At 44.0% G+C, this 72089-nt stretch overlaps 1 protein-coding gene and 1 pseudogene across 1 annotated transcript; both read left to right on the top strand.

Annotated features, from left to right (window-relative positions):
- The first annotated feature begins 18341 nt into the window (after window positions 1-18341).
- On the top strand, window positions 18342-49626 carry LOC127309117 (uncharacterized). The gene is made up of 9 exons (XM_051340095.1): window positions 18342-18579; window positions 18889-19033; window positions 19303-19506; window positions 45742-45977; window positions 46073-46237; window positions 47463-47570; window positions 48826-49025; window positions 49098-49466; window positions 49540-49626. Exons 1-9 carry the CDS (start codon window positions 18342-18344, stop codon window positions 49564-49566), a joined length of 1692 nt encoding a protein of 563 aa, XP_051196055.1. The 3' UTR covers window positions 49567-49626.
- A 117-nt stretch (window positions 49627-49743) lies between these two features.
- Window positions 49744-52611, top strand: LOC127305175 (lysine-specific histone demethylase 1 homolog 3-like; annotated as a pseudogene).
- The last annotated feature ends 19478 nt before the right edge of the window (window positions 52612-72089 follow it).

Raw genomic sequence — 72089 nt, 5'->3', positions numbered from 1 at the left:
CTGACATGTCCGGAGTACCTAGGGAACTCGCCGACCACTACCTCAACATAAATCCGGGGGCCAAACCAGTGAAGCAAGCTATGCGACGCTTTGGAGACAAGAAGCGCCGCGCCATAGGGATGGAACTAGCAAAGTTACTAGAAGCAGGTTTTGTAATAGAAGTTATCCACACCGATTGGGTCGCGAATCCTGTCCTTGTACCCAAAAAAGACACTGAAATACTAAGAATGTGCATCGATTACTCTGGCTTGAACAAGCATTGCCCGAAGGATCCGTTCCCCCTGCCGCGCATTGACCAAGTCATTGATTCGACGGCGGGGGCGGAACTTCTGTGTTTTCTTGATGCGTATTCCGGGTATCATCAGATCCGGATGAAGGAATCCGACCAAAAGGCGACTTCATTCATTACCCCGTTTGGTACTTACTGCTATGTTACTATGCCTTTTGGTTTGAAAAATGCAGGTGCTACTTACCAACGTACGATGCAGCGGTGCCTGAAGGACCAAATTGGCCGGAACGTGCACGCTTACGTCGACGACATCGCGGTCATGACCCGGAAAGGATCCGACTTGATCAGCGACCTCACAGAAACCTTCGACAACCTCCGCAGGTACAAGATGATGTTGAATCCGCTGAAGTGCGTTTTTGGCGTGCCAGCCGGAAAAGTCCTTGGCTTCATAGTCTCTCACAGAGGCATTGAGGTTAACCCGGAAAAGATCAAGGCAATCCTGTGCATCAAACGGCCAACTTGTCTCAAAGATGTGCAACGACTAACTGGTTGCGTCGCAGCAATCAGTAGGTTTGTTAGCCGTCTTGGCGAGAAGGCGCTACCTGGTACAAGCTGCTGAAGAAAACAGACAAATTGCTCTGGGACGACGCACCGACGCAGCTCTTAGAGGGTTGAAGGAAATACTCACCTCCCCACCTATCTTGGCAGCTCCAGCAGAGTCGAGCCAATGCTCCTTTATCGGCAGCTACCAACAAAGTCATCAGCCTCGTCATCGTGGTGGAGCGAAAGGAAGAAGGTCATGAATATGACGTCCAAAGACCTGTCTACTACATTAGCGAGGTCTTGACGGAGTCAAAACAAAGATACCCTCACTTTCGAAGCTAGCCTATGGAGTATTCTGGGCAGCGGAAGCTGAGGCATTACTTCCAAGAGCATCCGATGTGATCGTGAGCAAGGCTCCGCTGTCAACAATTCTCAACAACGCTGACGCAACAGGACGTACGGCTAAATGGGGCATTGAACTATCCGCCTTCGACATCGCTTACAAGCCCAGGACCGCGGTTAAATCCCAAGTCTTGGCAGATTTCGTCGCAGATTGGACAGAAGCTCCGGATGCAAGTCTGGAGCCGGAACCAGAAACATGGGTCATGCACTTCGATGGATCCAAGCAGCATCAAGGCTCAGGAGCCGGAGTCACCCTGAAGTCCCCTACCGGAGAAGAAGCTGCGACGTTCGTGCATCCACTTCGAAGCTACAAATAACATGGCGGAATACGAGGCTCTACTACACGGTCTGCGCATCGCTAAGGAAATTGGGATCAAGCACATCATATGCTGTGGAGATTCCGACCTGGTGGCACAACAAGTAGCCGGAACCTGGAACGCCAGAAACTCCGTCATGGCGGCCTACAGAGACGAAGTTGATGAGATCACCAAGTGCTTCCTCGGATACGAAGTCAAGTACGTCAGGAGAGACGATAACACAGCGGCAGACATGCTATCCAAGCTCGGATCCGGCAGGAAGCAAATTCCGCCCGGCATTTTCCTGGAGCATCTCCGGATACCCTCAGTTAAGGGCGCTAACCCGGAAAATCCAGAGGTGGCAGTATCTCCGGCTAGGGAGGTGATGGCTATCATTCCGGCCTGGACACAGCCTTTCCTGGACTACCTCATCGATCAGAAGTTGCCAGAGGACGAGGTCCTCGCACGACAGATCGTCAGACGAGCGAGAACCTACACAATTGTTGATGGACAGCTCTACAAACGAAGTGCAGCAGGGGTGTTTCTCAAATGCGTCTCTAATCAAGATGGCATTGAAATCCTCAGAGAGATCCACGCAGGGGACTGCGGGCATCACGCCGCTCCCAGATCCCTCGTTGCCAAAGCTTTCCGGCTAGGATTCTACTGGCTCACAGCTAAACAAGATGCTGACAAGCTGGTAAAAACCTGCCGAGGTTGTCAGTACTACGCTACTCAACCAAACGCTCCAGCCCAAGAGCTGAAGACCATACCTATCACCTGGCCATTTGCGGTCTGGGGGCTCGATATGGTTGGTAAGTTAAAAGAACATCTCCTGGCGGTTTTGAATACCTTCTCGGCCGCCGTTGACAAATTCAGCAAGTGGATCGAGGCAAAGCCGGTGAGAAAAGCCGATGGTGCTACGGCACTAAAATTGCCTGCAGCCTCGTGATGAGATTCGGCATCCCACACAGCATAATCACAGATAATGGCACAAACTTCGCCCAAGGAGAGTTGAGGGATTATTGTGACACAATGGGGATTCGACTGGACCTTGCATCTGTGGCTCATCCACAATCTAACGGTCAGGTTGAAAGGGCTAACGGTCTAATATTATCAGGAATTAAGCCGCGCCTTGAAGAACCTCTGCGACGAGCAGCTGGAGCTTGGGCTGACGAGTTGGAAGCTGTTTTGTGGAGTTTACGAACTACCCCTAACAGATCAACAGGGTTTACCCCTTTTTTCCTGGTATACGGATCCGAAGCCGTGCTTCCCTCCGACATCATCCACGATTCACCGCGAGTTTCCGCCTACAATGAAGAAACAGCTGATGAGGCCAGACAGCTATCTGTGGACCTGATTGAGGAAGCTCGGAACCTAGCTGATCAGCGCTCCGCCATCTACCAGCAGCTCGACGCTATCACAGTCGTCGAGTTCGGAATCGCTCCTTCATGGCAGGAGACCTGGTCCTCCGCCTTCGACAGGTGAAAGACCATAAGCTGCAATCTCCATGGGAAGGACCCTTCGTCGTTAGCAAAGTGCTCCATAATGGGTCGTACTACCTTGTTGATTTCCGCGAGCTAAGGGATAGACCTGCTAACTGGCACCGGAAACGCAAGCGTGAGGATCCGGATGACATCTACGATGAAACAGATCGCCCTTGGAACATCGCACAGCTACGTCCTTTCTACACTTAGCATATATTTTCCGAGTTATAAACTCTGTAATAGTTATACATGATCAATGAAATAAAGCTTATGGTTCACTCTTTGAGTCTTCTACCTCCTTTACTTGTTCATTTTAGATCGTGTATGTTTTTTCCGACTAAAACCGCAGAGCTGGATATTTCCGCCTAGGCGTGTATGAAAGTTGTGATTTCCAAAACCGTCTTTTAAGACGTAAGCTTAAGTTTTCTGATTAAGTTGTTATCTGTTGCGAACTCGTGGATTCCTAGTAGCGATTTCCGGCACCTATGCCTGGGGGCTTGTTTCCGCGGTTATGGACGGATTGCCATTGGGCTTCGTCGCCGCTGGCGAGCATTTCCGGCTAAGGTTTTCCGGCTCGCGGAAGGTCAAGCGAGTAAGCCGGAAAACAATGAAGTCAGCACTTGCTTTCCGACAAAAAAGAACGCCCGTGGTTACCTGATCAAGATCAAGATCCGGATTATGTGCTAAGCACATAGTCAAGGCCATTGCAGCTGCGCCTCGGGCCGATGATGCTTGTAGATCCGTCACCAGATCCGGAAGAACGTCCATCTTTCCAACAAGTTTGCGAACGTTGCAAGTGCGACTCCTCTTGATGGACAAGTTATAGCATATCTTGCGGGAGGCGGAAATGAGATCTTTGCAATCATCGCCTGCGAGTTGAAGAAGGTCATCCCGTGGGAACAAATTCCGGCGCTGTTCCGGATAACCAAGTGGCTCTGCAAAAGATAATCAGGATATAAGCATGCAATTTGAGCACAAAGTCAAAAGTCGGAGCAAACATCTGGGCAAGGTTTCAGTACCCTACCCAAAATGTTCTCGTTCAGCAAGTCCCAGTGATGCTCCGCGGTCTCCATATATTTCCGGAGTCCATTGAGCTCTTTTTGCTGCCTCTTGATGGTTTCGCTGTCAGCATTTTTCTTCAGCAACAGCTCGCCTTTTTCCCTGATGTGTTCGGAGTTTTTCTCCGCCAGCTGCTTCTCGGCCTGCTCCCTCTTTAGTTCCGCCTCCTTTAGTTTCGTTTCCAAATCTTGGTACGAGGAGCGCAGGTTCTCGAGTTCAGACGAGGCTGTAGCAAGGGAAGAGGATGCGCCTATAAATAACATAAGTTAACAACAACGTTCTCAGTTGGAATATGGCTAGTGACGATGAAAGCGGAAACCAACCTTGGGCTTCCGCCAGTTGCTTGGCCAGTTCTGCATTCTCATCCTTCAGAGTCCGGATATTTTCCGCCTGGCTCAGAGTAACGCGGCGCTGCAGGGCAATGTTCTTGTGCAGCTCGTAGTGCAGCGCCTGCTGTTCCTGTAAAATTTAAACAGGGCAGGAGTAAAAATTCCGCCTGTAACAGTGGTTTCTTTCAAAGCATCATTGCCGGAACCTTTCCGTCATAATGCTTGGGGGCTACTGGTCCAATTTTAAAAAAACACTTTCCCGGAAGTAATCTTTCTCTAAGCATCTAAGCGCTAACTATTATTTGAGTTTCTGCCTACATGCTTGGGGGCTACTGGGGAGTACCTTTTGCTTGCAGATGAGCTTGTCGAAGAACTGGCCGACATCCTTCTTAAAATCCTGGATCTCCGATGTCACAGCATCAGGTTTCCCCCAGGCGTTGTTCAGCATGGCGTTGAGCAGGTCTTGTTCAAGCTCCCACTTCTCCGCCTCAGTTAACTTGTTGAAAAACTTGGTAGCATATGCCTTGGGGGTGGAAGTGGTGTCAGCCGGATCTCCAAAGTTCTTCGGAAAAACGACGATGTCGCCAGCACCGTCTCCAGCCTTCTCGGAAGAAGTGACTTCAACCTCTCCTTGGCCTTGTACTTCCGTGTCTTCTTGGGCAGGGCCTTTGGCCTTAGGATCGTCTCCGCCCACCTTCTCGCTGCTAACCGGAATTATTTCCGGTGGAGTGTTTGCGGCAGGAGGGGGAGATGGATCAGCCTGAGGGGGCGACGGTTGAGGAGTTGGATGGGAGGCACTTGGTGGAACTGGGGTAGAGGGACCAACAGCCGGAGATTTCTTCATGTATTTCGTGATGGGCTCCTGGCTGGTGGTCCGCGTGGCAGTGACATTCGGATTCCTGCAAACAAGTGAAAGGGTTCAGACAAGAGATAATTTCGCCAAGTTAAAGTTGCATCATGTTCGGAAACTTACGGGGCCCCGGGGATGATGGGCCGCGTGCGCTGGCCAGCCGTTGAGAGCATCCTTAGGCGCGCACGCTCCGCTTTCCTTGAGTCCAGCGGAGGTGGTTTTGTCATCTTGGGCTTCTTGGCGGAGGCCTCGCCGCTAGTTCCGGCTTCAGTGCCGGAAGCCTTGGCGCGGGGACGCTTTGTAGGTCGAGGGGCCGCCTTGCGGGGTGCTTGCTCCTCTTCCTCCTCGTCGTCTTCCGGAGCCTCCTCCGCCGCGTCGCCGCTAACGGGAACACGAAGAATGGTGCGGAAGCTTTCCTCCGCCAAAGTGTTGAGCTGGAAGAAATAAACAAGAATTAGAGATAACATCAAAAAACTTGCGAAGTATGAATCAACGAAAAGAACAAAGCTTACCGGAGGACATTGATCGTTCGTGTATATATCCTTGATCAGTTCCGGGACCTGTTGGCCCCTCGGAATCTTCACCAGCGTCTTGAACCTCCTCTTCAGAGAGTCGGCCGGAAGATCGTGGCGGGTAACCCGGAGAAGATCATCCGCCCCGGTATAAGCACACATCAAGCGTGCGTTGTAGCGCAGTGGCTGGATTCTCCGGGAAAACCAGCTAAGGGTGAGCTGGGCTCCGGTCAGTCCGTCGTGGACTAGCCAGGAGATTCTCCGCGCTGCCTTCTCCAAGATTGGGGTCTGGGCGAGCGAAGGGACGAAGCTCCAGCTTGCAAGCTCTTCCGGAGGTTCGTTGGTAAACTGGGGCAGGCCTTTGTGGACATCCGGAACTGAGGCGTTTTTCTCATAGAACCATCCGGCGTTCCAGTACCGGACGGATTCGTGCGAGTCATGGGGAGGATACATGCGATTAGGGCGGAGCATAAATGTCATGCTTCCGCAGTTCACCATTGCTTTGTCCTTGGTTTCTTTCTTCACCCGAAAAAAGAACTGCCATAACTTGACGTCTGGCCGGATCCCAAGGTGTCCTTCGCAGAGAGTCACGAAGTTGGACAGGAGAAGGTAAGAGTTTGGGCAGATGTTGTGGGGCTGGAGCCCATATCTGTTGAGGACGGAGAGGAAGAACTCTGAACAGGGAAGTGAAAGTCCGCGTTCCACCCAAGCTTTGGTCATGACAATTTCTCCGGCTTCAGGCTTGGGGACGTCGGAGTCGCGCGTGAAACTCCAATGTGAGGAGATCATGCCCTCGTTCTGGAGCTCTCTAAGATCCACATCTGTAGTTGCGCAAGGCCACCACTGACCCCTTTCTCCTTCGCGGATCCGGGCTTTGGACGCCCTCTTGTTTTCCGCCTCCTGCACCTTAGCTGCCATCCGGGCTTGTCCCTCGAGTTCTTCTTGGATCTCTTGAAGGGAAGGGATCCGACCTGGAGTGGTGCTGGAAGATGCGGAAAAAGGTTGAGCTAGTCTAATGTCGGAAACATATGGTGGCAGGAATGATATAGGATCCGGGCATATGGGTTCCATTTGATTGGGATCAGGGCTACTCGGAGAGCTACCAGTACAATGCGACGTTTCGAGTGGCATGCTTCCGGCTGCGCCCATACAAAGTATTTGAGTACCCGGATCACTTAATCTATCTTCTACACTAAGTCTATCTTCTACAAGGCCGGCGCACTTACCGCTAATGGCGCGGTGGCTCGACGGCGCTCCGGTGAAGACGAGGTCGCCGGACTTGAAGGAAATCGCCCCGCGTGACCACGAATCGGCGGCGGAGAGAAATTCCCGTTCAACCGCAGGAATCTTGGCGCGAGGGGAGGCTTGGACTGGCGGCGCGCGGAGCTCGCTGTGGCGAAGTTCGCCGGAGATGAGATCTGTCGGGCGGCGCGGCGCGAGGAGGAAGACGAAGTGGTGAGGAGAGGTGAAAGAATGGAAATTTACCGAGCCGCGGGGAATTTATAGGCCACGCGCGGAGATTCGGGATTTGGATCCGACGGTGGAAACGGAACGGTGATACGTCTCCGACGTATCGATAATTTCTTATGTTCCATGCCACATTATTGATGTTATCTACATGTTTTATGCACACTTTATGTCATATTCGTCCATTTTCTGGAACTAACCTATTAACAAGATGCCGAAGTGCCGATTCTTTGTTTTCTGCTGTTTTTGGTTTCAGAAATCCTAGTAAGGAAATATTCTCGGAATTGGACGAAATCAAAGCCCAGGGGCCTATTTTCTCACGAAGCTTCCAGAAGTCCGAAGGAGAGACGAAGAGGGGCCACGGAGGGGCCACACCCTAGGGCGGCGCGGCCCCCCCTTGGCCGCGCGGCCCTGTGGTGTGGGGCCCCCGTGCCGCCTCTTGACCTGCCCTTTCGCCTATAAAAAGTCTCCGTGACGAAACCCCCAGTACCGAGAACCACGATACGGAAAACCTTCCAGAGACGCCGCCGCCGATCCCATCTCGGGGGATCCAGGAGATCGCCTCCGGCACCCTGCCGGAGAGGGGAATCATCTCCTGGAGGACTCTACGCCGCCATGGTCGCCTCCGGTGTGATGTGTGAGTAGTCTACCCCTGGACTATGGGTCCATAGCAGTAGCTAGATGGTTGTCTTCTCCCCATTGTGCTATCATTGTCGGATCTTGTGAGCTGCCTAACATGATCAAGATCATCTATCTGTAATTCTATATGTTGCGTTTGTTGGGATCCGATGAATAGAGAATACTTGTTATGTTGATTATCAAAGCTATGCTTATGTGTTGTTTATGATCTTGCATGCTCTCCGTTATTAGTAGATGCTCTGGCCAAGTTGATGCTAGTAACTCCAAGAGGGAGTATTTATGCTCGATAGTGGGTTCATGCCTGCGTGAATCTGGAGGAGTTACAATTACCACTAAGGTTATGGATGTGCTGTTGCCACTAGGTATAAAAAATTTGTGCTATGTTCAAGGATGTAGTCACTAGTTAGTTTACGCGCAATACTTAATGCAATTGTCTCGTTGTTAGCAACTTAATACCGGAGGGGTTCGGATGATAACTTTGAAGGTGGACTTTTTAGGCATAGATGCGGTTGGATGACGGTCTATGTACTTTGTCGTAATGCCCAATTAAATCTCACTATACTCATCATGATATGTATGTGCATGGTCATGCTCTCTTTATTTGTTAATTGCCCAAACTGTAATTTGTTCACCCAACATGCCGTTCGTCTTATGGGAGAGACACCTCTAGTGAACTGTGGACCCCGGTCCAATTCTCTTTCTTGAAATACACCCATCGTAATATCGTTTCTACTGTTTTCTGCAAACAATCATCTTCCACACAATACGGTTAATCCTTTGTTACAGCAAGCCGGTGAGATTGACAACCTCACTGTTTCGTTGGGGCAAAGTACTTTGGTTGTGTTGTGCAGGTTCCACGTTGGCGCCGGAATCTCTGGTGTTGCGCCGCACTACATCCCGCCGCCATCAACCTTCAACGTGCTTCTTGGCTCCTCCTGGTTCGATAAACCTTGGTTTCTTTACTGAGGGAAAACTTGCTGCTGTGCGCATCATACCTTCCTCTTGGGGTTGCCCAACGAACGTGTGAAATACACGCCATCAAGCATATTTTCTCGGCGCCGTTGCGGGGAGATCAAGACACGCTGCAAGGGGAGTCTCCACTTCTCAATCTCTTTACTTTGTTTTTGTCTTGCTTAGTTTTATTTACTACTTTGTTTGCTGCACTAAATCAAAATACAAAAAAATTAGTTGCTAGTTTTACTTTACTTGCTATCTTGTTTGCTATATCTAAAACACAAAAAAATTAGTTTACTTGCATTTACTTTATCTAGTTTGCTTTATTTACTGTTGCTAAAATGGCCAACGCTGAAAACACTAAGTTGTGTGACTTCACAACCACAAATAATAATGATTTCTTATGCACACCTATTGCTCCACCTGCTACTACAGCAGAATTCTTTGAAATTAAACCTGCTTTACTGAATCTTGTTATGCGAGAGCAATTTTCTGGTGTTAGTTCTGATGATGCTGCTGCCCATCTTAATAATTTTGTTGAACTATGTGAAATGCAAAAATATAAAGATGTAGATGGTAATATTATTAAACTAAAATTGTTCCCTTTCTCATTAAGAGGAAGAGCTAAAGATTGGTTGCTATCTCTGCCTAAGAATAGTATCGATTCATGGACTAAATGCAAGGATGCTTTTATTGGTAGATATTATCCCCCTGCTAAAATTATATCTTTGAGGAGTAGCATAATGAATTTTAAACAATTAGATACTGAACATGTTGCTCAAGCTTGGGAAAGAATGAAATCTTTGGTTAAAAATTGCCCAACCCATGGACTGACTACTTGGATGATCATCCAAACCTTCTATGCAGGACTAAATTTTTCTTCACGGAATTTATTGGATTCAGCTGCTGGAGGTACCTTTATGTCCATCACTCTTGGTGAAGCAACAAAGCTTCTTGATAATATGATGATCAACTACTCTGAATGGCACACGGAAAGAGCTCCACAAGGTAAGAAGGTAAATTCAATCGAAGAAACCTCTTCCTTGAGTGATAAGATTGATGCTATTATGTCTATGCTTGTGAATGATAGGACTAATATTGATCCTAATAATGTTCCATTAGCTTCATTGGTTGCACAAGAAGAACATGTTGATGTAAACTTCATTAAAAATAATAATTTCAACAACAATGCTTACCGGAACAATTCTAGTAACAACTATAGGCCATATCCTTATAATAATGGCAACGGCTATGGTAATTCTTATGGGAATTCTTACAACAATAATAGGAGTTCACCCCCTGGACTTGAAGCCATGCTTAAGGAATTTATTAGTACACAAACTGCTTTTAACAAATCTGTTGAAGAAAAGCTTGGGAAAATTGATATACTTGCTTCTAAAGTCGATAGTCTTGCTGCTGATGTTGATCTTTTGAAATCAAAAGTTATGACTAATGAGAATCATCATAATAAAATTACTACTACAGCAAATGCCATTCAAGTTAGAATTAATGAGAATATAAGATTAATGGCTGAACTGCGTGCTAGGTGGGATAGAGAAGAAAATAAAAAACTAGCTAAAGAGAAGAATATAGCTAAAGTTTGGACTATTACCACCACTAGTAATGTTAATGCTACACATGTTGCTGCACCTCCTACTCATACTAATAAAAGAATTGGTGTTAGCAATGTTTCCACTTCTAATGCAAAGCGCGAAAAACTGCACAAACTGCTAAAATGCTGAAAGCGCTTGTGATAAAGCTGCTGAAATTTTTTCCAACATTGGGGATGATGATCCCATTGCTTTAGATTATAATGGTTTGAATTTTGATGATTGCCACATCTCTGAAGTTATAAAGTTCTTGCAAAAACTTGCTAAAAGTCCTAATGCTAGTGCTATAAATTTGGCTTTCACGCATCATATTACAAATGCTCTCATAAAAACTAGAGAAGAGAAACTAGAGCGTGAAGCCTCTATTCCTAAAAAGTTAGAGGATGGTTGGGAGCCCATCATTAAGATGAAGGTTAAAGATTTTGATTGTAATGCTTTATGTGATCTTGGTGCAAGTATCTCTGTTATGCCTAAGAAAATTTATAATATGCTTGACTTGCCACCGCTGAAAAATTGTTATTTGGATGTTAATCTTGCTGATCATTCTACAAAGAAACCTTTGGGTAAAGTTGATAATGTTCGCATTACCATTAACAATAACCTGGTTCCCGTTGATTTTGTTATCTTGGATATTGAATACAATGCATCTTGCCCCATTATATTGGGAAGACCTTTTCTTCGAACTGTTGGTGCTCTCATTGATATGAAGGAAGGTAATATAAAATATCAATTTCCTTTCAAGAAAGGTATGGAACACTTCCCTAGAAAGAGAATGAAGGTACCTTTTGATTCTATTATGAGAACAAATTATGATGTTGACACTTCATCTCTTGATAATACTTGATACACACTTTCTGCGCCTAGCTGAAAGGCGTTAAAGAAAAGCGCTTATGGGAGACAACCCATGTTTTTACCTACAGTACTTTGTTTTTATTTTGTGTCTTGGAAGTTGTTTACTACTGTAGCAACCTCTCCTTATCTTAGTTTTGTGTTTTGTTGTGCCAAGTTAAGCCGTTGATAGAAAAGTAAGTACTAGATTTGGATTACTGCACAGTTCCAGATTTCTTTGCTGTCACGAATCTGGGTCCACCTCCCTGTAGGTAACTCAGAAAATTAAGCCAATTTACGTGCATGATCCTCAGATATGTACGCAACTTTCATTCAATTTGAGCATTTTCATTTGAGCAAGTCTGGTGCCATTTTAAAATTCGTCAATACGAACTGTTCTGTTTTGACAGATTCTGCCTTTTATTTCGCATTGCCTCTTTCGCTATGTTGGATGAATTTCTTTGATCCATTAATGTCCAGTAGCATTATGCAATGTCCAGAAGTGTTAAGAATGATTGTGTCACCTCTGAATATGTCAATTTATAATGTGCACTAACCCTCTAATGAGTTGTTTCGAGTTTGGTGTGGAGGAAGTTTTCAAGGATCAAGAGAGGAGTATGATGCAACATGATCAAGGAGAGTGAAAGCTCTAAGCTTGGGGATGCCCCGGTGGTTCACCCCTGCATATATCAAGAAGACTCAAGCGTCTAAGCTTGGGGATGCCCAAGGCATCCCCTTCTTCATCGACAACATTATCAGGTTCCTCCCCTGAAACTATATTTTTATTCCATCACATCTTATGTGCTTTTTCTTGGAGCGTCGGTTTGTTTTTGTTTTTTGTTTTGTTTGAATAAAATGGATCCTAGCATTCACTTTATGGGAGAGATACACGCTCCGCTGTAGCATATGGACAAGTATGTCCTTGGTTTCTACTCATAGTATTCATGGCGAAGTTTCTCCTTCGTTAAATTGTTATATGGTTGGAATTGGAAAATGATACATGTAGTAATTGCTATAAATGTCTTGGGTAATGTGATACTTGGCAATTGTTGTGCTCATGATTAAGCTCTTGCATCATATACTTTGCACCCATTAATGAAGAAATACATAGAGCATGCTAAAATTTGGTTTGCATATTTGGTTTCTCTAAGGTCTAGATAATTTCTAGTTTTGAGTTTGAACAACAAGGAAGACGGTGTAGAGTCTTATAATGTTTTCAATATGTCTTTTATGTGAGTTTTGCTGCACCGGTTCATCCTTGTGTTTGTTTCAAATAAGCCTTGCTAGCCTAAACCTTGTATCGAGAGGGAATACTTCTCATGCATCCAAAATACTTGAGCCAACCACTATGCCATTTGTGTCCACCATACCTACCTACTACATGGTATTTTCCGCCATTCCAAAGTAAATTCCTTGACTGCTACCTTTAAAATTCCATCATTCACCTTTGCAATATATAGCTCATGGGACAAATAGCTTTAAACTATTGTGGTATTGAATATGTAATTATGCACTTTATCTCTTATTAAGTTGCTTGTTGTGCGATAACCATGTTTACTGGGGACGCCATCAACTACTCTTTGTTGAATATCATGTGAGTTGCTATGCATGTTCGTCTTGTCTGAAGTAAGAGAGATCTACCACCATATGGTTAAGCATGCATATGTTAGAGAAGAACATTGGGCCGCTAACTAAAGCCATGCTCCATGGTGGAAGTTTCAGTTTTGGACAGCAATCCTCAAATCTCAAATGAGAAAATTATTAATTGTTGTTATATGCTTATGCATAAAAGAGGAGTCCATTATCTGTTGTCTATGTTGTCCCGGTATGGATGTCTAAGTTGAAGAATAATCAATAGCGAGAAATCCAATGCGAGCTTTCTCCTTAGACCTTTGTACAGGCGGCATAGAGGTACCCCTTTGTGACACTTGGTAAAAACAATGCATTGTGATGATCCGGTAGTCCAAGCTAATTAGGACAAGGTGCGGGCACTATTAGTATACTATGCATGAGGCTTGCAACTTGTAAGATATAATTTACATGATACATATGCTTTATTACTACCGTTGACAAAATTGTTTCATGTTTTCAAAATCAAAGCTCTAGCACAAATATAGCAATCATGCTTTTCCTCTATGGAGGACCATTCTTTTACTTTCAATGTTGAGTCAGTTCACCTATTTCTCTCCACCTCAAGAAGCAAACACTTGTGTGAACTATGCATTGATTCCTACATACTTGCTTATTGCACTTATTATATTACTCTATGTTGACAATATCCATGAGATATACATGTTACAAGTTGAAAGCAACCGCTGAAACTTAATCTTCTTTTGTGTTGCTTCAATGCCTTTACTTTGAATTATTGCTTTATGAGTTAACTCTTATGCAAGACTTATTGATGCTTGTCTTGAAGTGCTATTCATGAAAAGTCTTTGCTTTTTGATTCGCTTGTTTACTCATGTCATATACATTGTTTTGATCGCTGCATTCACTACATATGCTTTACAAATAGTATGATCAAGATTATGATGGCATGTCACTCCGAAATTATACGTGTTATCGTTTTACCTGCTCGGGACGAGCAGAACTAAGCTTGGGGATGCTGATACGTCTCAGACGTATCGATAATTTCTTATGTTCCATGCCACATTATTGATGTTATCTACATGTTTTATGCACACTTTATGTCATATTCGTGCATTTTCCGGAACTAACCTATTAACAAGATGCCGAAGTGCCGATTCTTTTCTGCTGTTTTTGGTTTCAGAAATCCTAGTAAGGAAATATTCTCGGAATTGGACGAAATCAAAGCCCAGGGGCCTATTTTCTCACGAAGCTTCCAGAAGTCCGAAGGAGAGACGAAGAGGGGCCACGGAGGGGCCACACCCTAGGGCGGCGCGGCCCCCTTGGCCGCGCGGCCTGTGGTGTGGGGCCCCGTGCCGCCTCTTGACCTGCCCTTTCGCCTATAAAAAGTCTCCGTGACGAAACCCCCAGTACCGAGAACCACGATACGGAAAACCTTCCAGAGACGCCGCCGCCGCCGATCCCATCTCGGAGGATCCAGGAGATCGCCTCCGGCACCCTGCCGGAGAGGGGAATCATCTCCCGGAGGACTCTACGCCGCCATGGTCGCCTCCGGTGTGATGTGTGAGTAGTCTACCCCTGGACTATGGGTCCATAGCAGTAGCTAGATGGTTGTCTTCTCCCCATTGTGCTATCATTGTCGGATCTTGTGAGCTGCCTAACATGATCAAGATCATCTATCTGTAATTCTATATGTTGCGTTTGTTGGGATCCGATGAATAGAGAATACTTGTTATGTTGATTATCAAAGCTATGCTTATGTGTTGTTTATGATCTTGCATGCTCTCCGTTATTAGTAGATGCTCTGGCCAAGTTGATGCTAGTAACTCCAAGAGGGAGTATTTATGCTCGATAGTGGGTTCATGCCTCTGTGAATCTGGAGGAGTGACAAGAACCACTAAGGTTATGGATGTGCTGTTGCCACTAGGGATAAAACATTAGTGCTATGTTCAAGGATGTAGTCACTAGTTACATTACGCGCAATACTTAATGCAATTGTCTGTTGTTAGCAACTTAATACTGGAGGGGGTCGGATGATAACCTGAAGGTGGACTTTTTAGGCATAGATGCAGTTGGATGACGGTCTATGTACTTTGTCGTAATGCCCAATTAAATCTCACTATACTCATCATGATATGTATGTGCATGGTCATGCTCTCTTTATTTGTCAATTGCCCAACTGTAATTTGTTCACCCAACATGCTGTTCGTCTTATGGGAGAGACACCTCTAGTGAACTGTGGACCCCGGTCCAATTCTCTTTACTGAAATACAATCTACTGCAATACTGTTCTACTGTTTTCTGCAAACAATCATCTTCCACACAATACGGTTAATCCTTTGTTACAGCAAGCCGGTGAGATTGACAACCTCACTGTTTCGTTGGGGCAAAGTACTTTGGTTGTGTTGTGCAGGTTCCACGTTGGCGCGGAATCTACGGTGTTGCGCCGCACTACATCCCGCCGCCATCAACCTTCAACGTGCTTCTTGGCTCCTCCTGGTTCGATAAACCTTGGTTTCTTTCTGAGGGAAAACTTGCTGCTGTGCGCATCATACCTTCCTCTTGGGGTTGCCCAACGAACGTGTGAAATACACGCCATCAAACGGTCGCACCGTTGGATGGATGACACGTGTTTTAGGTCAAGTGCGGTAAAACGACGTGAAGGTAACTTAACCATGCACTCCCGAATATTCCGGCTAAAGATTTGCGTCTGCGAAAATTTAGCGCGGGAAATGAGGAGGTTGTGCGCAGGAAAAGTGGGACTTCCGTTGTTATGCATGATCTGAAGATAAAGGATTTCCGAGTGGATGAACCCGGAGCCAAGTAAGAAGTTTTGAAGCTCTTCAAGATTCTCTTCGGATCCGATCTGAATGAAGTCGGAGGAATGATGAATCTCGGAGAACTTCGGGGGCTACTGTTGTGGGTATACTTTATGGGTATATCAACGGCATGGCCTAGATCCGGCAAGCCCGGGTGGCCCATAGTTGGTGGTGAGGCATGTGGCCCATCGGGCGGCCCAGTTGTTGTTGATCATGAAGGAAGAAGTCCGGCCCAGGATCAGTAAGCCGGATCCGTACCGACATCAGGAGTAACCCGGATCCATGGAGGCCCATGAGGAACCCGGATCCAGTACGACGTATATGGAAGGCGGATCCGTGACGTGCACGTCAAGATATTGTACCGTAGCTAGGCTGTCTGTAATCCGGCTAGGACTCTCCATGTAAACCCTAGATCCGTGCGCCTTTATAAGCCGGATCCTGGGAGCCCTAGAGGCACAACCACAACTCATTGTAACAACGCGAAAGCGCCCAGATAATTCCAGACAAGCAGCAGTAGGCCCTGTCATCGTGCAGGTGTTCCGAAGCTGGGTAACTCGCGTACCACCGTCCCGTGTGCACTCCGCCCTATGGCCCCTACTTCTTATCCCCCTCGTGAGGATCCCTCCTCCGGGGTACCGTCGATTAGGCAACGACAGGCGGCGTGCCGGAACAGAGACTTCTGTCCCCCGAAACGGAGTTTCGCGATGGCGGCGGCGCCCCTGGAGTCTTTCTGGAGTATGATAGATTTTTTGAGGGTTTTCCGTCGCGAGGGAATTTATAGGCGAAAGGGCGATGTCGGTGGAGTCCCGAGGGGCCCACACCATAGGGTGGGGCGGCCCCCCTCCTGGCCGCACCGGCTGATGGGGAGGAGGCCCTGGGCCTCCTATGGCCTGGCCCTTCTGGCTCCGTGAGCCTTCTGGCGGAATAGAATTTATGTGATTTTTCTGGATTTTTCCGAGCACTTTGGTTTTTGGGCCTTTTCTGCAATAAACAGACATAATAAACAGAAACTGGCACTGTGGCATCTTGTTAATAGGTTAGTCCAATAAATGCCATAATATGATATAAAGTGCATATAAAACATGTAGGTATTGTCATAAAACTAGCATGGAACATCAGAAATTGTAGATACGTTGGAGACGTATCATCGCCCAGTGGGGAGCGATGGGATGAGAGAAAAAGTAAATATGTCCGGCCGTGGTGCTCGTCGTGCCGGCCGTAGAGGAGGTCGTAGCCCTCAAGGCGGACGAGGGCGTGGAGACGGGTCCTTTGGGATTCGCAAGAGAACATCAGTTGTGGCACGCTTAGAAAGCCCGGCGAAGGAGGCGGGGGAAGGAACCAAGGTTGTCGGCGAGGTTCTGATGCTCTAGTGGAAAGAGCGGGGAGTGATAGTGATGGAGCAGGAGAGTGCGGCGAAGAAATAGTTGGATTTCGCTGATGAGAAGGCGGGGAAGATCTATGCTAGTAGGGAGGGCACTCCTCCCCCGCCGTCGTCTGCCAGGGAGCTGAAGCGTCCCAAAAAGCATGTAGGAGCAAAGAAGGACAAACCAGAAAACTCTTCGGCGGCCTCCGAGGTGGAGGACCGCCAGGTGCAATGAGTGTGTTAGGTCTGAACCGTCGCGCAGCTGGCGGGGACGCGACAGTTCGTGAGCTTCGAGATTTGACGAAGTGTTACTCCCCTTCGATTCTGTGCATCCTAGAGACTCAGCTGTCCAAGAAAAGAGTGGAGGGTTTATCCCGTTCTTTAGGTTTCCATAATTGTTTTGTTGTTAGTAGTTTATAGGTCGAAGTGGTGGTCTAGGCCTTTCCTGGACTAATGAAATAAAGATTGAAGTTTTACCCTACTCGCAGTATCATACTGATACTATTGTTGCGGAGCAGGGGCAAGAACCGTGGCAATTGACGGCGGTTTATGGAGAAGCACAAGTTCAGGAGCGTCATAAGACGTGGGACATGTCAAAGTTCATATGTTCTGCTAATGACTTCCCGTGGCTATGTATTGGTGACTTCAGTGAGGTGTTACACCGATCAGAGCATGTGGGAGCTAGCGAGCGGAGTTACAGCCAAATGGCTGGTTTTTCGTGAAATGGTGGATGTGTGCGGTCTATGCGATCTTGGTTACAGAGGAGTGGCTTGGACTTTTGAGAAGAAGGTGTCAGGGGGCTCTTTTTGTCGGACGCGTCTTGATCGTGCCCTCGCATCACCAGAATGGTGTGCCCGTTTCCCGATAGTTGAAGTGCAACATCTGGAGGTGTTCGCATCTTCCGATCATCTGCCGATTTTACTGCGCTGGTTTCTTGCGGAGAGATCAAATCGGCGATAGAATAGCCAGTTTCGGTATGAGGTGGCGTGAGAGAGTCACAAGGAGTTCGCGACCACGCTCTTGCAGCAATGGAATGGGAACGAAAAAAGCGGAACAATGGAGGAACTACAAAGGAATCTCACGCTTCTGTCTGGTGACTTGGCGTCATGGGGCAAGAATTCTTTCGGGAATGTACAAGCTCAGATTCGGCAGCTTCAGAGAGAGATAGGAGCCTTGCGATGGGACCCTAACCGCATGGAGCCTAGCCCACGAGAGCATGATGTTACTACACAGTTGACAACGCTACTCAACAAGAGGAAGTGATGTGGAGGCAACGGTCGAGAGTACAGTGGTTGGCTGATGGCGATAAAAACACCAGATTTTTCCATCTTCAGGCGAGCCAACGTCGTCGCAAAAACAAAGTAACTGAGATGGTGAAGGAGGATGGCTCAATAGAGTCGAGGGAGCCGGAGCTTGGCAATATGGCGACCCAGTTTTACAAGAACTTGTATACGTCGGAGGGTGTGCAAGATATGGGTGAGGTTCTCAGAATTGTTCCTTCTAAGGTAACCCTGGAGATGAATATTATGTTGGATGCTCCGTTCCAAGCAGAGGAGGTGAAAGCAGCATTGTATGAGATGTATCCAACAAAATTCCCAGGGCCGGATGGTTTTTCGGCCTTTTTCTTTCAGAAACACTAGGATCTGTGTGGAGAGGAAGTTACAAAGGCAGTGATACGTGTCCTGGCATGAGAGGAGAGCCCAGATGTGGTGAATAAAACTTTCATTGTCATGATTCCAAAAATTACAAGCCCCAAAGAGCTTGGCCAGTTTCGCCCCATCAGCCCGTGTAATGTGATTTACAAAATTGCATCCAAGGTGGCGGCAAATAGACTGAAGACAATACTCTCAGAGATCATTTCAGAGGAGCAGTCTGCTTTCGTTCCTGGCTGATTGATTACAGACAATATTATTACAGCTTATGAGTGTTTGCACTTTATGAAGCGCAATAAAGCAAAGAAGTATCGGTTTTGTTCTCTAAAGCTGGACATGCGGAAGGCCTATGATAGAGTGGAATGGAGCTATCTCAAGGCAATCATGCTGAAGTTGGGTTTCAGTGAGATGTGGGTTGCATTGATAATGCCCCTTGTTACGACGGTATCCTTCTCGGTCATGTTTAATGGGGCACCGCAGGAGGAGTTTTACCCCACAAGGGGGATTCGACAGGGGGATCCTATTTCACCTTATTTGTTCTTGTTGGTAGCACAGGGCCTTTCGTGCCTCCTCAAATATCGAGATCTCAGTTGTCAGCGCTTGTAGGGTTAAGAGTGGCATCGTCAGCTCCAGCGATCAATCACTTACTCTTTGCTGATGATAGCCTGTTGTTTCTCAGGGCAACTAGGGAAGGTGCAATTGAGACCATAGGCGTGTTGGGCAAATACTGCAACGCTTCAGGTCATCGAATTAATATGGACAAGTCCTCGGTGTTCTCTAGCAAGGGTTGTTCAGTGGCACTAAAAGATGGTATAAAAGAAGAACAGAGAGAGACACTCCAGGAGAAATATTTTGGGATGCCCTCGGACGTGGGGAGCTCGAAGTATGTTGTTTTAAAATACTTACGCGATAAGGTATGGAAGAAGGTTCTTGGCTGGCTCGAACTTCTACTCTCTATGGGTGGAAAGGAGATTCTTATAAAATCGGTGGCCCAGTCGGTGTCGACTTTCTCTATGTCATGTTTTAAACTACCCAGGGGCTCTGCGAGCATATCAATTCGATGTTGCGGAAGTTCTGGTGGGGGAGTAAGAATGGAGATCGGAAAATGAACTGGGTTTCGTGGGAGCAAATGACCCAGCCAAAGCATGCGGGCGGCCTAGGCTTCAAAGACATCGAATTGTTCAACCTGGCGCTCCTTGCGAGGCAGGCGTGGAGGATAATTCAAGTTCCAGACTCGCTAAGTGCGAGGGTGTTGAAGGCGGCATATTTTCCGAGCTGTGATCTCCTTGCAGCTGAAGTGGGCTCCCACCCCTCGCAGATATGGTGATCTCTTCTGGAGGGAAGGGATGCGCTGAATGTTGGTTTGATCAGGCGGATCGGTGATGGATGGACGACTGAGGCGTGGACTCGGAATTGGATCTCGGGAGATGAGCAACTTCGCCCCATTGCTCCTCGGAAGGCAGAGGCGCTGATGATGGTGAGCGACTATATCAATCACTCATCAGCGACATGGAATGGTCAAAAGTTGGAAGAATTTTGTGTACCGATGGATTCAGAAATTATCCAAGGAATTCCTCTAAGCCATCGAGTCCAGAACGATTTTTAGGCATGGCACTTTGAGCGTACGGGGATGTTCTCGGTTCGCTCCTCTTACAGAGCTCTTATATCGATGAAACGCGCCCGAGAGGATTGGTTGGATGGACGATCAACCTCCTCTAGAGCAACGGAAGAGGAGAAAGCCTGGACTAAACTCTGGAAAGTCTCTGTACCCTCCAAAATACGAGTCTTTCTATGGAGATTGGCTAAACAATCGTTTCCTACGGGAGATGTGCAGCAGAGGAGAAACATGGCGCCGACGGTGGCCTGCTCCATATGCGGCCATGTTTATTCATGGTGGCATTATTTGCTCGAGTGCAACCTTGCGAGGTGCGTTTGGGCCCTGACGGAGGCGGACATTAACGACCATGTCTCCTTATCGACCGAACCAGATGCCAAGCTATGGTTGTTTGCGATGATGGATTCGATGAAGAAGGAGGATCTCATCTGCATGCTAGTTACTTTGTGGGCGATTTGGCATGCAAAGAGGAAAGTCATCTTCGAGGACATTTACCAATGTCCAATGGTAACGGTTGCTTTTGTAAACCGCTTCTTGTTGGATTTGGAGGCCACACGTGAGGCGCCAAGCTCCCTTGTAGAGAAGGTCACCGACCTCTCTACCGGCCTAGCCGAAAAATCTCCTCCGATCAAGTTCGTAACATTGATCAGTTTTCTCTAGGATAAGCGGCGGGTGGATCAACCCATCTCTCTAATCTGCTATAAAATCGAGGGAAGACATCATGTAGGACATGGAAATTTCAGGCTCAGGTTTGGACATGGCCTCATTTCGGCTGCTCCGGCTCCGTCCTCCGTGGCATCATCGATGGCTCCGGCTCCGTGGCGTCCACGACAGTGCGTCCAGGGTAGCTCAAGTTGCCTACGCGCCCGGCCACGGCAGTTGGCCTCAACGGCGGCAGACTTCCTCCGCGCGCGGGCAGGTTGGCTTGCAGGTACGCCGGTATGAACTCGTCTCAATCGGATTCTCAATGAAGAAATATCGAGCAGAAGCGGTCGCGGTGGCGGCGAGGCCAGTGGAGCACTGGAGGGTGCCCGTCCGTGCGGCGAGGAGATAGGAGCGTGCGCCCGTGCAGACTTTTATGGAAGCTATGGAGGGACGAGGATGGATTTCGTGATTCTTCTTCTCGTCAAGAGTTCTTACGACGTATGGCAAGCAATTGTGCTAGGCGAGCGACATTGTCTTCTTGCCGAACTCTACGTTTTAGTACCACCTCGAGTAATTCAGAGATATTTGCAGGGCGGACGGGTGACGTAGCTTTTTCGTGTCCGTCTTTTTGGCGATAAAAACCGACAGCATTGTCTTGCACGCGAGCTCCTGTACAATACGTTGACGTCCTGCGATAGGCATTATCAGGATGAAAGGGAATTGGAGTCCTTCCCGGACAGGATTGGTATTTCCTCCACGGGTTTTCACCTTGCTTGTTTCATCCGTAATCCACGGTTTTTTTATGGACGAAAATTTGTTCCGATTTTTTTTGACCTACCAACACCACCGATTCGTAACTTATTAGTAGAGATTCTAAAAGATTCTAGTCGGGTATTGTGCGGTTTTGGCCTATATGTTCGGTTTTCGATTGGTTTTAAAAACTGTTTGAATTCAAATTTTGCTCATATTCGAAAAACTGTTTGAATTCAAATTTTGCTCAGATTCGAAATTTATTCGAAATAAATTTTGCCCGGATTCGAAAGTTCAAAATAAATTTTTTTGCTTAGATTCTCAAGTTGTTCAAATTCAAATTTTGCTTGAATTTTGAAAAAATAGATGTGAATCCTGCAAGTGGTTGGATTGGAGCTTGGGTTTCCTCGGACAAGGGTTGAAACCATTAGGCCACTCGTGTACAAAGGCTAAAAATATGGTACTACCTATTTCCTGTAAGCGAACAAGCTAATGAGCCAGCCCACCCAAGATCGCCTGCTGGCGATGGCTCCCTCGCGCGAGCTGCTAGGCGCGGTTTTGGCACCCCCGCGAGCGCCTACTCTCCGCCTTAAGCGGGAGCGACGGTTCGCTCCGGCTGAAGAGCTTCCGCCTGGCCACTCGACCCAACAAAAGGTACAGCTTCTCTCTCCTTTTTCTCCTTTCAGTTTAGATTTTAAAAATGTTCAAATTTGATTTTTTTTTTTTTTGAAAAAGTATGGATTAAAAAATGTTCAGATTTAAAAATATTCAAATCTATAAAAAGTTAAAAAATGTTTAGATAAAAAAAAGGTTCGAATCTAAAAAAATTCATATTTAATATGAACATTTTTTCAATTTTAAAATTTTCAAATCTGAAAATGTTCAAACTTGAAAAATGTTCAAACATAAATTTGTTTAGATATTTTTCTTTTGATGAAATACCAGATAAAAAATGTTCATATTTTAAAAATATTCAAATCTAAAAACAGTTCAAATATGAAAATAGGACAAACTTGATAAATTTTCAAAAATAAAAAATGTTCAAATTTTAAAAAACTGACCAGAAAAACCAGAAATCATAGAGAAAAACCAGCATAACCTCAAAAAACCGAGAAAAGGAGAGGAAGGAACAGAGCCCTCTGTTGCTAGATAAGCAAGCAAGTCGTACCATTCCTGAGTTCAAAAACAAAAGTCGAACCATTCCTGAGTCAGGCCCATAGACGACGTATGCGGAGACCCAGATCCCTCCCGCAACGAGCGAAAAATAGCCAATCCCTATCTCCCTCCCAGCTGCGGGGCGGAATAACGCCCGCACGCGTGCGGGAGCGAGCGGGCCCAAGCCCATTTCGATACGGTTTGTCCTTTTTTTTTCTTTTTTTCTCTGGTTCTTCTCTAGTTCGCTCGGTTTTCTGTTTTTTCGCTTTTTTCTGTTTTTCCTTCCCTACTTTTTTCCTTTTTCTGTTTCGAGCAAATTTTAAAATTCGAGCAAATTTTAAAATTCTAGTTTTTTAAATTCGAGCAATTTTCAAATTCAAGGAAATTTCATATTTTAGAATTTTTAAATTCGAGCAAATTTTGATTTTGTGAAAATTTTCAAATTTGAACATTTTTGTGATCCAAACTTTTTTGGATGTGTTTTTTTTTTCAAATCCCATTTTTTACATTTAAAATTTGTTTAACTTAAATTTGCTCGAAATCAAAATTCGGTTAGAGCTAGTTTGGATCCTGGGTATTCATTTCATTTGGTACAAATGAAATGACTTCAGGAATTCATTTCGTTTGTATTGAGATTCCAATATTACATACCTGTTTGGCTGCCACACGGATTTGTAAATGATTCTCAAATTCGATATGGAATGGCTACATTATCACGGTACATGTGAGCATAAGATGAATTGCAACAACTTTTTTTTTCAACTTGAACTTAGAACACATATTCACATACTAAAACATAGATTATCATCCAAAGTATTAAGCCATGCCCAAGTCTAGAAAACATGTATGCATCAAGACATGAAATACAGGTTCCCAAGTTTAAAGAAGTTACAAAAGGCAGACTGCTACTTCAACATAAATAGAATCACAATGATTATATATCTGCATCAGTATTCAGTACATCATAGAAGAAGATGAGAATCATGTCTTGATATGCTTGAGTACCCACTCCTTCATTCTTTGAGACAATGCCAACATGAACTTGAACTTGTTATCATCTTCAAGAAGAACATGAAAGATTGTTGGCACTTCATACATTTAAACAGTACTATTGCATAAACTAGATCTCTCAGAGTTAGCAAGAAGAAATAAAAGCTTATAGCAACAAGTCTCTTTAATTTCAGTATCTCTATTTGTGTCCAGAGTTCAGATAAGCTTACACAGTGAACAAAGGTGTATAAACTAGATCTCTCAGAAATAACAGGAAGAAATGCAAACAAAGAAATCATACAAGCAACCAGTTCAGTAATAATGCAGCTATGGATGATTAATTTAGCTTAATTTAGTAGGAACTCTTGACACTCTATTTCGTAATAGCAAGATCATGCTTTTGTTCTTTTTCTCAATGTATCTGCATGCCATCTGAAACTATTGTAACCTTTTCTAAGAAATGATAGAGAAACTGAGTAGGTTCCTATGATCCGTGACTCCAAGGCAGTCATAATTGCTACAAAGACACTGAAATGTCAGTGCAGAAGCTCTCTTATTAGAAAAAATTAATATTGTAAAGTCATAATTGCTGAATTTTTGTTCTTTACAAGGAATATAGAAGCTAACCATGTTCTTTTCAAACACATAAATGGTAGATTTACTGTCAAACGCAAGAAACTCTGGTTTTCATAGTGGGAATGCATATCATTGATAAACAAGCAATAAATATGTTCCTATATGTTGACCTTATTCCAGAAGTTTAGGGGACCTGATTCCATTTGCAAGATAACATGTACTTGGACACAAAGGCACCACACAAATTAAATTGAGTCATATCCCCTTTGGTGCAGCTGCTCTTGTTCAAACACAAAAAGCTCTACTCGGCGAGGGTGGTTTGTTTGCCGGACTGCGTTGCCTTACCGTCTGCGTTGGAGGATGCCGAGGCGGCGGCCTCGGGTAGGTGGCTGTGAGCCGGGGCGGCGGCCCCGGAAGGCGGTGCGGCAGCATCTCTATGGTGCAGGGATGCGGCTTGTCACGGCTTGGGTGGGGACCCTGGCTGTGTGGGCGGTAGGGCAGTCGGCTCGGTCGGACGCGTCCTAGAGGGGACGGTCGGACGTTATGTCGGGGCGGCGGCCCCGGATGAGTTGGTGTGATGCCCGTGGTCTGCGGCCCTTTGCCCTGTGCAGCTTGGGTTGCGGGCGGACGGTTCGTGCGGCGTCGCAGCTCGAGAGCGAGCGGTGGTACGTCGGGGCGGCGGCCCCGGAAGGTGGTGGTCTTGGTGGATGCGCAGGGCGCGACGGAGCAGCGGTATGTCGGAGCGGCGGCTCCGAATGTTCGTCATCTTCGAGGGTGCTTGACCTTGGGTCGCTTGGGCGATAAGGTGACTCTCGACGGTGGGCTTGGGCGGCAACGACAATGGCGTTGAGCATGGTTTGGTTGTTGCAAGACCGTGTTAGTCGGCTCCGTCCCGGCGTGTCCGAATGTCTTCAGGTTGGCCTCCTCTTGCTGTGAAGTCGAAGCTGTCTTTGGGTGGTGTACGATGACCTTCGAGGGGCGGTTCGACGGTGAAGGTCCTTTTCGGCGCAGGTCTTGTGCATCTCCTCTTCGCGGCTTGTCGTCAGAATCGGAGCTACCGGCCTTTTCTTGGGGAGCCATCTGTTTGGCATAGGCCAACTCGAGCTTCGCTTTTGTGTAGCTTTTGTGGATAGCCAGGGTGGCTCGGTGCCTTCGCGGCGTCGTGTGGGTGGGTGTGGGCTTGGCCCTGTCTTTGTAGGTTTTTGCCCAGTTTTCTCCTAAAAACCAGACACCTTCTACTTAATTAATGGATGAGGCAAAGCTTTTGCCTCCGTTTCAAAAAAAAAAAGCTCTACACGCATTATGGCAACAATTAGAACAAGAATAGGAGAGAGATCGACCATTCAAAAAAGAATAGGAAAGAGATGTGTAGGGGGAGCATACAGCGGCTGTCTAAGCAGATGAAGTGGACGAAGTGGAGAGACCGCATAAGAGGTTGGGAACGAGGTCCAAGGTGTTGTCGGTCTTTGGATCCGGGGATATTGAGCTTGATGTGATCTGAACTAGGTCAATGATTGTTAGGGTTAGGGTTCAAGGGGAAGAATGCATATATATATATATATATAAAAATACTTCCTACCCCTGGGTGTAGTTACACCCATATCTATATACTTCCATGAAGTATATACGATACTTTATCGGTTTGAGTATGTTCGTATACTATATCTAAGATAATTCAAACCAAATTTGGTGAAAGAAATGCAAGTGAACCCATAGTTCGCACTTTATATCCGAAATACATGCATATGTATACGTAAAAAAATGTACATACTGCCTACAAAGTATTATATATACTACCAAAATAGTCTTATATACTTCATACTACATGTACATACTCTCCGGTATGATAGATACTCTCTTAATTATGAGAAACACGTGTGGGTGTAACTACACCCGGGTGTAGTATGAATATGTCCTATATATATATATAGAGAGAGAGAGAGGGTAAAGAAGATGTGTATAAGGATCCTTGCCTATGGTGGAGCAGGTGTGGACGAGCTCGTCGGCCCCTTATCGGAGATGGATCGTCGTCGCCACAAGAAAAGGAAGGTGGAGAGGAAGATGGCGAATAGATGGCCGCATGGATGAATAGGATTTGGGCATAGAGGATCCCTTTAGAGGCGGTGGGAGTCATCGCCGGCGGCCGGGAATCAGATATCCATGGCGGCGATGCCGATGGGACCGGGGAGGAGGGGTGTGAAAGGATCGTATGCCGCACCTAGAGGGGGGTGAATAGGTGCAAACCAATTTTTAGTTCTTTTTCAATTTAGGCTTGACACAAAAGGTAAATTCTCTAGATATGCAACTAAGTGAATTTATCTATATGACAAGGCTAACAACTAAGCAAGATATATCTAAGCAATATAGAGATAGAATAGGATAGAGGTAACCAAGAGTGGAGCACGCGATGACACGGAGATGACTCCCGTAGTTCCCTTCCTTTGCAAGAAGGTACGTCTACGTTTGGAGGAGTGTGGTTGCTACGAAAGCCAAACCAACAGCCACGAAGGCTTCACTCAGATCTCCGGTGAGCAACGCCACGAAGGCCTAGCCCACTTCCACTAAGGGATTTCCTCGAGGCGGAAACCGGGCCTTTACAAGGTTCTTGGGGCACACATCCACAACCAAATTGGAGGCTCCCAAATCTATTACAACACAACAATCAACAACAATACATCAACACAAATCAACTAGGGAACCAAATAAGAAGACTAGCATGAGATCCCTCAAACAAGAGAGGGGGAAATGAAGAACGCTTCGGTGAGGATGTAGATCGGTGTCTTCTCCTTCGAATCTCCAAAGATCAAGAGCTTTGGTTGGGGGAGGAAGGAGATCTTGCAAATCTTGACTTTCTTGAGGTGGCTCTAATGGAGGTGGCTTGGCAGATTTCTTGTATAATGATTGAGCAAGCAACCAAGGTAGAAGAAGGGGGGTATTTATACCTCCCCTCAAAATTGAGCCGTTGCTGCTTCCGGGGGGCCGGATATTCCGGCCTAAGTAAGGGCCGGATAATCCGCCCCCCCCCCCCCCCGGATAATCCGGCCTTCGGGACAAAAGTGTGACATTATCCGGCCAAATGTCCGGCCCTTGTACTGGTTCACATTTCTTCCAGTCCTTAGCCAAAAACGAGGGGGCCGGATATTTCCAAAATATCCGTGATGTCTACGTTCCCCCTCCTTTCCTGTAGACAGTGTTGGGCCTCCAAGAGCAGAGGTTTGTAGAACAGCAGCAAGTTTTCCCTTAAGTGGATCACCCAAGGTTTATCGAACTCAGGGAGGAAGAGGTCAAAGATATCCCTCTCATGCAACCCTGCAACCACAAAGCAAGAAGTCTCTTGTGTCCCCAACACACCTAATAGGTGCACTAGTTCGGCGAAGAGATAGTGAAATACAGGTGGTATGAATATATATGAGCAGTAGCAATGGTGCCGAGAAAATAGCTTCTTGGCGTGTAGTTGATGGTGGTAGTATTACAGCAGTAGTAACGCAGTAAAACAGTAAACAAGCAGTGATAGCAGTATTTAGGAACAAGGCCTAGGGATTACACTTTCACTAGTGGACACTCTCAACATTGATCGCATAATAAATAACTCTTTCTCATATGTGCTACATACACTCTTTTGTTGGATGATGAACACATTGCGTAGGATTACACGAACCCTCAATGCCGGAGTTAACAAGCTCCACAATAATGTTCATATTTAAATAACCTTAGAGCATAATAGATCATTGCAAAATAAACCAAGAACTAACATAGTGCACACACTGTCCACATTACGCTATGAAGGAGGAATAGATCACATCAATACTATCATAATGATAATTAACTCCACAATCTACAAGAGATCATGATCATAGCCTACGACAAGAACCACACGGTGCACACACTAGTCACCTTTACACCATGCAGGAGGAATAGACTACTTTAATAACATCACATGAGTAGCACACAACTAGTAGCGATACAAAGCTCATCATATGGATCTCAATCATGTAAAGCAGCTCATGAGATCATTGTATTGAAGTACATAGGAGAGAGATTAACCACATAGCTACCGGTACAGCCCCGAGCCTCGATGGAGAACTACTCCCTCCTCATGGGAGCAGCAGCGGTGATGAAGATGGCGGTGGAGATGGCAGCGGTGTCGATGGAGAAGCCTTCCGGGGGCACTTCCCCGTCCCGGCGGCGTGCCGGAACAGAGACTCCTGTCCCCCAGATCTTGGCTTCGCGATGGCGGCGGCTCTGGAAGGTTTCTGTGGGTTTCGTCGATCGCATCAGGGTTTTCGGGACGGAGGCTTTATATAGGCGAAGAGGCGGCGCAGGAGGGCTTCTGGGGGGCCCACACCATAGGGCAGCGCGGCCCCCCCTCTGGCCGCGCCAGGGTGTGGTGTGGGGCCCCCAGGGCTCCCCTCTGGCGGCTCTCGGGTGTTCTGGATGGTTCCGGGAAAAATAGGAACCTGGGCGTTGATTTCGTCCGATTCGAGAATATTTCGTTACTAGGATTTACGACCAAAAACAGCGAGAAAACAGAACGGCACTTCGGCATCTTGTTAATAGGTTAGTTCTAGAAAATGCACGAATATGACATAAAGTGTGCATAAAACATGTAGATAACATCAATAATGTGGCATGGAACATAAGAAATTATCGATACGTCGGAGACGTATCAGCATCCCCAAGCTTAGTTCTGCTCGTCCCGAGCAGGTAAAACGATAACAAAGATAATTTCTGGAGTGACATGCCATCATAAACTTGATCATACTATTTGTAAAGCATATGTAGTGAATGCAGTGATCAAAACAATGTATATGACATGAGTAAACAAGTAAATCATAAAGCAAAGACTTTTCATGAATAGCACTTCAAGACAAGCATCAATAAGTCTTGCATAAGAGTTAACTCATAAAGCAATAATTCAAAGTAAAGGTATTGAAGCAACACAAAAGAAGATTAAGTTTCAGCGGTTGCTTTCAACTTGTAACATGTATATCTCATGGATATTGTCAACATAGAGTAATATAATAAGTGCAATATGCAAGTATGTAGGAATCAATGCACAGTTCACACAAGTGTTTGCTTCTTGAGGTGGAGAGAAATAGGTGAACTGACTCAACAATGAAAGTAAAAGAATGGTCCTCCATAGAGGAAAAGCATCGATTGCTATATTTGTGCTAGAGCTTTGATTTTGAAAACATGAAACAATTTTGTCAACGGTAGTAATAAAGCATATGTATCATGTAAATTATATCTTACAAGTTGCAAGCCTCATGCATAGTATACTAATAGTGCCCACACCTTGTCCTAATTAGCTTGGACTACCGGATCATCGCAATGCACATGTTTTAACCAAGTGTCACAAAGGGGTACCTCTATGCCGCCTGTACAAAGGTCTAAGGAGAAAGCTCGTTTTGGATTTCTCGCTATTGATTATTCTCAACTTAGACATCCATACCGGGACAACATAGACAATAGATAATGGACTCCTCTTTTATGCATAAGCATGTAACAACAATTAATAATTTTCTCATTTGAGATTGAGGATATATGTCCAAAACTGAAACTTCCACCATGGATCATGGCTTTAGTTAGCGGCCCAATGTTCTTCTCTAACAATATGCATGCTCCAACCATAAGGTGGTAGATCGCTCTTACTTCAGACAAGACGAACATGCATAGCAACTCACATGAAATTCAACAAAAGGGTAGTTGATGGCGTCCCCAGAAACATAGTTATCGCACAACAAGCAACTTAATAAGAGATAAAGTGCATAAGTACATATTCAATACCACAATAGTTTTTAAGCTATTTGTCCCATGAGCTATATATTGCAAAGGTGAATGATGGAATTTTAAAGGTAGCACTCAAGCAATTTACTTTGGAATGGCGGAAAAATACCATGTAGTAGGTAGGTATGGTGGACACAAATGGCATAGTGGTTGGCTCAAGTATTTTGGATGCATGAGAAGTATTCCCTCTCGATACAAGGTTTAGGCTAGCAAGCCTTATTTGAAACAAACACAAGGATGAACCGGTGCAGCAAAACTCACATAAAAGACATATTATAAACATTATAAGACTCTACACCGTCTTCCTTGTTATTCAAACTCAATACTAGAAATTATCTAGACCTTAGAGAAACCAATTATGCAAACCAAATTTTAGCATGCTCTATGTATTTCTTCATTAATAGGTGCAAAGCATATGATGCAAGAGTTTAAACATAAGCACAACAATTGTCAAGTATCACATTACCCAAGACATTTATAGCAATTACTACATGTAGCATTTTCCGTTTCCAACCATATAGTAATTAACGAAGCAGTTTCAACCTTCGCCATGAAAACTAAAAGCTAAGAACACATGTGTTCATACGAACCAGCGGAGCGTGTCTCTCTCCCACACAAGCATGAATTTATTCAAACAAAAATGAAAACAAACAGACGCTCCAAGTAAAGTACATAAGATGTGACCGAATAAAAATATAGTTTCAAGAGAAGGAACCTGATAATTTGTCGATGAAGAAGGGGATGCCTTGGGCATCCCCAAGCTTAGACGCTTGAGTCTTCTTGATATATGCAGGGGTGAACCACCGGGGCATCCCCAAGCTTAGAGCTTTCACTCTTCTTGATCATAGTATATCATCCTCCTCTCTTGACCCTTGAAAACTTCCTCCACACCAAACTCGAAACAAACTCATTAGAGGGTTAGTGCATAATCAAAAACTCACATGTTCAGAGGTGACACAATCATTCTTAACACTTCTGGACATTTCTCAAAGCTACTGGAAGTCAATGGAACAAAGAAATCCATCCAACATAGCAAAAGAAGCAATGCGAAATAAAAGGCAGAATCTGTCAAAACAGAACAGTCCGTAAAGACGAATTTTAAAAGGGCACCAGACTTGCTCAAATGAAAATGCTCAAATTGAATGAAAGTTGCGTACATATCTGAGGATCACTCACGTAAATTGGCATAATTTTCTGAGTTACCTACAGAGAATTAGGCCCAGATTCGTGACAGCAAGAAAACAGTTTCTGCGCAGTAATCCAAATCTAGTATTGACTTTACTATCAAAGACTTTACTTGGCACAACAAAACACAAAACTAAGATAAGGAGAGGTTGCTACAGTAGTAAACAACTTCCAAGACACAAAATAAAAACAAATTACTGTAGCAAAATAACACATGGGTTATCTCCCAAGAAGTTCTTTCTTTATAGCCATTAAGATGGGCTCAGCAGTTTTAATAATCCATTCGCGGGAAATAGTATTTGAAGCAAAAGAGAGCTTCAAGAGGCAAATTCAAAACAAATTTAAGTCTAACATGCTTCCTATGCATAGGAATCTTGTAAATAAACAAGTTCATGAAGAGCAAAGTAACAAGCATAGGAAGATAAAACAAGTGTAGCTTCAAAAATTTCAGCACATAGAGAGGTGTTTTAGTAACATGAAAATTTCTACAACCATATTTTCCTCTCTCATAATAACTTTCAGTAGCATCATGAGCAAACTCAACAATATAACTATCACATAAAGCATTCTTACCATGAGTCTCATGCATAAAATTATTACTCTCCACATAAGCATAATCAATTTTATTAGTAATAGTGGGAGCAAATTCAACAAAGTAGCTATCATTATTATTCTCATCATCAAATATAGGAGGCATATTGTAATCATAATCAAATTTATCCTCCATAACAGGCGGCAACAAAAGACTACTATCATTATAATCATCATAAATAGGAGGCAAAGTATCATCAAAGAAAATTTTCTCCTCAATGCTTGGGGGACTAAAAAGATCATGCTCATCAAAACCAGCTTCCCCAAGCTTAGAATTTTCCATATCATTAGCAACAATGGTGTTCAAAGCGTTCATACTAATATCATTGCTACTAGCATGCAAATAAGATTCCATAGGTTTTTTAATTTTCGCATTAAACCATTCATGTCTTGACTCAGGAAATAGAATAAAAAGCTCACAGATGTTGTCCATTATGCCTTACTAGTGTAAACAAGAAACAAAAAGTTGCAATTGCAGGATCTAAAGGAAATAGCTTCGAGTACTTACAACGCCGGAAAATAGCTTAGTAGCCGAGATACGGAGTGTGAGTACCTTTTACCTTTCCTCCCCGGCAACTGCGCCAGAAAATAGCTTGATGTCTACGTTCCCCCTCCTTTCCTGTAGACAGTGTTGGGCCTCCAAGAGCAGAGGTTTGTAGAACAGCAGCAAGTTTTCCCTTAAGTGGATCACCCAAGGTTTATCGAACTCAGGGAGGAAGAGGTCAAAGATATCCCTCTCATGCAACCCTGCAACCACAAAGCAAGAAGTCTCTTGTGTCCCCAACACACCTAATAGGTGCACTAGTTCGGCGAAGAGATAGTGAAATACAGGTGGTATGAATATATATGAGCAGTAGCAACGGTGCCAGAAAATAGCTTGCTAGCGTGTAGTTGATGGTGGTAGTATTACAGCAGTAGTAACGCAGTAAAACAGTAAACAAGCAGTGATAGCAGTATTTAGGAACAAGGCCTAGGGATTACACTTTCACTAGTGGACACTCTCAACATTGATCGCATAATAAATAACTCTTTCTCATATGTGCTACATACACTCTTTTGTTGGATGATGAACACATTGCGTAGGATTACACGAACCCTCAATGCCGGAGTTAACAAGCTCCACAATAATGTTCATATTTAAATAACCTTAGAGCATAATAGATCATTGCAAAATAAACCAAGAACTAACATAGTGCACACACTGTCCACATTACGCTATGAAGGAGGAATAGATCACATCAATACTATCATAATGATAATTAACTCCACAATCTACAAGAGATCATGATCATAGCCTACGACAAGAACCACACGGTGCACACACTAGTCACCTTTACACCATGCAGGAGGAATAGACTACTTTAATAACATCACATGAGTAGCACACAACTAGTAGCGATACAAAGCTCATCATATGGATCTCAATCATGTAAAGCAGCTCATGAGATCATTGTATTGAAGTACATAGGAGAGAGATTAACCACATAGCTACCGGTACAGCCCCGAGCCTCGATGGAGAACTACTCCCTCCTCATGGGAGCAGCAGCGGTGATGAAGATGGCGGTGGAGATGGCAGCGGTGTCGATGGAGAAGCCTTCCGGGGCACTTCCCCGTCCGGCGGCGTGCCGGAACAGAGACTCTGTCCCCCGGATCTTGGCTTCGCGATGGCGGCGGCTCGGAAGGTTTACGTGGGTTTCGTCGATCGCATCGGGGTTTTCGCGACGGAGGCTTTATATAGGCGAAGAGGCGGCGCGAGGAGGAGCTTCACGGGGGCCCACACCATAGGGCGGCGCGGCCCCCTCTGGCCGCGCGGGGTGTGGTGTGGGGCCCCCAGGGCTCCCCTACGGCGGCTCTCGGGTGTTCTGGATGGTTCCGGGAAAAATAGGAACCTGGGCGTTGATTTCGTCCGAGTCCGAGAATATTTCGTTACTAGGATTTCTGAAACCAAAAACAGCAGAAAACAGGAACTGGCACTTCGGCATCTTGTTAATAGGTTAGTTCCAGAAAATGCACGAATATGACATAAAGTGTGCATAAAACATGTAGATAACATCAATAATGTGGCATGGAACATAAGAAATTATCGATACGTCGGAGACGTATCAATCCGGCCCGGATAATCCGGCCCTGGTACAATACCAGGACATTATCCGGGCAAATGTCCGACCCCCATACTGCGCTGCATTTCCTCGACGACTTAGCCAAAATCAGGGGGCCAGATATTTCAACAATATCCGGCCCGGATTATCCGGCCTGGCCAACTTTTTCTGATTTCTTTTGACAGACGATCAAATCCAACACACATGAATAAATGTCTATGTAATCCCTGTACCACTTAAACAAACATTAGTGTATCACATATATTGACATCAAACACACAAAACATAGTGTTAGAGATGTTCTTCCAATCTCCCCCTTTTTGGTGTTTGATGACAATACACGGATTTGCAAGAGAATCACTAAAGAGACAATCATGATGGCAAACCATAGAGGCACTCCCCCTACATGTGTGCATCTAAGTAATTTGCATTTGAATACAAATACACAACACATAGGAGTATGGTGCCTCATCACAAGAGATATCCAACATGAGCTCTAACACTAGACATTGACACATATGAAGTTGAGATAGGATGTAAGAAATCATACCCATGTGTAGATATATAATACGGAGATATAGCATCACACATAATGTAATATCCTTGATCTCAACAAATAGAAATCCGAAAACCATAACAATGTCTCACACCACATAGCACATAGTTTTAAACGGAAGCGGAACACAACCAAAGCGAATAGTTCAAATAAGAGGGAACACAAGCAATAAAGGAATGATAAACGCATATGCTTGTGCCCACACCATGCAAATCCCCGAGAGAGTTCCTAATAGAACACTTCTCCCCCTTTGGCATCGAGACGCCAAAAAGGGGACAAGCGCGATGCTACTCGCCCCATGGGGATCACTCGGAGGCATAATCATCATCAGACTCTTGCGCCTCTTCTTCTTCTTCTTCTTCCTCTTCATCAGTGTCAGGTGCATCCGGAGAACGACGAGAGGTGTTGGACCTTTGAAGGCAATCATCAAGATCACTCCATGGAACCTGTGCAGAGTGCCAACCACTGTAACCCTGGTGAGCTGGAGGCTGAGGCGGGGGACCTTGATCACCACTGAGCTTGTGTAGAATAACCGCCTGAGTATGCTTAATCTCAGAACGCTCTCGGCTAATTTGCATAGTTCTCCTTATGGATCTCAATGTTCATGCAAAGGATGTGACGCTGAAACCAACTAAGCCGGGTCACTTGCTTCCTCATAGCCGGGACATCAGGATGACGAGCAGGAGCAACACCACTAGAACGAGCATCACCCATGAAAGTGTCAGTGTGATGCAGTGAAGAGACTGGCTTAAGCTTGTAGGCCTTCTTGACATGGTGCTTCACCAAAGGATACCCACTCAAATCTTCACTATTCACAGCCATAGAGTTGTTGATGAGAAGCTGGATGTAGGGTGCATATGGTATGGTGGTCCGGGAGACCATGGCATCACGGATCTCATGGAAGATAAAGTCCATGATATCAAGAGTGTAGTCCCGCTCCTCATCACCATCACGAGCACACTTAAAGCTGAGGTGCATAAGGTCCACAAGGACTCCCCGGAGAGCATCATTGTTACCACCACTTGGGCAAATGGTTGCCCGAAAGAACCGGAGCAGCGATCGTATATGAGGAGCAGCCCCTTAGTATAACCAATCCTTCCCGCTGAGGTATAGAGATTCGCAAGAGCATTCTTATCTGTCTGTTGTGGTCCATGAAGACGACGACCCTCATCAACAGGAACTCCAAGAATACCAGCAAAACGGCGCAGAGTGGCACTGCAGTGAGTGGAGCCAGTCATCCATTCCATAGTGCGTTCCTCATCTTTCTTGATTGCCAAAGTGGCAAAGAATTGCTTTACCAAATCTGGGCTATAGTCACATTGAATCTTCATGATATCTTTCAAGCCCATTCTTCCCGCTACCCAGATTGCATCTTCAAAGTGATCGTTTGCAGCCAGAATGTCCACATCGATAGCTTGCATGGGTCTCAGATTCTTCATGGGCTCATAGACGTCCTTGTAGATGAACACTTGCTCCATGCACCAGAATCTCCTGCCCTCTATCTCTTCATCCCTTGGAACATCTTCATACCAGTTCTTCAAGCGGATAGCGGAATAAGAAACTGGATCCATGGCCTTGTAGTTCTCCCTCACTTCCTTGTTCTTCCTCCTTGAAGTGACGGACTTGCGAGGTGCATTGGGTGCAAACTCGTCACTGGATCGATCATGCCTTTGGCGTCTCCGACCACCCCGAGAAGCACCACCTGTGAGAAGCAAAGGCGGGTAGCAAAGAGAAGGTAATGCTCATAAGTCATGTAAGATACAGTAATATACTCGAGAAACATGCTATAAGTCGGTACAAATCTATACATGATAGATTGAAGCAAACTGCAGCGGCGATGAAGCTCCAGGCCGGATAATCCGGTGTCCCCTGGGGGCGGATAATCCGGCCTGCTCGGGGGGCGGATAATCCGGCCCTGCGAGATGTGCAGATTTTCAATCAAAAACTTGTCTAAGACTAGATCGGCCTCATAGCATGCAAGAGGAGTACACTACACGTGATTTGGAACAACTAGACACCAATTCCACCAAGAAAATAGCACATATAAAACACAACATCTAGGGTTAGAGATTGTGAATCATACCCACATCCATTGTGGAAACCACTTGGAGGAGAAGGTAGGTAGGGAGGAGATGCACCCGATCCACCCAAGAACTCCGAGAGGGGGCGGACGGAGCGTCTCCGGCGAGGAGGAGGAGATCCGGCGGTCTTGAGAGGAGAAAGAGGAGAGAGGCGCGTGGGGGGGGGAGGTGTGAACCGTTTGGCCCCCCGCGGCCTCGACCTCAACCCTTTCAAGATCTGCCCAGGCCGGATAATCCGGCCCTAGCTTAGGGCGGATAATCCGGCCGGGCCGGATTTTCAGTCGCTTCGGGGCCGGATTATCCGGGGTTCTGGAAAATTCCAGAATCGCCGTGAATCCGGCCCATCTTTCGTTGGTTATTTGCATGACCCATATGCGATGCAATAATGTATCACGTCACATATAAGGTGCAAATTTACCAATAAGATGGAGCAACCTAGATCATCCGACCGAAAAACCTCTAACTCCAAGTTTTTTACCAAACATGACAAATGAGCAAGATGGAAATGGCTTATAGGAGAGAGGAGGCTTAGGTATAAGAAGATACAAACTGTTAATGGTACATGGTCACTCAAGTTTGCAAGATATGAGCAAATAAGGCCAAACTAGAGTGATTTCCCATAAGAACATGGAGATGTCAATAAAATCCAATGAAAAACCAAACAACTCCAACTCTTCACGAAGAAGAGTGTGGTGGCCTAGGCCACCATATATGAGTGTTATGGTATGGCACCGCGAAGATATATCTTGGGTCCAAACCAATACTCATCATTTAAGCTCACATATCAACATATGATATAACGAGAATGAAATCTTTAATGTTGGCATTATGGGGGGAGGGATAGCTCAATAATTTAAACCGCACTCCCCCTATTTCCATGCCCACATCTAAACCAAATAAAGTTTTGAGACGAAGGTGTGTTTGCAAGATGGTCAAGCTATACTCCTTGAATCGATGATATTTAGCTCATTCCTCAAATAAGTGAACCTTGCTTCATCAAGAGGCTTCGTGAATATATCGGCAAGTTGATCTTTGGTAGGAACATAGATAAGCTCAATATCACCACGGGCAACATGATCCCTAATGAAATGATTCCGGATCTCAATATGCTTCGTTCTTGAATGTTGCACCGGATTATAGGCAATCTTGATGGCACTTTCATTGTCACATAATAGAGGCACTTTGTCACAAATGACACCGTATTCCTTTAAAGTTTGCCTCATCCATAACAATTGAGTGCATCCACTTGCGGCGGCAACATATTCGGCTTCGGCGGTGGAGAGAGATATGCAATTTTGCTTCTTAGAAGACCAACACACCAAGGACCTACCAAGGAATTGGCAAGCCCCGGAAGTTGATTTCCTATCATCCTTGTCACCCACCCAATCCGCATCGGTGTATCCATTGAGAATAAAACTTGAGCCTTTGGGGTACCAAATACCATATCTTGGGGTATCAACCAAATATCGAAAGATTCTTTTGAGAGCCATCATGTGGCTCTCCTTAGGAGAAGCTTGATACCTTGCACACACACCAACACTCAACACTATGTTCGGTCTAGATGCACAAAGGTAAAGCAAGGATCCAATCATGGAGCGATATACCTTTTGATCCACCTCTTTACCATTGGGATCTAGTGCAAGATGACATTTGGTAACCATCGGAGTGGCCACACCCTTCAACTCGGTTATCTTGAACCTCTTGAGCATGTCTTGGAGATATTTTGCTTGATTGATGAAGGTTCCTTCTCTCAATTGCTTGATCTCAAAACCAAGGAAAAACTTCATCTCTCCCATCATAGACATCTCAAACCTATCGGTCATAAGCTTTGAAAATTCATCATTGAAAGCTTTGTTAGTAGAGCCAAATATAATATCATCAACATATAATTGGCAAACAAAAAGCTCCCCATTGACCCTCTTAGTAAAAAGAGTGGGGTCGATTAGCCCAACATCAAACCCACGGTCTACCAACAATTCCTTAAGGTGCTCGTACCAAGCTCTAGGAGCTTGTTTGAGACCATAAAGTGCTTTATCAAGCTTGTAGACATGGTTAGGAAAGTTGAGATCCTCGAACCCCGGGGGTTGCTTAACATACACCTCTTCATGCAAGGGACCATTAAGAAATGCACTCTTCACATCCATTTGTTGTAACTTAAAGTTATGATGCGATGCATAAGCAAGAAGGATACGGATGGACTCAAGACGAGCCACGGGAGCATAGGTCTCTCCAAAGTCAATCCCTTCAACTTGAGAGAAACCTTGAGCCACCAATCTTGCCTTGTTCCTCACAATATTTCCAAACTCATCTTGCTTGTTCTTGAATATCCATTTAGTGCCTATAACATTGCGGCACTCCTTTGGCTTCTTTACTAAGGTCCACACTTTGTTGCGCTTGAAGTTGTTGAGTTCCTCATGCATAGCTTCCACCCAATCCGAATCTTGAAGGGGTTCAAAAACTTTCTTGGGTTCCACTACGGAGATATAAGCATGATGATTGCTAAAGTTAGCAAATTGCCTTCTTGTGGAGACTTTTGCTCGAACATCACCAAGGACCTTATCATGAGTGTGTCCACGAATTTCAAGGGTCCTATCTCTTCTTGCTAAACGACGGGCCTCGATCTCCTCCTTGGTTCTTTTTGGCCTTGGAGGTGTCACTTGATCATCTTGATCATTTGGGTCCCCGTCTTGAACTTCAACTTGAGCTTCCTCAATTACTTGAGGTTGCTCATCCTCATGTGCTTGATCTTGGACATTATCCGGTGAGAGTAGAATGTTGAAAGGATATTCATCGGATCCATCATGAATCCGTGGTTGATCTTGTCCTTGATCTTGCACACAAGAGGGAGGGTTTTGTTCTTGTTCTTGGGTTGGTGCATTATTTGCTTCAAGAGATGGGGTTTGTTGATGTTGAGAGGATGAGGGCTCCACCGTGGTAGAGCATAGTTCTTCCCGAGACGCCACACCGTGTCCCTCAATGGGGCGGAAAAATCCCACACCCATTCTTACTATGGCATCTTGAGGTATTTCATCACCTGCACATACATCAACTTGCCCCACTTGGGAGCCATCATTTTCTTCGAACTTCACACTACAAGATTCAATGATAATCCCGGAGGATACATCAAAGATTCTATAAGTGTGAGATTCGGCACCGTAACCAACAAATATACCCTCCAAAGCTTTAGGAGCAAATTTAGACAAACGAACTCCTTTGATTTTATAGAAACACTTACAACCGAACACCTTGAAGTATGAGATATTGGGCTTGTTGCCGGTGAGTATTTCATATGGAGTCTTGTTCAATCCCTTGCGGAGATAGAGCCGGTTAGAAGAGTGGCAAGCGGTGGAGATGGCTTCGGCCCAAAAGTTATAGCGGGATTTATACTCCGCCATCATAGATCTTGCCATATCCATAAGAGTCCGGTTCTTCCTCTCCGCAACACCATTTTGTTGAGGGGTGTAAGCAGCGGAATATTGATGACGTATCCCCTCATCACTAAGAAAATCATTGAGTGTATAGTTCTTGAACTCAGAGCCGTTGTCACTTCTTATTGCCATAATGAGGAGGTTGTGTTGGCGTTGCACCTCGGTAGCAAAGTCAATGAATATTTGTTGGGTCTCATCTTTCGTCTTGAGAAAGTAAACCCAAGTATATCTTGAGTAATCATCAACAATCACCAAGCAATGTTTCTTCGCACCAAGACTTGCATGAGTAACGGGACCAAAGAGATCCACATGAAGGAGCTCCAAGATCCTATTGGAAGAGATGATAGTCTTGCTTGGATGCGGAGAGTCATGCATTTTGCCTTCAACACAAGCCCTACAAACACGATCTTTGGCAAAAGACACATTTTCCATTAGTCCCACAATATGGTTCCCCTTGTGAAGACTTTGCAAAGTTCTCATGTTGACATGGGCTAGGCGGCGATGCCACAACCAACCCACATCCGCCTTTCCGAATAGGCACATCGCACTTGAAGTGGTGGTCCCCGAAAAGTCCACCACATACAAGTTATGTTCGCGATACCCAACGAAAGCGACTTTTAGAGTCTTGCTCCACAAGAGGACCACAATATCATTATCAATAAAGACGGCGAAACCCATCTTGCCAAGGGCGGAAACGGAAAGCAAATTGTAACCAAGGGTTTTGACAAGCATGACATCCACAAGAGTAATGTTGTGTGCAACCACAACCTTGCCAAAACCCAATACCTCGGATGTAGAGTTATCGCCAAAGGAGACGGTGATATTATTTATGTTGGGCCTCAACTCCTTGACGAGGTTCTTGCCGCCGGTCATATGACTTGTACATCCACTATCAAGTACCCATTTTGAACCTCCGGCGGCATAGTCCTACATGAGATCAATTCTTGGATTTAGGTACCCATTTTTCAATGGGTCCTCTTTTGTTAGCAACAAGGGTCTTTGGGACCCAAATAGACCAAGCAACATAACCATCATAAGGACCAACATATTTAGCATAGACATCACCATAATAATCTTTAAAGAGAACATAGTGAGGGTTATCTATTCCCGCACCATCATCATTAATGGTGTTTCCCTTTCGGGGTTCACCATTAGCTTTCTCATGTGCGGGCTTGGTCTTTTTCTTGTTTGCCTTTTTAGCCTTGGTATTAAAACCAAGTCCCTCCTTCCCATTGTTTGACCTTTGCTTACTCAAAAGATCATCCAAGGAAAGTTTACTTTGGGGAGAGGAGGTCCTAGCAAGTTCATCTTTCAACCTAGCATTTTCCTCAATTATATTTGCATGATCACATGAAGGAGTAGAGGTACTAGGTATGTCATATGAAGCAAGCCTAATTTGAAGTTGCTCATAAGACTTGGATAAGAGAGTGTATTCACTCTTCAAAGCTTTGTGAGCTTTGTCTAGTTCATCTAGATTTTTCACAAGTTTCTCATGATCAACCTCAAATTGGGACTTTTCCTTTTTAAGCACTTTAGTCTTAGCTCTAGCAAGATCTCTAGCTTTAGTGAGCTTGTTAATTTTATCTTGAGTCTCTTCAAGAGTTTCTAGCCTCTCCTCAAGAGAAGCTATAGTTTCTTGACTTTCCTCAAGAGCATTTTTAAGGGCATGGATTTCAAGAGAGTCTTCTCTCTCTATTTGACCCTTTTTCTCAAGCATATCACTTTGTTGAGCTATACAAATCATGAGGCTTGAAACATGCTTTTTAGTGTTACCTTGTAGGTTTAGAATGAAATCATCAAACTCTAGCATTTCTTGTTTCACTTTTAGACTAGCATCATCAACCCCTAGATCACTAGATAAGTTAGGCATAGAGGGGTTAGGGGATGATACCTCGGAGGATTTAGCCATGAGGCAACTTTCTTCCTCCACATGAATGACCTCATTGGGGGATTCACTTGGTGATGAAGAGTTGGTGGAGAGGGAGGCAAGAGCGACCAATCCATTAGAGGTTGCATCTTCTTCATCATCAACATCATCATCTCCGGAGGTATACTCTTCTTGAGTTGATAGCACAATAGATGTGTCCAAGGAGGACCTTGCCATGAAGCAATGTGCATTCTTGATATGAGGATTCTCATTGGGAGAGTCAAAGAGAGATGAAGAGGGAATGTTGGTGGTGACGATGGCGGCCAACTCCTTTGAGCTTTCTTCATCTTCCTCACTAGTAGAGCTTCCCACTTCATCAGAAGAATATTCTTCCTTTGTTACTAGCACAATTCTTGAGGGCCTCTTGCCCTTCTTGGTCTTGTTGTTGTAGAATTTCTTGTTGGGGGCTTTTGAATATTTGCCCTTTGTGTCTTTGCTCTTGTCCTTGGGAATGAGCCTCCCATTATGAAGCTCTCTATTCTCATAGGGGCATTCGGCAATGAAGTGGCGCTTGTCATCACAATTGTAGCATGATCTTGTCTTTGGACCAAAGCTAGTGAACCCACTTTTGTTGTTTCTCTTGATGTTGTCTTCCTTGGCCTTGGACGGATCAATCCAAAACGACTTTGCATGGAAGGCCATGTGGTCATGGTAGTGGCATTGCAAATCTTCCGGATAGGTCATGCTCCAAGATGCCCTATAAGATTCTTGAGGAATCACTTCTTCGACGGAGTTGACCACCAAGGCAAGGTTGGAACCTTTTGCCATCCCAAGAGCACGATTGCGAGAATCATGAGAGGCTTCCTCAAGCACCTTGAGAGCTTGCATCTCGTGCACGACTTGTTGAGAGGTGAGAGAGGAATAGCATTCCCTCCCCACAAGAGTCTTGACATCAATGGGTACAAATGGCATCATGCATTCAATGTACTTCTCCTTGATCCAAGAGTCATTTATGTGGGTGGCACCAATAAGCGGAAGGCATCGGCAACGGTGAGAAGTCTTCCATACATGTCTTCATGATCTTCATCCGGTAGCCTCAAGAACCCTTCGGCTTTATTCTTAAGCGCATTATACTTGTTCCTCCTTGTGCTCTCACTTCCAATGCAACTAGCGGTCAAACCATCCCAAGCTTCCTTGGCGGTGGTGTAGTTCCGGACACGATGCAATTCCTTTGTCCCCACACTAGTTTGAATCATGTACAAGGCGGTGTTGTTGAGTTGACTATCAACCGCTTCTCTTCTAGTCAACTTGTCGGGGTTGTATGGCTTGAAACCCTCCAAGATGATTCTCCATAATTCATTGGAGGCACTACAAACATGAGAGCGGAACTCAAATTGCCAAGTATCGAAATTTTCAATAGAAAACTTAGGTGGGTCGCCCTGAATGTTCAAATGGGGATGGGGAACCGGTATATCGGGAGATTGGAAAGGTGGAGGTACTCGATGGTAGCTCTCACTCCCACTAGTTCCCTTAGGAGATGCAATGGGAGATTTGATAGTGTTTAAGTTATCACCTTCCACGGGTTTGGTAGATGAGGGTAAGTCCGAAGCCTCTCCCTCATCTAACGCACCCGTGCCTTTTACCTCTACACTAGGAGCCTTGGGAAGGGCCGGAGCTAAAAGCTCGGCAATCATCTTTTTCATGCTTTCCATTTGGGCTTCCATGGAGGACTTCAACGAATTGAAGTCATCCACGGAGACCGTCTTGGCGGCCCCTTCCGAGGACTCCTCGTCCGGCATACTCTTAGGCGGTTAAGCCCGAAATAAGAGCCGAGGCTCTGATACCAATTGAAAGGATCGTATGCCGCACCTAGAGGGGGGGGGGTGAATAGGTGCAAACCAATTTTTAGTTCTTTTTCAATTTAGGCTTGACACAAAAGGTAAATTCTCTAGATATGCAACTAAGTGAATTTACCTATATGACAAGGCTAACAACTAAGCAAGATATATCTAAGCAATATAGAGATAGAATAGGATAGAGGTAACCGAGATTGGAGCACGCGATGACACGGAGATGATTCCCGTAGTTCCCTTCCTTTGCAAGAAGGTACGTCTACGTTTGGAGGAGTGTGGTTGCTACGAAAGCCAAACCAACAGCCACGAAGGCTTCACTCAGATCTCCGGTGAGCAACGCCACGAAGGCCTAGCCCACTTCCACTAAGGGATTTCCTCGAGGCGGAAACCGGGCCTTTACAAGGTTCTTGGGGCACACATCCACAACCAAATTGGAGGCTCCCAAATCTGTTACAACACAACAATCAACAACAATACATCAACACAAATCAACTAAGGAACCAAATAGGAACACTAGCATGAGATCCCTCAAACAAGAGAGGGGGAAATGAAGAACGCTTCGGTGAGGATGTAGATCGGTGTCTTCTCCTTCGAATCTCCAAAGATCAAGAGCTTTGGTTGGGGGAGGAAGGAGATCTTGCAAATCTTGACTTTCTTGAGGTGGCTCTAATGGAGGTGGCTTGGCAGATTTCTTGTATAATGATTGAGCAAGCAACCAAGGTAGAAGAAGGGGGGTATTTATACCTCCCCTCAAAATTGAGCCGTTGCTGCTTCCGGGGGGCCGGATATTCTGGCCTAAGTAAGGGCCGGATAATCCGCCCCCCCCGGATAATCCGGCCTTCGGGACAAAAGTGTGACATTATCCGGCCAAATGTCCGGCCCTTGTACTGGTTCACATTTCTTCTAGTCCTTAGCCAAAAACGAGGGGGCCGAATATTTCCAAAATATCCGGCCCTGGTACAATACCGGGACATTATCCGGGCAAATGTCCAGCCCCCATACTGCGCTGCATTTCCTCGACGACTTAGCCAAAATCAGGGGGCCGGATATTTCAACAATATCCGGCCCGGATTATCCGGCCTGGCCAACTTTTTCTGATTTCTTTTGACAGACGATCAAATCCAACACACATGAATAAATGTCTATGTAATCCCTGTACCACTTAAACAAACATTAGTGTATCACATATATTGACATCAAACACACAAAACAGAATGTTAGAGATGTTCTTTCAGGGTGGAGGCGGAGGATGGATGGGAGTGGGACATGGGGAGGAGGGAGGGGACGAGGCATGATTCCAGACAAATGACGGATTCAAAACGGGAATCCACTTACGAGGCGAGTTCTTATATTAAAAAATTCTTTGCAAAATTGTCAAAGCTTGGGCTCAAACCTGGGTGAATGCTGCCAGTGACCGGTTGATGTACCGATCGGGAAAACATGGTTCTTCTTATTAATGGTGGAACAAAATGGTTAAATTTTAAAAAGATTCAAATACAAAAAATGTTCAAATTATGAAAACATTCAAATTTGAAATCCAATCAAATATATAAAGCGTTCAAATTCGAAAAATGTTCATAACTAAAAATGTTAAATTTTTGGAAAAAATAAATTTTACAAATTTTTAAAAATGTTCAAATTTAAGTTATATCCATAATCCGAAAATGTTCATATTTCGAAAAAAATAAATCAAAATCTGAACATTTCGAAAATTTCGAATCTGAACAGATTTTAATTTTTTTCTCCGAATATGTATTTTTTTAAAAATAGATATTGAAAAAGAAAAATATTAACAGAAAAGAAACAGCAAAAAAGAAAAAAGAAAAAAGATGTACCTACTCTTAATAGGCCGCGGCCCAACCAAGCGACCTGGTCGCTGGGGTGTGCGGTGAATTTCTCTGGGCCTTGACTATACCGGTCGATTGGTCACTTTATCCCAGACGGGACGGCCCAGAGTCCCCTTTTCTTCCCAGGTCGATCGCACCCGCACGGCAGAGACCGTCCTTCTCGCGTCAGTTCTTCCGCGCACGGCGCCGCCACTGCGAGTTCGGAGCAGATCCGTCCTTCTCGCGTCAGTTCCTCCGCGCGCGGCGCCGCCACTGCGAGTTCGGAGCAGATCCGTCGTTCTCGCGTCAGTTCCTCCGCGCGCGGCGCCGGCACTGCGAGTTTCGAGCAGGTCTCTCCCCCCCCACAACCCTTTTCCTTTCCGCGCCGCAGTCACCTCCACGTCTACGCTGGAATCGCCAAACCCTAATCTCTGTATCTCTGCAGGAGAAGGCAAAATCGGTGCTGGCGGCGGCAGCGGGGCCCTGTCTGAGTTGGTCGACTTCCGCAGGCTGATTGCTGGCGGCAGCGAGCTGCCCGCTTGGATCGTGAGGTTTGACTGCGTGCGCGCCGGGTTCGACCATTACGTGTTCTGCGTCATCGACCCAAGAGGTAACTACACAGACCTGACTGGATTTTATTCGCGTGAGAATTGCATCTAATTCGCTGCACATTGAGCGCCCTTGAAGTATGGCGGTCAGGGCATCAATAATACGTGATAGTTAGAATGGGACGGCCTTGAAGAACGTCACCGTGGGTGGTGGGGGGGTGGTATTTTCAGTCGTAGATGGATGTACGTGCGTGCAAATATTCTTCTCCTGGCTCTTGGCTACTCCAGCAAGTCTGCTTTTGATCCTCAATTCTGAGGATCCAATTCATTCAGAGGCCCCCTTTGGCTAGGGCATGGACACCTTCATGGCTGAGGGCAGGGTCAAGTTTTTTTTTTTGCCTAGTTTCTTATTCATAACAGGCTGCTCACGGCTGTTGTAATATTTGGATCGAGCATAGCAGCTCTATCTTCAGAATTATTTCATCAACGGTGGATCAGGGTGGTTTGCTGTTGTTGACCTCCTAATGGCAGAGGGAGCTAAGGGTGAGACGGAGTGCTTCGTAGTTTTCTCTGTAGAGCTGGGATCACCCTGGGATCACCGCTTTTTTTGCTCTCTTTGTGACTCTTCCCTCCTATATTAATGAAAAGGCAGAGCACCTTCTGTAATTACCTAAAAAAGGTCATTATATTGCATCCGAACAGCCGTAACTTACAAAATCTTTTGTTTTTACTCTACATAAATCTTGACTTGATTTTGTTGCTGTTAGGTAGCGCTGTTACTGACTTTAATGGCTAATGTGGAAGCTAGGGCTATTGTACTTTGACTTCTGGACTTGCAGCATGCAGCACACTTCTTATCTTTTTTCCCTTTTCCCCCAGTACCCGTTGATCCATCATAAAATATTCGGAGCAGTTAATATTTGTATTATCCTGTACACCATTAAAACGTCGCAATGAATTTCTCGAGGCTGGCTACAGCTAGAGCAAATTGTACAGTGTGTCCTCTTATAATTCTTCTACATGATAGCTCTTACTCGCTTTGTTACTATTGCTCGATCTAGTGAATAACGAACGATACTAAAAAGAATAGTGGTTTCCATCGTTTCTATGGTTCCTTTTTGTCATACTTTTCTCATATAAAAGTTGGACTTGGAATAGTTGTCTGGATTTTTGTTGCTTTTGAGAAGAAAGAAACTCCTTTGTTATGACCTAACTGTCAGAATATTTATGAATTCGTACAAATTTTCACTTTTTATTGCTCACTCACTAAATTTTGTGTATCCACAGTAAACATGCAAGAAACATATGAGCAGCTTCGTGAGAGGTTTTCCTGGAAGAATCATGTTTCGGAGGGTGGTATTAAGGCGTTGTCGCATATTGAACATCAGAAACCTGGTATGCCCATTTTTGCTGATTAATTTTCTCTTATGGTGTTTTAGTTAAGGAAAATAAATAATATAACTAGTTGCAGCTACACCCTTTGTTCTTGCTCTTCCTTTTTCCGAGTGTCCTACATGTGAAATAATTCATGCTATATCAGGTGCACCTTCAAAAAGTTAACCTGAGTAAAAAAGATAAATAGAAATGAGCTGTGCTTGAGGCCTTGAGCTGTGTACACCAATTTTATCGTTTTGTTCCTCCTAACCCCGTTAGGCATGCGTCGCTGTGCGGTTGCATGCGTGCTCGCCTGGGCATTGGGGTTTTCCTGTATATAGCTAGAGAATAATCGGTACATGTTTTCCTGTACTTTTATCAGATAAACCTTTGAAGTGTTGATACTCTGTCTAAAGATAATTAAGAATGTAGCATATTTTGTCTAAGTTCTTTCCTATGCAATTTTTTCTTCATTTCTTAATTCATATACTATTATCTGGCCCATGTGTTCACTAAATTTATTGGACAACTAGTCCACATGATTTGCACTTAATCTAACAATAAGTCCGTCTTATTTTTGAATCTAACTCTAGGCCTGCTTGTCACTTAGATGGCTCTGTGACTTGCATTTAGTCAGTATCATGATAATTTTTTTGAATTAGACAAATAATTCACATGATTTGTTGTATGAATTGTGGCCTTCCACTAGGTGGGTACTGATTCAGCAGAACCGCTATGCACTTGAGCTACTTTACTGGAAAAGCACCAGATTCTAGGCATAATCTATTTCTTATTTGTTGGGCCATTTACTTATTTGGTGTTGTAATGAACTTTGGAGGGGTCCAATTTTATTGATGAAATTAGAATTTGGCTACTTCTTCTGTATGTTTTAAAAACTCTTAAGTGAACATGATACGATTGAACTTCGCTGAAGCTGGATGTGTAACTAATGCTTAAGTTAATAGAGGAAACAAAGTGTTGTAATGTTCAAGATAGCAACATGTGCTTAACTAATTTGCTCTCAGTTCACTCCTAATTGCGTTATAGTGAAATTATCCTCCGTCCGTCCCAAAATAAGCTGCACAAGTCCGTCTAGATTCGGTTGTATCTAGACATGTTTTTAGTGTGTATATAGATCCGTATCCAGCAAAAGTTGAGCAGCTTTTTTTTGGAACAAATGGAGTGTATCTTTGATGCCACTTTTTTTTGGAACAAATGGAGTGTATCTTTGATGCCATTTTACCAATTTTAATAATGTTTGCCACAATAATTGCAGGATGGTGTTTATACTCTTCCATAGCAACAACTATGGGTTCTAATTTCCGGATTCAGAATGATCGAAACATTCGCTTTTCAGTCGATCACCTAGAAGAACTTAGCAGTCAAGCTAAACAACAGTTTCCTAACGTGACGGCTGCCAAACGCCTTCTAACGAAACTGGCTTATGCTGGTGTGCTTACCGAAGATGATTATATGGTAATGGCTTGAGTATATATGACATCAGTTGTTAGTTAGTACAAGTTTGACATAATTTTCTTTGTGGTTCAGGGTCGACCACAACGCGGTTGTCGCTACTGTGTGAAGAGATTGCGTTCTTATGATATGTCTAGTGTCGAGGATATTAGAGATGCATTATACGAGCTACGAAATGGCGGACCACTCTGTGCAGTGATTAAGATTAGCAAAAATTACGGAAAGTGTTACCGGACTGCTGCTGTTTACAAGTATGATCCCAATGATTCATTTGGTACTCCAACTGATCCAACAACACATGCTTTGAGCGTAATATCATTTGCGCTGGAGAATGGCCCCTTTTTTGAATGCCAGGACTCACATGGTGTCCTGTTTGGCGACAAAGGTTTCTTAAAGGTTGATGTCACTTCAGTAAAGGAACTTTACTCTTTCAGAGTTGTTGAGGTACTTTCTTTAACTCTTAACTAAGTTCTACAATGCACTACTTAACTCACCTTTTTGATGTTTTTGATTTTAGGTACATGGTGATTGGTCAAGGGGTTGATCGGGTCGAACGGAGGAGCTTACAGTGTCTTCACACAAGTCAAGCTCAATGGCATAACAGGTTACTGTGAGATTTATTAGTAAGGATTGTCTGTCCCTAAGATAACTTAATGCTTGGCTGAACAGTAATATACTAGGATCGATTGAGACTTTGAAACTTGTTACGTGACTTAGTAGAATGCTTGTGGGATTTTGCCTAGCAGATTTAATGGCGGCACGCAATTTGCGGCGTCAAGGTTTTGCTGTTACTGTTATTGAAGCGCGTGATAGGATTGGTGGTCATTATTACTGGTGTGGAAGCTGATATAGCAACTGAAAGAAAGGCCAATCCATTCTTTTTGATTTATTCTCAGCTTGGTCTTGAACTGACTGTTCTGAATAGTGCTTGCCCTCTCTACGATGTTATAACTGGCAACAAGGTTGCTGATGATTTGGACGATGATATGCAATCTGAATACAATGGTCCTGTTCATGAAATGGAACAACTTTTTGCACAAAATGATGAAAGTGCTATGGGTTTATCCCTTGAGGATGGGCTGGAATATGCTCTTAAGAAGAAATATGAAGCTCATGCTGTTTCTTTTGTGAGACAGGATTATCAGTTATTAAGTTTAGCCAGTGCAGGAAGAGGCTTTGACATTTCTGTAAGTGCTTCAACAGAAAAGGAGATAGCTCGTTGCGGGAAGGGTGATAAGATAGATGTTCGCAGCCCTATCAAAAGAAGAGTTATGAACTGGCACTTTGCATACTTAGAGCACTTCACACAGAGTGGGAAGGATGATAACATGAGCCAGGACAATGCAACTGCAGAAGAAGTGGGAGTTGCCTAGTCTCTCTTCCTTACTGGAACCAAGATGATGTGTATGAGGGTTTGGAGGACCTCATTGTATGGTTAAAGGTTCTTGAGAGCCTTACAGAAGGGAGTTGACGTTCTGTTGAACCACTTGGTAACTGAAGTAATTTGCAGGTCTGAGGAGTCAGATGCTAGGGGTAGTTATGGGAAAACTGTTGAGGTTTCACTTCAAATGGGGGTGAATTTGTGGGAGATGCTATTTTGATCACTGTTCCTCTTAGCTGTTTGAAAGCAAATGCAATCAAATTTTCTCCTTCCTTGCCAGACTGTAAAATGTCTTCCATTGATAGGCTTGGATTTGGTGTTCTAAATAAAATGGCATTGGAGTTTCCTGAGGTCTTTTGGGATGATGATATGTATTATTTTGGTCCACCTGCAGAAGAAACCAATTAAAGGGACAATTGCTTTATAGATGGACAAAGTATCAGTTCTGATGTTCATGTTAGTAATGCCATGGTGGTTAAGCTCTTTACAGATGCTGCTATACCAGATCCAGTCCCATCAGTTGTCACAAACTGGGGCCTTGATCCTTGTAGTAGAGGTGCTTACTCTTATGTTGCAGTAAGAGCATCAGGACAACATTATGACATTCTGGGACAGCCAGTTGTGAACTGTTTATTTTTTGCTGGGGAAGCAACGTGCAAAGAGCACCCAGATACTGTTGGTGGTGTAAGTTTAAATGGTCATCGAGAACCAGTTCAGATTATTGATTTGGTACACAGTGGTAAGGATTATGTTTATGTGGTGGAACATCTACAAACATACTAAATGCTGCCAGATAGTGAAAGAAATGAAATGAGAGATATGTCAAATAAACTGGAAGTACATGAACTTTCAACTGCTCTTTGCGAAAATTCGTCTGTTGCATCATATGCAGTAGTTAGGAAAGAATCTTTACTGCAAGAAGAAATGTTCTTTAGTGAGCAAACTACATCAGGGCGCCTACATTTGGCTAAGGAGCTACTTAAGCTTCCTCCAAATGCTCTTAAATCATTTGCTGGGTCTAAAGGACTTACTAAGCTAAACTCTAGGATACTTGTAAGTTTTTTCTCTAGTAAACTTCCTATCCATAATAGGATAATGCAGCTTCTCTTACATTCAAGCCTTTGGCTTCTGCATTCAACTTCTGGCAGGGTTTGCTGGCAAAAAATGCAACACAACTGTTGCGACATTGTGTGCGCTTGCTTCTGCTTGTTTCGACCGATCTGCTAACTGTTCGCTTGTCTGGTATGTATCCTATATCCCTTTACTAGCTGTTAGAAACTTCATGTGTGTTCTCTCCTTTGCAAGGGTGAGAAGCTCAGGCTGCGCTTGTTTTGATGAGGGGGATTTGTTACTCAATAGTTTATGTTTACGCACCACCTTAGCTAACAGTTAAAAAGAAAATAGGCAGCAAATGTTCACACCAATGAGAATAGAGCTTATTTATGTACTGTTTGATTAGAGTAATGTAAGGATGATTGTCCAAACTCTGCTTTTGCAGCCTACCTGATTCTCTTCAATCTGAACTTTGTACAGGAAATGGGAGGACTGTAAAAGAAAAGGTATGTGTGCAGACAAGTCAAGATATACGCGCTATAGCTCACCAGTTAGCCAGTATGTGGATATAATTTTTCCGTAAAGAAAAGGCTAGCAATGGTGGACTCAGATTACTGCGCCCAATGCCATCAGTTGAATCGAACAAGGCTAGAAGTAAAGGGTCTACAATCAGGAATGCCTACTTCGCATGTGTCAAATGAAGCAGGTGCACAACATGTAAGATCTTCTGGAAGCCATTCACTGGACAAACTAGCAAGAAGCCAGATAACAAGGCTTTGAAATTAGGAAGCATAATGGCTACAAGATCTGATGGCAGCTTGATTCGTTATCAGAAGCAACATCCTGATCTAGAACCCAAGGTGGGTCATGGCATGGTTATGTCTGAGGAAGAAGCTCCTGATTTGCTGCTCGAGCTGCTGCACATGTTTGTTTGTAAACGTTTCTTTATTCAGTTTATGAATTTTAACTTCTAAACAAAATTAGCCAAAAATATCAGTTGACAAAGATATAAAAATATAAGGTTGCTAAACAGAATTCAGGGTGCCATATATAAAACTTCCTACTTTGTGATTGTGGATCCAGAATAAGCAAACTCTTCTGTTGAGTACATTAAAAACCACAGGAATACCAATATAAATGGAATATCGTCTGATATTTTGTTGGTTGTTGGTGTACGTATTGTTTATACTTTTCATTTTGTGCAGGCATATGCATCTGTGACATCTGTTGGCGCAGCAATAAATGTGCCTAGGGAACTCCCTTAGATTCGTACTTTTGTGAGGTGTGATCATCATTTGGATGAATGTGACAGACAACATTGAGAGACTTGAATGCATATAGTACGGTCTCCAATAGCTGATTTGGGGGGCCCAAATTTGTTTTTCCGCCCGGCGTGGCCTAACTCTTCACCTGACGCCCCATGCCGAACCCAATCTAGCAGGGCGAGAAAACGACGCGAACCAGCCTTGTCGGTGACCAGAGCCAAAAAAAAAATCCAAACATTTTCCTCCTTCTCGCCCCGCGATCACTGTCGCCACCGCAAACACCCCTCACCGCGACGGACCATTGCCGCTGGTAGGAACCCACTTCGCCGCCGCGTACGCTCCACCGCAAACCCTCGCCACCTCGCCGGTCCTTCCCACCGTTGTCGTTCACCCGCTCCCGCCATCGCTGCTACCTCTGCCCCACCGCGCTGCCACCCTGCACGCGAGGTGTTTGGCCATTTGCCAAGGCGATGGACTCGGACGACAAGGATGTCATGGTCGCGCTCATGGACGAGGAGTTCGCTGTCGCGGCTGCGACCAGAGACGCCACTGGAGACGACGAGCATCTGACGATCCTCGTCTCCCTCTTGGCCATGATCGCTGAGGAGTACAAGCCGTTCATTGGTGGCTCCGCGCCGGGGCACCGCAAGAGCAAGCCAAGGCAGAGGATGGAAGGCTACTGCATGCTCTACGCCGAAAAAACTACTTCGCCGACGATCCATTGCACGACGATACCGTAATCCGCCCTCGTTTCCGGATGAGTAGGAAACTCTTTCTGAAGATAGTTGAGAATTTGAGGGAGATCGACTACTTCAAATTGAAGAGAGACGCCATCGACACGCTTGGTTTCTCGACAATTCAGAAATGCATAGTGGCTCTTCGGATGCTTGCCTATGAAATTGCAGGTGATATACATGATGACTATCTGCGCATGGCAGAGTCCACGACCATTGATTGCATGTATACATTCTGCAGGATAATTGTGGCGGTGTTTGGAGAGACCTATCTGCGCACACCCAATGCGGCAGACACAACTCGGACATTGGCACAAAATGCAGAGGGGTTTTCCTGGGATGTTTGGCAGCATCGACTGTATGCACTGGTCATGAAAGAACTGTCCATTTGCACACCAGGGCATGTATAAGGGACACAAGAGTGCATGCAGTGTGGTGCTTGGGGCAGTGGCTGACCATGACATGTGGATTTGGCATGCATTCTTCGACATGGCAGGATCAGATAATGATATCAATGCGTTGCACATCCCTTTCTAAATTCTACCCCTCGATCATCTCTAAACCTGGGATATTACACCCAATTACCGGTATCCCTGTACAATATATGATTGTTTTATGAAAGATTTTTATTAACTCGAAGAAATCCTGGGATAATTGTAATGATGGAGATTTTTCCTAATTCTTCGATTCAAGCAAAATCTCGGGGGCTACTGACATAGGCATCCCCAATGGGCCTGCCGAAGATGGTACCCGGGGTTTATTGGAGGCCCACGACTCGAAGTTTATGAAGCCCGGAAGCCCAGTTAAGAGATAGTTTGGAAAGATAGAGTTGTATTAGGAATAATGACTTGTAACTATTACAGGACGGACTCAAAGAGTCTCCCGATCTTTGAACTTGTACATCATGAAACCTTCGGCTCCGCCTCCTATATAAGGGGGAGTCGAAGGAGAAAGAAATGATCGATTTAATTGTCAACACAACCCTAGTTTCTTAGCAGTCGAGTACTTTTCCGGCTGAACCCTCGAGATCTACTTGCCCTCCACTTCCTAGAAAACCCCAGTCTACAATCCGTAGGCATTGACAAGTCGATACCTTGTCACCTGTGGTTGAGAAACCAATACCCGCTATTCATATGAACTGTGATAATCAAACTGTGATCGTCAAAGTAAACAATTCTAAGGATAATATGAAGTCATCAAGGCATGTGAAGAGGAGACTGAAAACTGTCACGAAAATGAGAAACTCCGGAGTTATAGCGTTGGATTATATCCATACGTCTAGAAACCTGGCAGACCCCTTCACAAAGGGACTATCAGGAAATGTGATAGAAAATGCATCGAGGGAGATGGGTATGAGACCCACACTATGAGCTTCCCACGGTGGTAGCCCACTCTATGTGATCGGAGATCCCGTGAATTAGAGCTAGGAGACAAGCTGTTGGTCAGCTGGGAGGAGAGTATATATCCCTATAGCAATTTTACGACTCCGTAAGGTGCAATACTCTCCTAATCTGCATGGCAGGTTGATAATTATCTTAATGTGTTCTAAGTGGCTTATTTTAGCAGAGATGTCCTGCAGAACATCTTTTGAAGAACACACCTATATGAGTCTGATTGTTAAACGTCGCAATCTATGAGAGTTGGGTGCTCTCTAGTAAACTCATGAAAGGCCCTGGAGTATGACGTATAAGCTCCAAACCCCGAGGAAGCCTCGCGGCAGCCTAGTATCGGTCTAGGCTTTGTATGAAGCTAGTGCGCAGAAAACTTGTAGTTCAAGGCATAGTCCACTATCCAAGTTGCAATCTAGTGTAATATGAAGCTTTAAGTGGAAGTTCAACTTAACAGTCTCCACGACATACCGGTATATAAAACAATATTCTGGAAACCTATTGATGAGATGTGCCAATGAGAGTTGTGGGGGATTGCTGGAATTTTGGGCATTTGGCCTTTGGCCCATGGCCCATTATCAAATTCTGAAACTCACATTGCCCATTCAAAAAATCAGTGGCAGCACTAGTGGGGGCTAAATTTTAGTCCCACATTGCTAGTTGGAAGAGAGTTGGAGTGGTATATAAGGTGGGCTGTTCTAGTCCTAGTAAGTGAGTGAGAAGAGAGAGAGCCCTCGCGCACTCCTCCTCCTCCGCCGCCCGCCACGCCTCGCCTCGTCACGACGCGCCACGAGTTGCGGGAATCTCGCCGAGACGTGCTTATTTTTTTGCTGTTTCGGAAATTAATTGTGTAATCAATGACGAGTCATTAACGAACGTTAACACAGCCGTTTTTCGTTCCGGTTTTTCTGGATCGTGAACTCGTACGTGGGCTGCGTCCCACGACCTTCCCGAACCGCACTGTATAAGCGCGGACGCCAACCCTAGATTGCACTAGACGCATACGCGACTACCTGTTTCCACTTCATTGCGCTGCCGCCTTCGTCTTCCTCATCCCGTCCGTCGGCGTGCACCGACTGCCGGGACAGTAGGCCTCCGGAACCCTGCCTCTCCTGAACCTATACGGGTGAGGGGCAATCAGGTTTTTGGGGAGCGCTCCGGCGCGACTACTGGCATCACGACGTTCCTCCACACCGACAACTTCTTCCCGGACCTCAGCGACTTCTTCGACAACCTCAACATGGGCGACAACGACGCTGCTGCGAAGTATGTGATCTTGTCGTTTCTCTTTCAGTTTCTGTTAGAGCTTCTTCTTCTAGTTTCTGTGGTAGATGCGATCGGTTTGTCTTGTTTAGATGTGATCTGTTCATCTATCTTACTAGTCTGTACGATTAGTTTATTTGTTGTTTTCATACTCATGATTTATCAATTACTTGTACGGATTATTTCATATGGATATTTTCTTATATATTCAACAGTGAGGGTAGGAGTTAGCTGGGGTGGGGTTTATATAGGCGGGGAAGGCACGGGGGGGGGGGGGGGGAACATGGGCGGCATCCATGGCCAATGGGTGGCCGGGGCGGTCGTCAGGGATGACGTAGGAGGGTGGGGACGGGGTGGCGTCACGCTGGAGACGTCATCATGAGGGGAGGTGCGCGCGGGAAGGAAAGGGGGTCGAGCGGGAGGCTCCCCGAGTTGATGCTCACGTACGTTTTCCCTCCTGGCTTCGTTAGGGTTTTAGTTTTTGGGCCCCCTTCTTGGGCTGCTTGACTAGGTCCGGTGGGAAGGGTATGGAGAGGGTCCAGGGAAGGGTAGAGGGGTAGGTTTTTGGGCCAAGGAGGTGCAGGGGTTGAGGTGGTGCATGGGCACCATGGCCGGCCACAAAGAAGAGAAAAAAAGGAGGGGTGATGCCCTCTAGGGTTTGTAAGGGGGATGGAAGGAAAAGAGAGAGGAGGGGGCATGCTGGTGTTGATGTACCATGGCCCGGCCATATGGAAAGGGAGGGAGAAAGGGTGGTGCAAGGTAGAGAGAGAGAGAGGAGTAGGTCACATACACATGCATGCATGCCATACATGGTATGACCGGCTTATTTTTGCCAAAGTTGAGCAGTGATTGATACGTCTCAAACGTATCTATAATTTCTTATGTTCCATGCTACTTTATTGATGATACTCACATGTTTTATACATACTTTATGTCATATTTATGCATTTTCCGGCAATAACCTATTGACGAGATGCCGAAGAGCCAGTTGCTGTTTTCTGCTGTTTTTGGTTTCAGAAATCCTAGTAAGGAAATATTCTCGGAATTGGACGAAATCAACGCCCAGGGTCTTATTTTTCCACGAAGCTTCCAGAAGACCGAAAGGATTACGAAGTGGGGCGACGAGGCGCCGCCACACCAGGGCCGCGCGGCCAGGGCTGGGCCCGCGCCGCCCTGGCGTGTGGACCCCTCGTGTCGCCCCCTAAACCTACCCTTCAGCCTATAAGAAGCCTTCGTCGAGAAAACCCCAGTACCGAGAGCCACGATACGGAAAACCTTCCAGAGACGCCGCCACCGCGAATCCCATCTCGTGGGATTCAGGAGATCGCCTCCGGCACCCTGCTGGAGAGGGGAATCATCTCCCGGAGGACTCTTCATCGCCATGATTGCCTCCGGAGTGATGTGTGAGTAGTTCACCCATGGACTATGGGTCCATAGCAGTAGCTAGATGGTTGTCTTCTCCTCATGTGCTATCATTGTTGGATCTTGTGAGCTGCCGAACATGATCAAGATCATCTATTTGTAATGCTACATGTTGCGTTTGTTGGGATCCGATGAATATGGAATATTATGTTATGTTGATTATCAATCTATCATCTATGTGTTGTTTATGATCTTGCATGCTCTCCGTTGCTAGTAGAGGCTCTTGCCAAGTTGATACTTGTAACTCCAAGAGGGAGTATTTATGCTCGATAGTGGGTTCATGCCTCCATTAAATGCAGGACGATGTGACAGAAAGTTCTAAGGTTGTGGATGTGCTGTTGCTACTAGGGATAAAACATCGATGCTTTGTCTAAGGATATTTGTGTTGATTACATTACGCACCATACTTAATGCAATTGTCTGTTGTTTGCAACTTAATACTGGAAGGGGTGCGGATGCTAACCCGAAGGTGGACTTTTTAGGCATAGATGCATGCTGGATAGCGGTCTATGTACTTTGTCATAATGCCCGATTGAATTTCACACTACTCATCATGATATGTATGTGCATTGTCATGCCCTCTTTATTTGTCAATTGCCCAACTGTAATTTGTTCACCCAACATGCTAATTCTTATTGGAGAGACACCACTAGTGAACTGTGGAGCCCGGTCCAATTCTTTTACATCGAATACAATCTACTGCAATACTTGTTCTTACTGTTCTTTGCAAACATCATCTTCCACACTATACATCTAATCCTTTGTTACAGCAAGCCGGTGAGATTGACAACCTCACTGTTAAGTTGGGGCAAAGTACTTGGATTGTGTTGTGCAGGTTCCACGTTGGCGCCGGAATCCCTGGTGTTGCGCCGCACTACACTCCGCCACCAACAACCTTCAACGTGCTTCTTGACTCCTACTGGTTCGATAACCTTGGTTTCTTACTGTGGGAAAACTTGCTGCTGTACGCATCACACCTTCCTCTTGGGGTTCCCAACGGACGTGTTCTGTAAGAAACCAAGGTTTAATCGGACCAGTAGGAGTCAAGAAGCACGTTGAAGGTTGATGGCGGCGAGATGTAGTGCGGCGCAACACCAGTGATTCCGGCGCCAACGTGGAACCTGCAAAACACAACCAAAGTACTTTGCCCCAACGAAACTGATGAGGTTGTCAATCTCACCGGCTTGTCTGTAACAAAGAGTTAACCGTATTGTGTGGAAGATGATTGTTTGCAGTAAAAACAAGAGAACAAGTATTGCGATAGATTGTATTTCAGTAAAGAGAATTGGACCGGGGTCCACAGTTCACTAGAGGTGTCTCTCCCATAAGACGAACAGCATGTTGGGTGAACAAATTACAGTTGGGCAATTGACAAATAAAGAGAGCATGACCATGCACATACATATCATGATGAGTATAGTGAGATTTAATTGGGCATTACGACAAAGTACATAGACCGTCATCCAACTGCATCTATGCCTAAAAAGTCCACCTTCAGGTTATCATCCGAACCCCTCGATATTAAGTTGCAAACAACAGACAATTGCATTAAGTATGGTGCGTAATGTAACTAGTGACTACATCCTTGAACATAGCACTAATGTTTTATCCCTAGTGGCAACAGCACAACACAACCTTAGAACTTTCTCACATCGTCCCAGTGTCAATGCGGCATGAACCCACTATCGAGCATAAGTACTCCCTCTTGGAGTTAATAGCAAAAACTTGGCGGAGTATCTACTAATAACGTAGAGCATGCAAGATCATAAACAACACATAGATATAACTTTGATAATCAACATAACAAGTATTCTCTATTCATCGGATCCCAACAAACGCAACATATAGAATTACTGATAGATGATCTTGATCATGTTAGGCAGCTCACAAGATCCGACAATGATAGCACAATGGGGAGAAGACAACCATCTAGCTACTGCTATGGACCCATAGTCCAGGGGTAGACTACTCACACATCACACGGAGGCGACCATGGCGGCGTAGAGTTCTCCGGGGAGATGATTCCCCTCTCGGCAGGTGCCGGAGGCGATCTCTGGATCCCCCGAGATGGGATCGGCGGCGGCGGCGTCTCCGGAAGGTTTTCCGTATCGTGGCTCTCTGCACCGGGGGTTTCGTCACGGAGGCTATTTGTAGGCGGAAGGGCAGGTCAAGAGGCGGCACGGGGGCCCCACACCACGGGCCGCGCGGCCAAGGGGGCCGCGCCGCCCTAGGGTGTGGCCCCTCCGTGGCCCCTCTTCGTCTCTCTCCTTCGGACTTACGGAAGCTTCGTGAGAAAATAGGCCCCTGGGCTTTGATTTCGTCTAATTCCGAGAATATTTCCTTACTAGGATTTCTGAAACCAAAAACAGCAGAAACAAAGAATCGGCACTTCGGCATCTTGTTAATAGGTTAGTTCCGAAAAATGCACGAATATGACATAAAGTGTGCATAAAACATGTAGATAACATCAATAATGTGGCATGGAACATAAGCCATGATCGAGCCGTCGGCGACGTATCAGCATCCCCAAGCCTAGTTACGCTCGTCCCGAGCGGGTAAAACGATAACACGGATAATTTACGGAGTGACATGCCATCATAATCTTGATCATACTATTTGTAAAGCATATGTAGTGAATGCAGCGATCAAAACAATGTATATGACATGAGTAAACAAGTGAATCATATAGCAAAGACTTTTCATGAATAACACTTCAAGACAAGCATCAATAAGTCTTGCATAAGAGTTAACTCATAAAGCAATAATTCAAAGCAAAGGCATTGAAGCAACACAAAAGAAGATTAAGTTTCAGCGGTTGCTTTCAACTTGTAACATGTATATCTCATGGATATTGTCAACATAGAGTAATATAATAAGTGTAATAAGCAAGTATGTAGGAATCAATGCACAGTTCACACAAGTGTTTGCTTCTTGAGGTGGAGAGAGATAGGTGAACTGACTCAACATTGAAAGTAAAAGAATGGTCCTCCATAGAGGAAAAGCATCGATTGCTATATTTGTGCTAGAGCTTTGATTTTGAAAACATGAAACAATTTTGTCAACGGTAGTAATAAAGCATATGCATCATGTAAATTATATCTTATAAGTTGCAAGCCTCATGCATAGTATACTAATAGTGCCCGCACCTTGTCCTAATTAGCTTGGACTACCGGATCATCACAATGCATTGTTTTTACCAAGTGTCACAAAGGGGTACCTCTATGCCGCCTGTACAAAGGTCTAAGGAGAAAGCTCGCATTGGATTTCTCGCTATTGATTATTCTTCAACTTAGACATCCATACCGGGACAACATAGACAACAGATAATGGACTCCTCTTTTATGCATAAGCATATACCAACAATTAATAATTTTCTCATTTGAGATTTGAGGATTGTTGTCCAAAACTGAAACTTCCACCATGGATCATGGCTTTAGTTAGCGGCCCAATGTTCTTCTCTAACATATGCATGCTTAACCATATGGTGGTAGATCTCTCTTACTTCAGACAAGACGGACATGCATAGCAACTCACATGAAATTCAACAATGAATAGTTGATGGCGTCCCCAGGAACATGGTTATCGCACAACAAGCAACTTAATAAGAGATAAAGTGCATAATTACATATTCAATACCACAATAGTTTTTAAGCTATTTGTCCCATGAGCTATATATTGCAAAGGTGAATGATGGAATTTTAAAGGTAGCACTCAAGCAATTTACTTTGGAATGGCGGAAAATACCATGTAGTAGGTAGGTATGGTGGACACAAATGGCATAGTGTTGTTTGGCTCAAGGATTTTGGATGCATGAGAAGTATTCCCTCTCGATACAAGGTTTAGGCTAGCAAGGCTTATTTGAAACAAACACAAGGATGAACCGGTGCAGCAAAACTCACATAAAAGATATATTGAAAACATTATAAGACTCTACACCGTCTTCCTTGTTGTTCAAACTCAATACTAGAAATTATCTAGACCTTAGAGAAACCAAATATGCAAACCAAATTTTAGCATGCTCTATGTATTTCTTCATTAATGGGTGCAAAGCATATGATGCAAGAGCTTAATCATGAGCACAACAATTGCCAAGTATCACATTACCCAAGACATTTATAGCAATTACTACATGTATCATTTTCCAATTCCAACCATATAACAATTTAACGAAGGAGAAACTTCGCCATGAATACTATGAGTAGAAACCAAGGACATACTTGTCCATATGCTACAGCGGAGCGTGTCTCTCTCCCATAAAGTGAATGCTAGGATCCATTTTATTCAAACAAAACAAAAAACAAAAACAAACCGACGCTCCAAGAAAAAGCACATAAGATGTGATGGAATAAAAATATAGTTTCAGGGGAGGAACCTGATAATGTTGTCGATGAAGAAGGGGATGCCTTGGGCATCCCCAAGCTTAGACGCTTGAGTCTTCTTAATATATGCAGGGGTGAACCACCGGGTGCATCCCCAAGCTTAGAGCTTTCACTCTCCTTGATCATGTTGCATCATACTCCTCTCTTGATCCTTGAAAACTTCCTCCACACCAAACTCGAAACAACTCATTAGAGGGTTAGTGCACAATATAAATTGACATATTCAGAGGTGACACAATCATTCTTAACACTTCTGGACATTGCATAATGCTACTGGACATTAATGGATCAAAGAAATTCATCCAACATAGCGAAAGAGGCAATGCGAAATAAAAGGCAGAATCTGTCAAAACAGAACAGTTCGTATTGACGAATTTTAAAATGGCACCAGACTTGCTCAAATGAAAATTCTCAAATTGAATGAAAGTTGCGTACATATCTGAGGATCATGCACGTAAATTGGCTTAATTTTCTGAGCTACCTACAGGGAGGTGGACTCAGATTCGTGACAGCAAAGAAATCTGGAACTGTGCAGTAATCCAAATCTAGTACTTACTTTTCTATCAACGGCTTAACTTGGCACAACAAAACACAAAACTAAGATAAGGAGAGGTTGCTACAGTAGTAAACAACTTCCAAGACACAAAATAAAAACAAAGTACTGTAGGTAAAAACATGGGTTGTCTCCCATAAGCGCTTTTCTTTAACGCCTTTCAGCTAGGCGCAGAAAGTGTGTATCAAGTATTATCGAAGGGTGATGCATTCTCAGCGGGGTGTGGAGTTTTCTCAACTAGGAATAGTATATTGGATACATAAGTTTCAGCATCTCCCTTTTCATTAGTCTTAGGCGTGCTACTCTCATCAAACAAATTTTCAGGAACTAGCCAAGCATAGTTATTTTCTAATGCATCATTCATAGCTAAGAGCTTACATGGTATTGGTGCTTTGATCTCCCCTCCATCATCAATATTATTAGTGTATCTTATTCTATCCATATCCATCCTTTCAAGGAGACTAACAAAATTAGTAGGAGAACCAAGCATATTAAATTTAGCAAACACCTTTCTAGCTTCTCTTGCTAGACCACCAAATTCTCTAAGAAGGGTTTCTAATACAAAATCTTTCTTTTCCCCCTCTTCCATATCACCAAGTGTGAAAAACATGTGTTGGATTATAGGATTAAGATTAACAAATTTAGTTTCCAACAGGCGAACTAAATGCGCAGCAGCAATTTCATAAGTAGGCGCAAGGTCTACCAAGTGTCTATCTTCAAAATTTTCAATAGTACTAACATGATTGAAAAATTCTTCTATATTATTTCTCCCAACTATAGACCCACGTCCTACCGGTATGTTTTTTGTGGTAAAATTAAAAGGAAACATGATGAATAAAGTAAATGCAAGTAAACTAATTTTTTTGTGTTTTTGATATAGCAAACAAGATAGCAAATAAAGTAAAACTAGCAACTAATTTTTTTGTATTTTGATTTAGTGCAGCAAACAAAGTAGTAAATAAAACTAAGCAAGACAAAAACAAAGTAAAGAGATTGAGAAGTGGAGACTCCCCTTGCAGCGTGTCTTGATCTCCCCGGCAACGGCGCCAGAAATTTGCTTGATGCGTGTGGTTGGCACGTCCGTTGGGAACCCCAAGAGGAAGGTGTGATGCGCACAGCGGCAAGTTTCCCTCGATAAGAAACCAAGGTTTAATCGGACCAGTAGGGAGTCAAGAAGCACGTTGAAGGTTGATGGCGGCGAGATGTAGTGCGGCGCAACACCGGTGATTCCGGCGCCAACGTGGAACCTGCAAAACACAACCAAAGTACTTTGCCCCAACGAAACAGTGAGGTTGTCAATCTCACCGGCTTGCTGTAACAAAGAGTTAACCGTATTGTGTGGAAGATGATTGTTTGCAGAAAACAGTAGAACAAGTATTGCAGTAGATTATATTTCAGTAAAGAGAATTGGACCGGGGTCCACAGTTCACTAGAGGTGTCTCTCCCATAAGACGAACAGCATGTTGGGTGAACAAATTACAGTTGGGCAATTGACAAATAAAGAGAGCATGACCATGCACATACATATCATGATGAGTATAGTGAGATTTAATTGGGCATTACGACAAAGTACATAGACCGTCATCCAACTGCATCTATGCCTAAAAAGTCCACCTTCAGGTTATCATCCGAACCCCCTCCGGTATTAAGTTGCAAACAACAGACAATTGCATTAAGTATGGTGCGTAATGTAACTAGTGACTACATCCTTGAACATAGCACTAATGTTTTATCCCTAGTGGCAACGGCACAACACAACCTTAGAACTTTCTCACATTGTCCCAGGTGTCAATGCAGGCATGAACCCACTATCGAGCATAAGTACTCCCTCTTGGAGTTAATAGCAAAAACTTGGCCAGAGTATCTACTAATAACGGAGAGCATGCAAGATCATAAACAACACATAGATATAACTTTGATAATCAACATAACAAGTATTCTCTATTCATCGGATCCCAACAAACGCAACATATAGAATTACAGATAGATGATCTTGATCATGTTAGGCAGCTCACAAGATCCGACAATGATAGCACAATGGGGAGAAGACAACCATCTAGCTACTGCTATGGACCCATAGTCCAGGGGTAGACTACTCACACATCACACCGGAGGCGACCATGGCGGCGTAGAGTCCTCCGGGAGATGATTCCCCTCTCCGGGGTGCCGGAGGCGATCTCTGGATCCCGAGATGGGATCGGCGGCGGCGGCGTCTCTGGAAGGTTTTCCGTATCGTGGCTCTCGGTACTGGGGGTTTCATCACGGAGGCTATTTGTAGGCGGAAGGGCAGGTCAAGAGGCGGCACGGGGGCCCCACACCACAGGGCCGCGCGGCCAAGGGGGGGGGGGCCGCGCCGCCCTAGGGTGTGGCCCCTCCGTGGCCCCTCTTCGTCTCTTCTTCGGACTTCTGGAAGCTTCGTGAGAAAATAGGCCCCTGGGCTTTGATTTCGTCCAATTCCGAGAATATTTCCTTACTAGGATTTCTGAAACCAAAAACAGCAGAAAACAAAGAATCGGCACTTCGGCATCTTGTTAATAGGTTAGTTCCAGAAAATGCACGAATATGACATAAAGTGTGCATAAAACATGTAGATAACATCAATAATGTGGCATGGAACATAAGAAATTATCGATACGTCGGAGACGTATCAGAGATCAAGACACGCTGCAAGGGGAGTCTCCCACTTCCAATCTCTTTACTTTGTTTTTGTCTTGCTTTACTTTATTTTATTTACTGCTTTGTTTGCTTTCTTATATCAAAATACAAAAAAAATAGTTACTTGCATTTACTTTATTTAGTTAGCTTTATTTACTATTGCTAAAATGGGTACTCCTGAAAATACTAAGTTGTGTGACTTCACTAGCACAAATAATAATGATTTCCTATGGACACCTATTGCTCCACCTGCTACTACAACAGAATTCTTTGAAATTAAACCTGCTTTACTGAATCTTGTTATGAGAGAGCAATTTTCTGGTGTTAGTTCTGATGATGCTGCTGCCCATCTTAATAATTTTGTTGAACTATGTGAGATGCAAAAGTATAAGGATGTAGATGGTGTCATTATAAAATTAAAATTGTTTCCTTTCTCTTTAAGAGGAAGAGCTAAAGATTGGTTGCTATCTTTGCCTAAGAATAGTATTGATTCATGGACTAAATGTAAAGATTCTTTCATTGGTAGATATTATCCTCCTGCTAAAATTATATCTTTGAGAAGTAGCATAATGAATTTTAAGCAATTGGATAATGAGCATGTTGCCCAAGCATGGGAAATAATGAAATCTTTGGTTAAAAATTGCCCTACCCATGGACTGACTACTTGGATGATCATCCAAACCTTTTATGCAGGATTGATTTTTTCTTCTCGGAACCTATTGGATTCAGCTGCTGGAGGTACTTTTATGTCCATCACTCTAGGCGCCGCAACAAAGGTTCTTGATGATATGATGATTAATTACTCTGAATGGCACACGGAAAGAGCCCCACAAGGTAAGAAGGTAAATTCTATTGAAGAAACCTCCTCCTTGAGTGATAAGATTGATGCTATTATGTCTATGCTTGTGAATGATAGATCTAATGTTGATCCTAATAATGTTCCGTTAGCTTCATTGGTTGCCCAAGAAGAACATGTTGATGTAAACTTCATTAAAAATAATAATTTCAACAACAATGCTTATCGGAATAATTCTAGTAACAACTATAGGCCATATCCTTCTCATAATAGTAATGGTTATGGTAATTCTTATGGGAATTCTTACAACAATAATAGGGATGTACCCTCTGGTCTTGAAGCCATGCTTAAAGAATTTATTAGTACACAAACTGCTTTTAACAAATCTGTTGAAGAAAAGCTTGGTAAAATTGATATTCTTGCTTCTAAGGTTGATAGTCTTGCTGCTGATGTTGATCTTTTGAAATTGAAAGTTATTCCTAATGAAACTAAAGATATTAAGTCATTTGCTACAGCAAACGCCATCCAAGTTCGAATTAATGAGTATATTAGATTGATGGCTGAATTGCGTGCTAGGTGGGAAAAAGAAGAAAATGCTAAAGAGAATAATGTAGCTAAAGTTTGGACTATTACCACCACTAGTAATGCTAATGCTTCACATGTTGCTACACCTCCTACTATTAATGATAAAATAATTGGTGTTGGCAATATTTCTACTCCTAATGCAAAGCGTGCAAAACTGCCCGAAACTGCTAAAACTGCTGAAACTGCCTGTGATAAAACTGCTAAAATTTTTCAAAATATTGGGGACAATGATCCCATTGCTGTAGACCATAAGGGTTTAGATTTTGATGATTGTCACATCTCTGAAGTTATAAAGTTCTTACAAAAACTTGCTAGAAGTCCTAATGCTAGTGCTATAAATTTGGCCTTTACAAAACATATTACAAATGCTCTCATTAAAGCTAGAGAAGATAAATTAAAACTTGAGACTTCTATTCCTAGGAAGTTAGAAGATGGTTGGGAGCCCATCATTAAGATGAAGGTCAATAATTTTGATTGTAATGCTTTATGTGATCTTGGTGCAAGTATTTCCGTTATGCCTAAGAAAATCTATAATATGCTTGACTTGCCACCATTGAAAAATTGTTATTTGGATGTTAATCTTGCTGATAATTCTACAAAGAAACCTTTGGGAAGGATTGATAATGTTCGCATTACGATTAACAATAACCTTGTCCCCGTTGATTTTGTTGTCTTGGATATTGAATGCAATGCATCTTGTCCCATTATATTGGGAAGACCTTTTCTTCGAACTGTTGATGCTATTATTGATATGAAGGAAGGTAATATTAAATATCAATTTCCTCTCAAGAAAGGTATGGAACACTTCCCTAGAAAGAGAATGAAGTTACCTTTTGATTTTATTATTAGAACAAATTATGATGTTGATGCTTCATCTCTTGATAACACTTGATTCACACTTTCTGCGCCTAGCTGAAAGGCGTTAAAGAAAAGCGCTTATGGGAGACAACCCATTATTTTACTTCTACACTTTTGTTTTATATTTGAGTCTTGGAAGTTGTTACTACTGTAGCAACCTCTCCTTATCTTTATTTTGTTGCATTGTTGTGCCAAGTAAAGTCTTTGATAGTAAAGATGATACTAGATTTGGATTACTGCGCAGAAACAGAATTCTTACTGTCACGAAATTGAGTAGCCCCGTCTGTAGGTAACTCAGAAAAATCTGCCAATTTACGTGCGTGATCCTCAGATATGTACACAACTTTCATTCAATTTGAGCATTTTCATCTGAGCAAGTTAAGTGCCCCAGAAAAATTTGTCTTTACGTACTGTTCTGTTTTGACAGATTCTGCCTTTTATTTCGCATTGCCTGTTTTGCTATGTTTGATGGATTTCTTTGTTCCATTAACTTTCAGTAGCTTTGTGCAATGTCCAGAAGTGTTAAGAATGATTATGTCACCTCTGAACATGTGAATTTTTGATTATGCACTAACCCTCTAATGAGTTTGTTTTGAGTTTGGTGTGGAGGAAGTTTTCAAGGATCAAGAGAGGAGGATGATACAATATGATCAAGGAGAGTGAAAACTCTAAGCTTAGGGATGCCCCCGTGGTTCATCCCTGCATATTTCAAGAAGACTCAAGCATCTAAGCTTGGGGATGCCCAAGGCATCCCCTTCTTCATCGACAACATTATCAGGTCACCTATAATGAAACTATATTTTTATTCCATCACATCTTATGTGCTTTACTTGGAGCGTCTTTATGTTTTTGTTTTCGTTTTGTTTGAATAAAATTGGATCCTAGCATTCATTGTGTGGGAGAGAGACACGCTCCGCTGTTGCATATGAACACGTATGTTCTTAGCTTTATTCTTAGTGTTCATGGCGAAGGTTGAAACTACTTCGTTAATTGTTATATGGTTAGAAACAGAAAATGCTACATGTGGTAATTGGTATAATGTCTTGAATAATTTGATACTTGGCAATTGTTGTGCTCAAATAGATCATGTTTAAGCTCTTGCATCATGTACTTTGCACCTATTAGTGAAGAAATACTGTAGAGCTTGTTAAAATTTGGTTTGCATGATTGGTCTCTCTAAGTCTAGATATTTTTTGGTGAGGGTTTGAACAACAAGGAAGACAGTGTAGAGTCTTATAATGCTTGCAATATGTTCTTATGTAAGTTTTGCTGTACCGGTTCATACTTGAGTTTGCTTCAAACAACCTTGCTATCCTAAGCCTTGTATTGAGAGGGAATACTTCTCGTGCATCCAAAATCCTTGAGCCAAAAACTATGCCATTTGTGTCCACCATACCTACCTACTACATGGTATTTTTCCGCCATTCCAAAGTAAATTGCTTGAAGTGCTACCTTTAAAATTCCATTCTTTGTCTTTGCAATATATAGCTCATGGGAAAAATAGCTTAAAAACTATTGTGGTATTGAATATGTACTTATGTATCTTATTTTTAATAAGTTGCTTGTTGAGCGATAACCATGTTCCTGGGGACGCCATCAAATATTTCACTTTGTTGAATATCATGTGAGTTGCTATGCATGTTCGTCTTGTCTGAAGTAAGGGTGATTTATCATGATCAAATGGTTTGAGTATGCATATTGTTAGAGAAGAACATTGGGCCGCTAACTAAAGCCATGATCCATGGTGGAAGTTTCAGTTTGGACAACAATCCTCAATCTCTTATGAGAATATTATCTGTTGTTGAATGCTTATGCATTAAAGAGGAGTCCATTATCTGTTGTCTATGTTATCCCGGTATGGATGTCTAAGTTGAGAATAATCAAAAGCGAGAAATCCAATGCGAACTTTCTCCTTAGACCTTTGTATAGACGGCATAGACGTACCCCTTTGTGACACTTGGTTAAAACATATGTTATGCAATGATAATCCATGTAAATCCAAGCTAATTAGGACGAGGTGCGGGCACTATTGGTAATCTATGCATGAGGCTTGCAACTTATAGGATATCTTATACATAACTCATATGCTTTATTACTACCGTTGACAAAATTGTTTCTTGTTTTCAAAATAAAAGCTCTAGCACAAATATAGCAATCCATGCTTCACTCTACGAAGGGCCATTCTTTTAGTTTTATGTTGAGTCAGTTAACCTACTTCTTTCTATCTTAGAAGCAAACGCTTGGGTTAACTGTGCATTGATTCTTACATACTTTCTTATTTGCATTCATCATATTACTTTGTATTGACAATTATCCATGAGATATACATGTTGAAGTTGAAAGCAACCGCTGAAACTTAAATCTTCCTTTGTGTTGCTTCAATGCCTTTACTTTGAATCTATTGCTTGATGAGTTAACTCTTATGCAAGACTTATTGATGCTTGTCTTGAAAGTACTATTCATGAAAAGTCTTTGCTATATGATTCAGTTGTTTACTCATTGTCTTTACCATTGCTTCGAATCGCTGCATTCATTACATATGCTTACAATAGTATTGATCAAGATTATGATAGCATGTCACTTCAGAAATTATCTTTGTTATCGTTTACCTACTCGAGGACGAGTAGGAACTAAGCTTGGTGATGCTTGATACGTCTCAAACGTATCTATAATTTCTTATGTTCCATGCTACTTTATTGATGATACTCACATGTTTTATACATACTTTATGTCATATTTATGCATTTTCCTGCACTAACCTATTGACGAGATGCCGAAGAGCCAGTTGTTGTTTTCTGCTGTTTTTGGTTTCAGAAATCCTAGTAAGGAAATATTCTCGGAATTGGACGAAATCAACGCCCAGGGTCTTATTTTTCCACGAAGCTTCCAGAAGACCGAAAGGATTACGAAGTGGGGCGACGAGGCGCCGCCACACCAGGGCCGCGCGGCCAGGGCTGGGCCCGCGCCGCCCTGGCGTGTGGACCCCTCGTGTCGCCCCTAAACCTACCCTTCCGCCTATAAGAAGCCTTCGTCGAGAAAACCCCAGTACCGAGAGCCACGATACGGAAAACCTTCCAGAGACGCCGCCACCGCGAATCCCATCTCGTGGGATTCAGGAGATCGCCTCCGGCACCCTGCTGGAGAGGGGAATCATCTCCCGGAGGACTCTTCATTGCCATGATCGCCTCCGGAGTGATGTGTGAGTAGTTCACCCCTGGACTATGGGTCCATAGCAGTAGCTAGATGGTTGTCTTCTCCTCATGTGCTATCATTGTTGGATCTTGTGAGCTGCCTAACATGATCAAGATCATCTATTTGTAATGCTACATGTTGCGTTTGTTGGGATCCGATGAATATGGAATACTATGTTATGTTGATTATCAATCTATCATCTATGTGTTGTTTATGATCTTGCATGCTCTCCGTTGCTAGTAGAGGCTCTGGCCAAGTTGATACTTGTAACTCCAAGAGGGAGTATTTATGCTCAATAGTGGGTTCATGCCTCCATTAAATCTGGGACAGTGACAGAAAGTTCTAAGGTTGTGGATGTGCTGTTGCTACTAGGGATAAAACATCGATGCTTTGTCTAAGGATATTTGTGTTGATTACATTACACACCATACTTAATGCAATTGTCTGTTGTTTGCAACTTAATACTGGAAGGGGTGCGGATGCTAACCCGAAGGTGGACTTTTTAGACATAGATGCATGCTGGATAGCGGTCTATGTACTTTGTCATAATGCCCGATTGAATTTCACACTACTCATCATGATATGTATGTGCATTGTCATGCCCTCTTTATTTGTCAATTGCCCAACTGTAATTTGTTCACCCAACATGCTAATTCTTATTGGAGAGACACCACTAGTGAACTGTGGACCCCGGTCCAATTCTTTTACATCGAATACAATCTACTGCAATACTTGTTCTTACTGTTCTTTGCAAACATCATCTTCCACACTATACATCTAATCCTTTGTTACAGCAAGCCGCTGAGATTGACAACCTCACTGTTAAGTTGGGGCAAAGTACTTGGATTGTGTTGTGCAGGTTCCACGTTGGCGCCGGAATCCCTGGTGTTGCGCCACACTACACTCCGCCACCAACAACCTTCAACGTGCTTCTTGACTCCTACTGGTTCGATAACCTTGGTTTCTTACTGAGGGAAAACTTGCTGCTGTACGCATCACACCTTCCTCTTGGGGTTCCCAACGGGCGTGTGCTTTACTCGTCATCAGTGATCAAGTAGGTCCAACAAGAGGTGGTGTGGTGCTAGTGATGTAGAGGTTAAAGTGATGAGTTGGAGAGATTTGAGATAGTTTTGCATAACTAGAGATGAGGTTTGGGATCAATGGGTCAAAATGACCATGTTTGCATTGGCTCAAAATTTTCTTTTACCAAAGTGGTAATTGTAGAACATAAGGGTGTTTGATGAAAAGAAGATGCCATGCCAAAAAGTAATTTATTTGGTAAGGTTTGGATCACCTAAGAATAGTATGGCCCTAATTGAAGGAATTTTATTTGAACTTGCATTAGAAAGAAGAAAATTTGAGTTAAAAGGTTCTAATTTCTAAACTAGTCCATGTCTAACTCTCTCATATTTAAAAAAAGCCAGAAAAAGAAATAACTTGCATAAGTGCCATAAACAAGCATTTTGTTAAAGGAAAGTAAGAAATGAAAAGATCTTATAGAAACATTTTTGGGTTGAGAAGGGATGGTATGAAGTACCATCCA

The sequence above is a fragment of the Lolium perenne genome, chromosome 6 (genome assembly GCF_019359855.2).
Source record: "Lolium perenne isolate Kyuss_39 chromosome 6, Kyuss_2.0, whole genome shotgun sequence".
NCBI lineage: Eukaryota > Viridiplantae > Streptophyta > Magnoliopsida > Poales > Poaceae > Lolium > Lolium perenne.
Note: the sequence above shows the minus strand (reverse complement) of the source record. Positions and strands in the feature narration are given on the sequence as shown.

Bases quoted from the DNA above. Each gene is read 5' to 3' on its own strand.
- LOC127309117 (XM_051340095.1), top strand. From the start codon at position 18,342: ATGGTGAAGGAGGATGGCTCAATAGAGTCGAGGGAGCCGGAGCTTGGC. The intron at 18,580-18,888 runs GTTTTTCGGCCT...ATATTATTACAG, and splicing joins AAAATTCCCAGGGCCGGATG to CTTATGAGTGTTTGCACTTT. The intron at 49,026-49,097 runs GTAATGGCTTGA...TTTGTGGTTCAG, and splicing joins TTACCGAAGATGATTATATG to GGTCGACCACAACGCGGTTG.